This window comes from Arachis hypogaea, chromosome 8 (genome assembly GCF_003086295.3).
Source record: "Arachis hypogaea cultivar Tifrunner chromosome 8, arahy.Tifrunner.gnm2.J5K5, whole genome shotgun sequence".
NCBI lineage: Eukaryota > Viridiplantae > Streptophyta > Magnoliopsida > Fabales > Fabaceae > Arachis > Arachis hypogaea.
In genome coordinates, this window is record NC_092043.1 from 40,420,640 (window position 1) to 40,486,411 (window position 65,772).

Consider the following 65,772-nt stretch of genomic DNA (forward strand, 5'->3'; position numbering starts at 1 on the left):
ATAAAAAATTTAACATTTATAAGTATAATTATAAATATAATAATAAAAAAAATAATATTATAGCATATTGTGCGGTTTAGATTGGATTGGATCGGTTATAAAAATTATATCCGAAATTCGATCCGATCCAACAGTTTAAAAAAAATAGAATAAAATCAAATCTGAATTAGTACGGTTTTAATCGGTTTTCAATTTAGATTAGATTGGATGAACGTTTTAATTTGAATTTTGAACACCCCTAGTCAACACCAACTAATTATGCTCAAAATGGTGTCCGAATTTGATTGTTTAGAATCATTTCAATCCTGCCATAATATAAAATGCTAACTCTCAATTTATATAACACTACTTTTTTTCTTTTTTTCTATTTATGCAAATTCATCTCTTCTGTCAATATAAAACCCTAACATCCAATTTAAAGAACATGAATTTGCATGAACATAATAAATAAAGGAAAGGAGAACATGAAGGCGAATACACACTACACACTCACCGGCTATGAATTTCTTTGGACGGGATAGTTTGGGCAACCTGAAAGAAAGCATAATAGAGAAGGACACATGGCCCAAGCCCAAACAGATATGGGTTACAAATGATTGGAGAGTTCATGATTATTACATTTACCCCCTTTTCGCGCATAGTAGTGTCTGTCTGTCTGTCATATCTATTTCTCGGACAGCCGCCTCTCAGCCACTGCTTCTGTACACCTCTGGACTCCAAAATTTCAACCTCAACTCAACCTCTTCTCTGACAGCAATACCTTCAAAATTAAAAATTAAAACAACCTTTATTTCTTCTTCTTGATGTTTCTCCTCCTTATCTAATCCAATCCTCACCTGCAATTGCTTCAAGCTTTGGTAATATAGCTTTACAATTTGTGCTCTTTAAGAATTTTAGAGGCAATGAAATCTTCAATTGTTCTTTCTTGAAAAAGGTTTGATAACTTCGTGTATGTTTTTGTGGGACTCAGCAATCATGAGAGTGCGCTATGTTTCAGTTTTGTTCATTTCAGTTTCTTTTACTGAGTCCATGCCCCAACTCTTTTTGATTTTATATTTGGGCCCTTGAGCTCAGGGTTGACTTGTTGAATTGTGTGATAGATGCTGGCATTGGTTGAATTTCACTATGTTTCTTTCTTTATTATTTCATTGAAGCTTTGAATGGTGTATATAGGACTCTTCATGAACTTTAGAAATGGTGCTCGAGAAGCCTTGAATGTTTTGATTTTCGAGCTGGGTCATGGTTATTTACATGTTTATGTGCCAAGCATCACCCTGCATGTGCTTTACTCTACTGGTTCTTGGTTTAGTGACATGGTTGTTTAGATTTTATTACAGGGAGAAAAAAATGGCTGGAAAATCGAACAAGACGAGGGGCAGGAAAGGGTCGCATAATGCTTCCAGTTCTTCCAATCATGCTGAACCGTCGGCCCAATCTGATGTTCCTGCAAAGCATAATGTGGAAGGTCCATCAGAATCTGCAAAAGCTGATGCTGCTGAAGTTCCTGCTGCCAGTGATTCAACTAATGCCAATCCTGAGGTGAAGGAGAATGATGCAGAAAATGATGGAAGCGAACTAAAGCAAGGTGAACCTAGTTAAAGATGTACTTTTGAAATGTTTCGTATTAAAGACTGCAAACTAATTTGTGGAGGCTTATATGGTAAGGTATTGAAGGGTAGGAGGCGCCAAAAAGTGCGCGCCGCAGCGCTAAGCTGTTAACATTAGCAAAAGGAAACAGTAATCAATGTTACTATTTTGTAGCTACTTTCCTTATAATTTAGTTAATCAAGCATATGAATAACTGGAAAATGTTAAATTCCGGTGTTCGATCTGCAAAACCGTAAGATGCTTGCTGATTAAAGACACGAGGATCATAAAATAAATTTTCCCCCCATTTTAGCATCAAGATAGCTGGGCCCTTTTACCTCCATATAATGCTTTACTCACAATTTTACAACCAAAAATATTTCCAAGCATAACCTGAGTATTCCAAAATACATGCGGCGTCATTTTCGTTAATATGGTTGGTATTTAATTACAAAACGAAATAGATATACCTTAACATTTTATGTGGTATGTTTCTTCCTTCAACTACAGCTCATGTTTGTCAATAGTGGCATAGTATAGCATAGTGGCCAAGACTCACTCTTCCTCACTATTTTTGCTGTGAGAGCTACCATAGTAGCCCCTTTCCTGTAAGACTAAAATAGCCCCTTTCCCACAAACTAAATTAGGTTCTAAAATTCATCCTGACAATGCATTTTATGTACTTTTGGGTATATCCTGCACTTTTTTCTTATTCTCTTCAATCACTCCCCTGGTACTATTTCTCTCGCTAGCTATTGTTTAAAATTTAAGGCCAAATTATCTGGCTTTTGCAACTTTCTTCTTGTGTTCATATAGTTATATTAGACAAGACACGCTTGAAATGTCTATGTGAATCCTAGAGTTTGTTTTCCCAGTTATTTGGTGATTACTTTGTTTCTAATATTTTGTGTTTTACATGATTTGAAACATTTTCTGTAGTTAGTTTTTGGTGATCACTTCATAACTAATATCCTTCTGACTTGATAGTGCAGGTGATCTTCACCTTTACCCTGTTACAGTCAAAGCACAAACTGGAGAGAAGCTTGAGCTTCAGGTGAGTTGGCTTCATCAATAAGCTATTATTTGTTATTATGTCTTACTGAGTGCAAGAGATGTGTTGGTTGTACTCATTTTGTCCAGTACATTGAGCTAGCACACACCTCTTGCTATTGGATGTGGTGTGTTCGGTCCAATGAGTTGGGTTTGACACCTGATCTAATGGTAGATGAGTGTCTGTCGGCTTATTATACAAGACAAAACGAGTTCACAAAACATTTATCTTGTTCGAGACCTAATCTAATTATCTCATTTGGTTCTTATCAGTATAAAAGTTGTTTGAGTCTGCTTTCGGATCATTTAACTTCTTAAATTATTTATTGTATGAAGTTTACAGCTTCGCAATTCTATCTTTTTATTTTTTTTATATGGTGCAATTCTATTTTATTATAACCATAACAGGTTTCGTCTAAGTAGTTCGATTGATTTACAGTTGAATCCAGGTGATTCTGTTATGGATATTAGACAGTTCCTTCTTGATGCTTCAGAAACATGTTTTATTACATGCTATGACTTGCTGCTGCACACAAAGGACGGGTCCACCCACCACCTCGAAGATTATAACGAAATTTCTGAGGTAGCTGATATTACCACTGGAGATTGCACCTTGGAAATGGTTCCTGGTATATCAACAAACTTCCACTCTTGGAGCAATTATATATTTAGACTTAATTGCATTGCACTATAACACTTTGTCTTTGCAGCGATATATGATGATAGATCTATAAGGGCTCATGTTCACCGAACTAGAGAGCTGCTTTCGCTTTCTAATGTCCATGCTTCACTATCCACATCACTTACCCTACAGAATGATATAGCACAAAATAAAGTTGCGAATTCAGGAGGTAAGAGAGTTCTCTTTCCCTTCGTAATATTTGGTATATTAGTTTGTTTATTGTGTGTCCTATTCAGTTACACTGTTCTGCATCTTCATATGTATCTAGATACTTCGAAACCTGAGGTTCCTGAGCTTGATGGACTTGGTTATATGGAGGATGTCTCTGGTTCATTGGGGAATTTGCTATCATCCCCATTGAAAGATATTAAATGCGTAGAGAGCCTAGTATTTTCATCCTTTAACCCCCCTCCGAGCTATAGAAGGTACCTTGAGAAACATCCTCCTCATTAATATCATTTCACAGGCTTTTTCATCAACAAAATATCATTTCATTTCCTCGTTTTTTTATGTTGGAGTCTATGGTGCCTATGATTATGGTAGCAATGGTGAAGTGGTGTTAAAATAAAGTCACACTTTTTTACATTTTGGTAGCATTTTTTTTTTATTTTTTTAAAATAAAATGCGTTGTTAAATAGTAAAAAAGCGTTATTTTAGTTTTAGCAACACTTTTTAAGACACCATTGCCACTATAGCATAGGCACCATAGCATGCACCTTATTTTATATGGTTTTTAAAATGGCTGTTTTGCTAGCGCAGGCTTGTCGGAGATTTGATTTACTTAGATGTGGTAACTCTTGAGGGTAATAAATTTTGTATTACTGGGAGTACAAAACTTTTCTATGTCAATTCAAGCTCAGCAAACTCTCTTGATCCAAGGCCAAGTAAGGCCACTTTTGAAGCAACAACTCTTGTCGTACTCTTACAGAAGATTAGTTCCAAGTTCAAGAAAGGTAGTAAAGTGTACTTAAAGTTTCTCTAATTTGTTTTGGCAAGCTAAACTGATAACCATTTTATTTTTATTTTTTTAAAGCTTTCCGGGAAATATTGGACGGTAGAGCTGCTGCCCATCCTTTTGAAAATGTGCAATCTTTGTTGCCGCCTAATTCGTGGCTTGGGCCATATCCCGTTCCTGGTAAGCGCTTGCTCTAGCTGTTTGTTTTATCGGTATTATCTTTTCAATTCTATCTATGGTTGTAATAGTCGTCCCTCTTCTTTAGTGATAGTTGATATATTCTCCCCCATCTGTTGGTTTGGAGAGAAAATTGTCAAGTGAAGAGTCTTTATTTTATCACATCTAAAACTTGGTCCTGTTGGCTAGTTGGTTTTCATGCATTTTGAGATGCAAGCAAGGTCTTTAGCAAGTTGTGGGATATAATATCCCTTGATATTTTTCTCTTTGAATGTATGGACATTTTTTTATATGCTATGAAGACCAAGAATAAGTTCCCATGGAAATTTTGAAGACTTGGATTCTATGATGCTATTATTATGGTGCCTATGGTGGCTATAAAATCTTACCAATACTTGAAAAGTGTAGCAAAAATTATAAGAAATAACATGACGATATCACCTAGTAGGCTTCAAAAGTTTAAAGAAGAAATTATCAAGTTATCTCAAATAATTAATCAAAAAATGATGATTTTACCTAATGTTAGTTCTAATGACATAGAATTTTTAAAATCAATACAAAATGATTTTATACAATATGTTTTATTTAATGAACTCAACCCTTAAAGAAACTATTTTTCTTGTGGAACTTAAAAAGATTGTCATCATATAGTAATTTCTATATTGTAACCATACACTTGATTCTCAACTAAATACCATAGTTTGTTTTCTTTTATTAATGCATACATGTTATAAAAAAGGATAAAGAAAAATTAGAAGAAAATTTAAATCATTAACTAATGAAATTGAGCAGTTATTTAAAAATTATTGTTCTGAAATTTTGGAAGCAGAACCAGATAATGAATTTTGAAAAAAAGAAAAAGAAAGAACAAATATAAAAAAAAGTGTGATCAAATTCAAAAGTGTTGCATATACGTAAAAGAGAAATGCTCAAAGGCTATCAGAATTTATTGTTTTTGGCCATTACTTTTAACCATCAACTCAATTCTTTTAGTCTAGTAATTCAACAACATACTTTTAAACATTGATGACTAACTGGTGGCAAAAAACAATAAATTCTGAAGGCCCTCTAGTCTTTCTCAACTTAAAATAGTAAAAAAGTGCGATCTTTGGCACCATAGGCACCATATTACTAGGCATCATAGAAGCCACTTTTTATTGGATCAAACTCTTCTAAAGTGAGGAGATTAGTAAAGTGGTAAGTGAGGAGTTAATCATTCTTAAATTAAGATGGTGAAACTCACATATGATGGAAGTTACAAATCCAATGATGACCCTTCACTTTACATTTTACTAATTTTCTCACTTTAGAGATCTTTGTTTGTCCCTTGTTATGAATTTAATTTTGATGCACGAAGTAGTGTTACCTGTGAATCCAATTATGTAATACCATGCAAGAAAAAATAACACTATCGCATGAATAGTCATCCAAGAAAATGGATGTGATTGGACGACTCTTTTATTATATCAGGTTTTGCTAATGGGTGCCCTGGCCGCTCTATATGGAAGCCAAAAAGGAAAAAGAAAATGAAGTTATTGATGCATTCAAAACTTAAATAAAACTTTTACTTCTTTTTCTAAAATAATAAAACTTCCACTTTGAGCCTTTAAATAGTATTGTTACTTGTTAGGGCATTCATTAGCAAACCGTTATTATTTTTCTCAATACGACGCAACTGCTTTTCAGTACATACTTCAGTAGTCTGACACATAGATCTTTGCAACATTTCAGTCATTAAATTAAATCGGAACAGCAAAAGGAATCAATTTTTTATCCTATTCTGGTAGCCTCTGATGGTCAATCTCTGTAACTCATTATGGATTCGAAACTTAAGTGATAATGAAGGATGATTGAGAAAATCAGCATGCTTTGAGTTATTGTAATAATAATTGATGCTAATTGTGTTTCTGTATATAAGTTGGATTCATCTTCAGAATGACAGGAACTTATTAAGCTTATTTGCATCTTGAGCGATACCTCTTTTCTTCTCTTCTAGAAATTTATGGAAGATATCTTAATGTATTTTCTTTTTATTTCCTTTTGTTTAGACATCTCTTGTAGTATTGACTCAGGTGTGAATAAAAATTCTGATGCTGGCTTGATATATTTGCAATGTCATTTTCTTTGCTGTCAGATCATAGACGTGACGCAGCTAGAGCTGAGAATGCCTTGACTCTTTTGTATGGCAGTGAGCCAATTGGTATGCAAAGAGACTGGAATGAGGAATTGCAATCTTGTAGAGAATTTCCTCATACAACTCCACAGGAGAGGTACCATTATTTTCAAATTCATAAATTGAAACCTTTGGAGTTCTGCATGTTTTATGTTGAGAATGACATAATCATCCGTTATCCTTGTTTCTTGGATGATTTTCCCATTACTGCAGGATATTACGGGATCGGGCACTTTATAAAGTGACATCAGACTTTGTTGATGCAGCCATCAATGGTGCTGTTGGAGTGATCAGTGGCTGCATTCCCCCAATAAACCCAACCGATCCAGAATGCTTTCACATGTTAGTGTTCTATAACTGTTCTGAAGCTTGAGCTATTTGCTACAGATATACTTCATTTCCTTAGTATCTTGGTTTCTCCTGCGTTGTCCAGAATCTTGGTGTAGTTTGTATGACTTTTTATTATCTCTCATGTTGCACCTTTCTCCACAGAATAGGTTGCTTTGTACCTGGAACTTGGAAAATATTCAGCTAATTAATGTTATTTTATTAATAGGTATGTGCACAACAACATATTCTTCAGTTTTGCTGTTGATGCTGACCTTGAGAAGCTGTCAAAGAAACATGTAGATGCTAGTTTGAAAGCATGTGGCACTGTGCAAAGTTCTGATAAATCATCTTATAATCCACCTCTTGGAGAAAGTCGTCAGGTTCCCAATGGGGGGAAAGATGATGGTTCAGTTTCAGAAGAACTTGTTAATGGTACAGAAATCACTGCCGATGGGTCAACTGAAACTCAGTTGGCCGAGAGCGAACAGGCAACATATGCTTCTGCAAACAATGATTTGAAAGGGACCAAAGCCTACCAGGAAGCTGATGTCGCTGGGCTGTATAATCTTGCTATGGCTATAATTGACTACAGGGGCCATAGAGTGGTTGCTCAGGTGTGTAGTCAAGCACAAACTGGCTTATTGATAACTTTATCCGTTCTTTGAAATTATGATGAGTTGTCAGAGGTTATAAGCATGACAAGACATCAATTTATATTGAATATATGGATATATGAATTTATGTTCAGTTTCTTCCGTATTTTCTTTTAAAGTCCCCATGCTCCATTGCATCAGTGACGTCTTGTTACCTGTTGCAGCATAGATGTTTGTAAATCTCAATATGACTGCTATTAGTATTGAGAAACCAATATGAAGGCTAGAATACTTTTAAGCTGAATCTAGGTGAACTAGTGGATTGGTTTACAAAGAATAACTTGATAAATGTTTTTGGAGTTCCTGATATAATCTATATGCTTCACTTTCTCAAATAATACTGTCGTTTATTTTCTTAAAAGAATGGCCAATACACACCTAATTAAGTAAACTCGTTAAATTGTTCAACTTTTCCACAGAGATATTTGATGCATTTTGGACTTGAAGTCAGCTTCTTCGTCCTTTTAATTTAAAATAGATAAATCATTGTTCATAATTTAAATTGTGTTGTGATTGTGAAATTATATATTGTGCTGCAGAGTGTTTTACCTGGCATTCTTCAAGGGGACAAGTCAGACTCTCTCTTGTATGGCTCTGTTGATAATGGAAAGAAAATTTGCTGGAATGAAGAATTTCATTCTAAGGTAAGGAAGGTGGAACTTTAATTAACGAGGCTGTCAACTTTAAGTTTTAAGCGTTACTGTCTAGAACTATGTGAGGGACCATGCCTCCTACTCCGGGGTAATACCCATTGTAAGAATATTTGTTCAAGCCGAAAAGAACAGCTTTAACTTGTATTATACTATACTCTTATCTATAAATTGTAACCATATACTCTTTTTCCTTATGTTCCACCTCTTGTAACTTAGCTTTCCTTATATTAGGTTGCAGATGCAGCCAAACGCCTTCATTTGAAGGAACATTCGGTCCTTGATGGATCTGGAAATGCTTTCAAATTAGCTGCGCCTGTGGAATGCAAGGGAATTGTTGGTGGTGATGACCGGTAGTTGCTCGAGTTATTGTTATTTTACATTCTGTACACTGTTGATGACCTCCTTTCTGCGTAATTGTGTATGCATTATAGTATAGGGGTGCTTTCGTACCACAGTGAAGATTTTGGTTTGAATATTGTGGATATATTTATTTGAATATGAGATTTATTGTTTAAAAGTGTTATTGAATTTTGACATTAAATTATTGATTATAGTGTTCTAGTTTAATTGATCACATGTTCACAACTCGCATTTGTGTTATCTATTGTCTATTGCACAACATTCTTGCACTGATTCTGATCTCATTTTGTAAATTCTGTAACCAAATCAGGCATTATCTTCTTGATTTGTTGAGGGTGACTCCTCGGGATGCAAACTATACTGGACCTGGTTCTCGATTTTGTATCTTGAGACCAGAATTAATTACTGCCTATTGCCAGGTAAGCGAAATATTCTGACAACACTTCAGGATTTGTTATGAATACACAGTTTGACAGAACTCTCTGTGTCAATAGGCCCAAGCAGTGGAGACATCAAAATCTGAGACAACTTCTCAAGAGGCTTCTAACGTGGCTGCAGATTCTGAAAATGCTGCTGAAGCTGACAAAGTGGTAAGTATTGTACTGTAAATAATCATCCTTAACTTGGTGGGTTTTATATATATATATATATATATATATATATATATATATATATATATATATATTGGTTTTCTTTTAAAAATCATTTTGTTTGTTTCTTCATCCCTTCCTGCTTTTAGGGAAATATTGGCTCTTCTTTTCTGTATTCTTTAATTGTCTGATATGCAATGTATCTTGTTTTATGGTATCTTATCCATTATGACCTTGTGAATTAATCATTTTCAACTATTTTGAAAAGAAGCCACTTGTTTCAACTTCATCTAGTGAGCATATCATTTTTGTGATTTCTGCACTTGTTTGAACACTACTGCATGGTGGCCTACAGTTTTTATTTTTAGCTTCTGTGGAACTAAAGTATAATTAAGATACATGACAACTTGAGTATTTAATTGATCATTGAATTATGTTTCCAGCAGAAAGGCTTAATGTTGGAATGGAAAACCATAAGCATTAATTTGATGCTTCTTGTTTACTTCATTTTCATTTTTAATAAATAATGGTTATCTTGACAATATGATCCCTTTGACCTTGCATTTGTAGAAAACTGGTCATATTTTATATACTTGATTGGTTGACCAGTTGAACGTTCTGAAACATTGGTGGTAACAATATCCTGTTATTGCAACTCAGTATCATGTCAAATGATTTCATTAGTTACTCTAAGGTTTGTGGGGATTAATGATATTTTCATGCTGATTATGCTCCTCCAATAAAGCATGTATCAACTGTGGTTATTTGCTTTGATTGTTTCTGCAGGACATTACAAAGGAAGAGAAAACAGTGACTAAGGAAGAGAAAACGGGGGATACCAAAGAGCTTGTTTCGGCATCTGATGAAGCTTCAGATTGTCGTGAGGAAATTGTTTTTAATCCTAACGTTTTCACTGAATTCAAATTGGCTGGGGAACCCGAGGTCTTTTTTCAAATATCCTCTTGTTTATCTGTTCCCATTTATCTCCATGTAGCCTGGATGTTCTTTCCATTTGAGAATTTTATTGATATCCTGGAGCATTTATTTTATTTATGTATATTTGTTCGTATTCTTCAGGAAATAGCAGCTGATGAGGATAATGTGAGGAAAGTTAGTCTATATCTTACTGATGTTGTGCTTCCTAAGTTTGTACAAGATCTATGCACACTTGAAGTTTCACCTATGGATGGCCAGACATTAACCGAAGCACTCCATGCTCATGGAATTAATGTTCGCTATATTGGCAAAGTAAGCTTGGTCAATATTGCTCTAAAAGTTTAGTTGATCCAATGGATCAAGTGCCATTTCTTTTTGGTGGTTTTCCTGATAGATGTTTAATTTGTCATTTGATAATTCATGTTACTTTTTTCCGTGAAAGGTGGCTGGAGGTACTAAACATCTGCCTCATCTATGGGATCTTTGTAATAATGAAATTGTTGTGAGATCTGCAAAGCATGTTATCAAGGTAAAAGAACAATTTTGAGCTTCAGCATTTTGGTACCTGTGTTTTTCTACTTTCGGTTTTGATTTTAATAATTCGGGATCAGTCATTGATCTTGTAATTCATGTTTGAAGTGAACAGTCTGATTTTGAATTAGAACCGGGGGGGGGGTCTCCACTATATCTAAGATGTACTATGAATTTGTATAGGTTGTGACTGCTTCATAGCTAGGGTTGCCAAAAATTATTCATAGTTCCAAAGTGCTTCCTAATTTAACGCAATTTGAGTCAGAAAATGTTAGGGACTGTTTGGTTTCATTATTTTCTATTTTCATTCAGTCAAATGAGTCATTTTCCTGAATGAAGAGAAACTAGTCTAGAAATATACTAATGATCTACAGAAAGGTAAAAATATACTTGGATAGATGTGGAAGAAAACAATATTATAAAGAATGTTTTCTGAATGTGCAAGTTTCAAAAATTCGGATTTGATGTATTCAGTGTTTCTTTTGAAATATTCCGGAGCGGATGTAATGGTTTGTTGGTAATGTCATGAAACACGAATTAATTCACTTTTTTCTTTGCAAGGCTCCTGTATTCGTTTACTCATACATTAGTTCATTCATTTTCTTTTCCCAAAAAATTCAATGCTGCTTGCTCTGACTCTCCAATATATAAGAGAATTAAATTTGTTTGCTGCAAGGTTTGAACGCAGCCTAATGTGCTTACAACTAGTTCGCTTTGCAGTTGTGTCACACGCAATTACGATTCAACTACTACATCTTGAAAATTGAAACCAAATATCTTTTCACTTTTTTCTATATCTGAACAGAATATATTTTTAGAGAACATTTTCTAAAATCTGAAAATATGAAATTGAAAATAGGTGGCAAAAAGTAGTAAATGTTTTTCATAAACCAATTGCACCCTTATTTGTTCTACTACTACTTGTTAGATGTCAGGGTTGACCTGTCCTAAGTTATATCATTTTTCTTACAAGGGTCTGCAGATGGCCCTTGATTTTGTTTCATGAATTCCAGTCCATGAGAAATGTGATAGACTTTTTTTTATACTAATATGTAATATGTTAGTCATATTGGTCGCATTAAGCTGTATGTTAGAAATCACTTCACCTAATTCAGATTCACTGATAATCAAATGATATTAAACATTTTGCTTCTGAGATTTCATGACTTTTTCATTTCTTCTAATCATGTACTAATCGCAGGAATTGTTGAGAGAAACAGAGGATCATGATCTTGCATTGGCTGTATCTCATTTCTTGAACTGCCTATTTGGAAATTGTCAAGCATCCGGTGGAAAAGTTACTCCTAATGGTGCACAATCCAAAACTCCCAAGAAGGCAAGTCCATAATGGTTCACTTTTTAAGATAACTGGAGCTAAACTTTCCTAATTTGCTGTTCTTTGAGCCATGATTACCTTAATTAATTTGTGAACTCTGCTTTTGTCTTCATATGATGTACAAATCACTGTAAATTCCTGTCAAATCTTATACACTACAAAGTTTTTGGTGGATTAATTTCTAACTCTTACTTTTATATTTACAGGAACATGCTGGGCATCGATCTACAGGAAAGAAAGGGCAAGCACGATGGAAAGGCAGGACATCTTTGAGGAAGAGTCAACCTTTATACATGAATATGAGCTCTGAAGCCTTATGGTCAGAAATTCGAGAATTTGCAGTGGTCAAATATGAGGTACCAATTATTTTTTAACGAAAGATTTAGTTGTTAACCATGACATTGGATTATTATTGGTTTTCTATGTGGTGTTTGCTTAATAGGTCTGCATTCCGTTATAACCCTATATTGATATGCTCACTTCTTTAGCTGTGTACAAGGACATCTGTGTTTCTTTCCTTCTTATCATATCATTACATCTATATATCTGTTACTTAAACTGTAATTTCAACTCAATTTGTTGCAGTTTGAGTTGCCAGAGGATGCAAGGTCACGTGTAAAGAAAATTTCTGTTCTACGAAATTTCTGTCAGAAGGTAAGTGTACAATTAGTTATGGTTCATTCAATTCATAGGTGAATTTGTCAGTGCCGTACATAACTTATGCTGAATATTCATTTCTGATCTTTCACTACTTCCAACTCCATGAAGCTTTTGAAGAATTCGTTCCTTTTTTAATCTTTGCTTTCAAGCTGTGCTTCTTTGGTGATGCTGCTTTAATGAAAAGAAGCATATGATATGTTAGGATATCTTTTCCTTCGTTTTTTCTGAAAATAGTATTAGATTTCCTATTACATACATTATTTTCATATTTTGGTGAAGTTATTTCGGTCTTTCTGTATTCGCTGAAGTTCTGCAGTGCATGCTCGCTGTTGCTGTCATATATATATAAATTGGTTGAATTAATAGAACTGCACTGTCACATTTTGCCATTATATCTTAATGCTTATATACTTGCTACTTGAGTATGCGTCAGCATGTCTTAATAATACTTGGTTTTCAGGTTGGTATATCTGTTGCAGCTCGTAAATATGATCTTAATTCTGCAACGCCTTTCCAAACATCAGATGTCTTGGATCTCTGTCCAGTGGTCAAGCATTCAGTTCCCACCTGTTCTGAAGCCAAAGAACTAGTAGAAACAGGAAAGCTTCAATTAGCTGAGGTATCTAACTTGCTTTGTATAATATATATAATAAATGCATTTGAACCACAGGAGCGAGCTAACAATTGAGGGATTTTTTGTAGTTTGTAGGAAGTTACAGGCTTATAGCTTTCATTAAGCTGCAGGTGTAATTTATTTATTGGGTGAAGTTGTTATAAGGATGGAATTTACAGAAGGGGATAAGCCATCCTCACATAGATACCAAGAATATAGTGAAGATCTAAAAAGTTTAACTATGTAGCAGTTCATGCGAATCCCTGTGAATATCAGCTAAGTCCCCATTAAAAAGACAATGTGCTGAGCACCAAAAGAAATCCACAAAGGATAATCCGTCCCAAATAGAATCAATAGAAAAATGCATCATTGAAACGCTGGAGTACCTTCCAACCTAATACACAAAGGCACTACAAAAGCCCTGGATTTCTACAAAATCTTTGCTTCTTTACATGATCCAAAACCTCTGAAATTACGTGAGTAGACACTGATGTAGGTTTATAGGGCTAATCCTCAATTTCTTACAGATATCCAACTCGACTAATTCACAGAGATCTCACTGTGGAACATTCCAAACCATACATTTTGCAAATTTTAGAACATGTAATTAGTGTTAATCCAATAAAAAACAGTGGCCCCATAAACCCAAATATTTTAATAGATAGCTTTCTTCTTTAGCTTGCATCCTCATGACTAAGCTTTAAATCTTTGGGCATGTTTTTACTGTAAAATAATTTTGTAGTTTTACTTCAATATATTGGTCCCTCGTCCCCCCACCCTACCCCAATGCACCATAAAAGAGCCCCGAGGCTGAGTTTTTTCCAACAAAAATGAACTGTTGTTTGATTTTTCCTCTGATGCAGGGCATGCTCAGTGAAGCCTACACATCATTTTCAGAGGCATTCTCAATTTTACAACAGGCATGAAATTTCCATTTTCTTTTTTTGACTCCTCTCGGAATTATTTTGTGCATAAAATAATTTTTCTTAAATGCACTGCAGGTTACTGGCCCTATGCATCGTGTGGTTGCCAACTGCTGTCGGTATGTCTATTTATTTCTAGTGGGTTTGCATGTTCTTAAAAATTCTTTATTTTAATGGCAGTTCTTGCAAAGGTAGACTTGAGATAATAACCACAATCTGCAATTCTTCATTTCTTGCAAGGGTAAACTGAGATATGGACATATAATTATTCTCATGTTGAAATGAAACTGATGATAAAGGGTAATATTATACTTAATTTCCTCCAAGAACTCCTCTAGTAAGTAGTACTGATATCAGTGAGGACTGAGGAATCAATGCCTAGGAAGCCATTATGTGATAAGATAAAACTCAAAATCGGATAGAAGAAAAACAGGCACAGTTTCTTCGAGAGATCTGTTACATCTCGCAAAATCTCATTCAGAAATTACTTACCTCTATCATTCTTCCCTCAACGTTTATATTTCCCACACACTGTCAATTCCTTCCTAACACACTGCTCTCCCTGTCTTGGGATATTAGTTATAGCTTTAAACCCTTCTTTTGCCCCGTTTTCTCACATGTTGTATTGTAAGATTGCCCAACACGTTATTTTTTGTTGTTGATGCCTTGTAAAGTTTAGGAGTTATAGCAAACTTTGGATCTTCCATTTATAGGTTCAAATTTTTGTTGAAGCACATACATCTAGTGAATTTTGTTTCAATTAAATTATTGAATTTCAGGTATCTTGCCATGGTTTTATATCATGCTGGAGACATGGCTGGGGCTATAATGCAACAGCATAAAGAACTAATAATAAATGAACGTTGTCTTGGTTTAGATCATCCCGATACTGCACACAGGTATTCCCTGCTCTCAATCTTTTTGGTTAATCTGTATAATGTTTTACTATTTCTGTATTTTTTCTGTCCTTGTATTTTTACATTATTTAACTAATTGAAATTACCAAAAGAATCCTCTCTACCCCCCCTTCTCTCCTGTTCCCCACAACAACAAAAATTGTAATGGTTAAAATTGTTCACCTTGTTTTTATTTCATATATTTGACCATTTATTATAATTAAAATATTTTTTATTTTTATATAGAAAAAGATTTTAATTAAAGAGAATGTACAGAAGAGGACGACGCAGTTATCTTTTTATTATAGGTGTTCATGTATTTTGCTCTATAGTTTCCATGTGATCGGGATTCACAACCCTCCTCTTTTATGTGAGTTTGGTGTATGTTTTTGCCCGATGATATTGTCCATTTAGGTAAGTCAAGGGAAGATTTAAATGAGAAGTTGGATCTGACATGTTTTGGAAATACATGGTTTACGCATAAATCGCAATAAGACAAAAGTATATGGAGTGTAAGTTTAGTAAGGAAGAGGAAAATTTAAGAGATTTAAATATTTTGGTTGTTATTCAAAGTGGAGGAGTGATTCATGCTTCATATACAATAAAAGGTTAATTTCATTAGACAAGTTACATTGTATGGAATGGAGTGTTAGGTGGTAAATGGGGAGCATGAGCTTAATCTTAGTGTGAGATGAGGATGTTTCTGAGTAAGTGGTTATACTCTTATAGACATAATAAGAAATCAGGTCGAGAGGAAAAAAAATTGGAGCAGTTCTTATTGTAGAAAAGATGGTGAAATCTCATTTTAGGAGGTTTGGACATGAGAGGAGAAGAGCAATAGAGCATTTGGCCAAAAGGGTAGATCGGATGGGAGATAAACCCATGGTTAGGTGCAAAGGGAAACCTAAGAAGACTCTGCATGAGGTGATCAAGAAAGATATAAACACAAATGTGCTTACTTTAGATATATATATATATATATATATATATATATATATATATATATATATATATATATATATATATATATATATAATATCCATGTTGCTGGTCATGCCTAGTAGAACAAGATTTTGTTGTTGTTGTTCACATTTTTTTGTTGTTATATTGTTTCCATCGGCAGTTTGATGAATATCGATAACTTCCTAATGCTGGATCGTATTTTTTTTATTTTAGGAGTGTTTAGTCATGTGTACCTTTTTTTTTGGGGGGTGGGGGGTGGTATATCGCACATATTATGGGACAGCTTGTTCATTGTTTTGTTAACATGGCAATATAGGAACACTTTTAATTACATGGTGATACAAGGTTGGGTATCTATGTAAAAATCTTGGACAATTACAGTGCATCAAGATTAAATAAATGTTAGTTGGATCTTAAAACCTTAAATATCTTCTCATATTGGTTCAAGGTGTGCTCTCATTTTCCAGACACGAATATATGTATTATAGAACATGATCTAGGACATTTTTGATCGGTGATTGTTGTTGCAGTTATGGTAATATGGCTCTCTTCTATCATGGACTTAACCAGACAGAACTTGCTCTCCGCCATATGTCCCGAGCCTTGCTGTTATTAAGTTTGTCATCAGGGCCAGATCATCCAGATGTTGCAGCTACTTTTATCAATGTTGCAATGATGTATCAGGACATAGGAAAGATGAACACAGCTCTTCGATATCTGCAAGAAGCATTGAAGAAAAATGAGAGGCTTCTTGGTGAAGAACATATTCAAACTGCAGTTTGTTATCATGCTCTTGCCATTGCATTTAATTGTATGGGTGCTTTCAAGCTTTCTCACCAGGTATGTACAGCCTCAAAGTTGGTTTCTGTTGGTAACAGTAGGTGGTTAACTGATTTGCGCATTTGGTTTACAGCATGAGAAGAGAACATATGATATACTTGTCAAACAACTCGGTGAAGACGATTCAAGGACGCGTGACTCACAAAACTGGATGAACACATTCAAGATGCGTGAGCTGCAGGTACAAAATATTTGTTTTCCAATTGGCTGAGAACTTTTATATTTCCGTATAATATCAGTTTACTCGTAGTTCTTACCTAAAGAATTTGTTTCTCAAATCTCAAGTATCTTCATTCTCGTACTTTATGATTCACTTGTGGCTTATTCTGACAGACAAATGCCCAAAAGCAGAAAGGTCAAGCTCTGAATGCAGCGTCAGCTCAGAAAGCTCTTGATATCTTAAAGGTACCACGTGTTCTTTCTATATAGCATAGACTTTTTGCAACCAATCTTGAGTAGTATGCATTTTGGTTGTTTATTAATGAGAGAACAACCTTGTCGAAAAGGTTACACTCATCTCTTCCATTTCGTTGGCTTTTCCTTCTGTTGGTTATAAATGAGTTTAATGTTGTGGATTCATATCATAGAACTTTTATCTCTTCAAGACAAAATGCATTGCTTTTTTTTTTTCTCCTGACAATCGGGATTATAACGACAGGCGCACCCTGATTTGCTACATGCATTCCAAGCTGCTGCTGTTGCTGGAGGATCTGGAAGTTCAGGTGCCTCTGCCAACAAGTCCCTAAATGCTGCAGTAATGGGTGAGGGTCTCCCAAGAGGAAGGGGAATCGATGAAAGGGCTGCGCGTGCAGCTGCAGAAGTCAGGAAGAAGGCTGCAGCAAAGGGTTTGCTACTACGACCACATGGTGTGCCAGTGCAAGCCATGCCACCCCTTACCCAACTTATGAACATTATAAATTCAGGCATGACCCCGGATAGCGGGGCAAGCGGTAACGCAGAGGGAGCAAATGAAACAAATGATGTTCCTTCAACCGATGCAGTGGATGGCAAGAAAGACCAGTCACTGCCTAAGCCAGAAGCCCCTGTTGGATTAGGCAAGGGGTTGTCATCATTGGATGCCAAGAAACAAAAGCCAAAACCAAAGGCTGGCGCTTGAAATTTTGTAACATATATAAGATTTCCCTTGTTTCGAGCTTAGAAATTCTTTTTGAGCTGCTTGGGTTGACTAGTAACCTTTTTTTCCTGTGTTTTCACTCCCTTTTTCATATGGGCTCCGTATAAGGCATCCATGGTGATAGGTGAATGAAGGTGAGGTGCTTGTGATATCAGCACAATTTTTTTTCCTCCTTTTTCATCTGATTATTTAATGAGAATTTTCTAGTAAACTAAACGATTGGCATATATAGGGTAATAATTGTTTCATTTTGATGAAATTTCTTGTATTTGTAACCAAATTTGGTTGTCAATAGAATTTAGACAAATTCAGTGCATAATACAAAATTTGTAGAAGATTTTGATCGCGGAATCTGTGGAAAAACAATATCTTGGGAAATGTTTATACCCTTGGGAAATTGTACAATCATGGTACATGTGCAACAAAAATCAGTTATCAAATTATTTATATAGAATATATGTAAAAATAAAAAATATATGTTTAAAATATCATAGAAAAATATGTATTTAGACATAAATACATGGTGATTAATTTGGTTAATTATTTTTATACATATAACATTTTGGATGTTGTAAATATCCTTTTATCCACCAAATTAAATATATCAATTTTTGTTACATTTGATATATTAATACAATTTAATTTTAATCAAGAGGGTGACAACTATAAATTGGCAGTAAATCTTGTACATATTACATGAGACAAATGATAATTTCAAATTCAAGTATAAGATTTGAGTCAATTTTTTTTAGCATAAGCATTAGATTTTTATTTTGGTTTTATGTTTATCATTTTAAAGACGTCCAAGACTTTTTACTAACCAAGTTGTTAACAATAAAAACCTATTCACATGCCACTCTCTCTCTTTTATTACGTTCATTCTCTCTCTTTTAACGAATAACGGCTTACTCTCATTCTTCCTTCTTTTTTGATTTTCCATTGTATTGTGCTGCATTTTTGGTGCATTTTATTTAGAATTTTTCGTTAATTACATCTTGTCTTAGAATTTTTCAATCTACAATGCAATTCTTGTGGTATCGGATTTGAGTTTTCATTAAATATGCAAATCTTTGATGATAATGGAAAATCGTAGTTTAGATGAGTTAAATTATTGTGAATTGGATGTTTTTTTAGCATTGAACGTAATCGAAGAGGTACAAATGACTTTTTAATAATTCTGACAAATTAGTGTGATCTACTAGGGCATTAGATTCGATTACTTGTATTGTTGTTCTATGTTCCAATTTTTTTTTGTGCTATTTGTATATATTTTTATTCTTTTGTTCTTAATTCTAGTTATTTATGATGATTTTAGTTTTCGTTAGTTGAGTTGTTCTATGATCAATTAGTGTTGTTCTATGATTCTGGTTCGTAAATGATTATGATTTTCGTCCCATATATGTGAATTTTTGTGCTATGCTAACAGAAATGTGCTATACTTAAATATTTCTGTGCTGCAACAAACCAAAATTTGTTTTTTTATATGATTTTTACTGGCTATTTTAGGATTAGTTTTTGTATGATGTTGATGATAAATATGTGCCAAAGGTTGGAATATTTTTAACACTCTTGAAGAAGTTAGAAAATTCTATAAAAATTATGATAAAGATGCAAATTTTTCTACCAAAATAAGAAACTCAAATAAGAGGAAAAATGAAATAAAAAACCAACTCATTACATGTAGTAAAAAAGAAAATAGAAAATCTGGTATACTTTGTTGTTAAGACAAATTCGATATCTATTGCAATGTGTCCCGCAAGAATCTATGTGCATATAGTGAAAGATACTGATTTTTGGGTTATTTTAAAAGTTGTTCTGACTCATTCACATCCATATTGTTCCAATCAAGTTGAAATGCTTAAACAACATTGGGATCTTAGCCTACATGTTTGTCGGATAATTAAGAATAATGATAAAGTTAGTATCACACCAAATAAACCATATCAAGCACTTTGCAGCAGTTGGTGGTCTTTGTGAATTAAATTTTTTCAAAAAAGATGTTAGAAATTATATTAGTAGGGAGGTTCGTAATGTTTTCGAAATAGATGATGTAAAAGAATTGGAAAAATATTTTTTAAGAATGAAAGAGCAAAATCAGAATTTTTTTATAAGTTTGAACTTGATGTTGATAAGTTAATTAAAAATATATTTTAGGCTGATGCAAGAAGTATGTCTTGTATTCCAAATATACCAATCCTCTAAACAGTTCTTCTAAGTCCTTTTCACAAAATCTACATCCATGGGTGAAAACTTATGCACCTTTCCACCTATGTAGCTCAATACTCCACTCGCATCTCTCACAAATCAGCCACCACGATGAAACACAGGTACAACGAAAACAGACTGCATCATATTAACAATTCTATTAAAATCCATTCATAACAAAAAATTTCAGAATATGTTTTCATACACATTTTACAGTCAAAGACACATGCATTTCACTAACTATTAAACAAAAACCAAGATCAGATTTTAACTCACTACCAACTCTGCATTTGCCCTAATCCCCATTGCTCCATGTCAAAAACTTGCTCACCAACGAACCACAATACACATTACATGCAAATATTAACATCATGCTTCTATAAACTATTATTCGAAACCCAAGTGAACTACGCCATTGAATCTCTGTAAAATAAAAAAAAAATGAAAAAAATAACAAGCAGAGGAGGAACCATCACTCACCATTGCAGTAGAATCACCTCGCCGCGTAATCGTCATCGAGAGACACTCTGATAACAAGCTCACGATTGCACGTTGTCAATGTTACAGAGAGTTTTTGGAGGGAATGCATACAAAGAGTTTTAGTGTGTTAGGGCAACTTGTAATTTGAAGGAGAAGAACAAGGATTTTTATGAAAACACACCTAATCACATGACGCCGTTTTGGCTACTATACACGTGGGCTAGCCACTGATATGTCAACATCTCACTGTTTGTCTTTCGATTGTAGGAGTTGTGATGGGTATTTGCAATGGAGGTTGAGAGCCGCTTTGTTAATTTCAAATCATAGAGATGCATTTTGTCCATAACCCAAATGGTTAGGGACTGGAATAGGCATTTACTCAAAAAATAAAAGAAATGAGAAAAATAGAATTAAGGTTCCAAGACAGGATTGAGTCGAATGGTAGTGTGATGAGTTAGATTGAGTGGTTGTTTTGGAACGCTGTTGATTTCTCTTTGTGGCTGGCGATTGTTGTCAGAAGTGAAACCAGAAACAAGCAGCGTTGATCACTGGCAGTGCACATGTTAGGTGCATGTCGGATAAGGTGGTGTGCCTGGATTTGGCTGCAAAGGTTTGGGAAGTAGTTTGGAAGAAGGAGAATCTATTCGCCGGTGTTGAAAGTGCGACATCCACAGCATTATATCTTGAAGACACACTAGTATGTTCTAACCGAAGAATACCAAAAAAAATTTCAAATTATTCAAAGAAATATATGTTTATGTTATAAAATAAGGATTAGGGATCGAAGAAAGGAGGAGATAGAATAGGGAGAATGATAGGTAATTTTATTATGGATTGTGTACGTTAGAAAATATGAGAGGGATTATTTATAGTCAAGGATCCAATTTTTAGCCAAAGACCCAACGTTTTGCTAGGACATCCACAACAAATATATTTATAACACTCTTTCTTGGATGTTCCTAGTAGTAATAGTGGACTAGTGTCTCATTAAAAAAAATCTTACCAAAAAAAATATAGTGAAGCAAAAAGAGTACACTGTCTTGTAATACGTTAGGTGTAAGGTCCCACATCGGTTGGGAAGGGGAACGAAGCATGCCTTATAAAGGTGTAGATATCTCTCCCTAATATGATGCGTTTTGACGAGTGAGTGTGGGGATTTCGGCTATCATCTCTATCATCAAAGGCAAAACCGTGAGGCCTTGTGTGCCAAAGCGGACAATATCGTGTTAGCGGGTGATCTGGGCTGTTACATGTGATCTGGGCTGTTACATATGGTATCAGAGTTAGAGCCCGAATCGATGTGCCAGCGATGCGGAGGGAAACGAAGCATGCCTTATAAGGGTGTGGATACCTCTCCCTAGCATGACACGTTTTGACGAGTGAGTGTGGGGGGTTTCGGCTATCATTCCTATCATCAAAGTGCCAAAGCGGACAATATCTCTTAGTTGGTGTATTCCTATCTTATATACTAGCTTCTCAAATGTTGAAGTAGGTAGTGCTTTAGTGAAATAACTGCTAAATTGTTATTGGAACAGATTTGTTGAACGTTTATATCACCACTTTGTTGAAGATCATGAGAGTAAAAGAGCTTTGGTGAAATGTGCTTTGTTTTATCTCCTTTGATGTATCCTTTTTTTAGTTGATGTATGCAAGCAGAGTTATCTTCGTGTATGAATGTTGACATTTTCTTCGCAGGTAAGCCACACATATCTTGGACATGTTGAGTGATTGACCTAAACTAAACACATTCTCGAGTTGTTTCATGAATTGCTAATATTTCTGCATGATTTGAGGATGTTGCAGCTATAGTGTGCTTTGTTGAGCGCCAAGATATAGCTATGCCTCCACATGTGAATAGATAACCTGTTTGTGATCTGCTATTATGCGGATCAGGAAGAAAACTTGCATCTGCATATCCACTAATTGAAACATTGATTCGTTGCAGTAAAATAAACCCTTATCAACAGATCCTTGAAGATATCTTAATATATGTTTAACACCATTCCAATGTCTTCTAGTTGGATAGGAGCTAAATCTCGATAACAAATTTACTTAAAAAGTTATATCTAGTCTTGTGTTATTAGCGAGATACATTAGTGCGCCAATACCACTAAGATAGGGTACTTCAGGGTCAAGGGGATCCTCATTATTTTCACATTATCGAAATGGATTTTTATTCACATCTAGTGACCTCACCACCATTGGAGTACTCAATGGATGTGCCTTGTCCATGTAAAATTTTTTTCAAAAGTTTCTGAGTATAAGTTGACTGATGGACGAATATACCGTCCTTCAAGTGTTCAATCTGTAAACCAAGACAAAATTTTGTTTTACTAAGATCTTTCATTTCAAATTCTCTTTTTAAATAATCTACCGTTTTTGAAATCTCTTCGGGTAATCCAATGATGTTTAAATCATCAACATATATTGCAATAATAACAAATTTGAATTTAGATTTTTTTTATGAACACACATGGGCATATACGGTCATTTTTGTATTCATCTTTCAATAAGTACTCATTGAGATGTTTATACCACATAAGCCCAGATTATTTTAATCCATTTTGAAGTTTTACTGAACAAATCTCCAGAGAATTATTGTACGCTACAGGCACTTTGAGTCCTTCAGAGACTTTCATATAAATTTCTTTATCAATTGAGCCGTATAAGTAGGCTGTAACAACATCCATTAGGCGCATGTCAAGTTTTTTATGCACAGCCAGACTAATAAGATATCTTAATGTTATTGAATCTATCATAGGAGAATATGTTTTCACATAGTCAATACAAGGTTTTTGTGAGAACCCTTGTGCTACTAGTCATGTTTTGTATCTTTCTATTTCATTTTTCTCATTTCGTTTGCGTACAAAAATCCACTTGTATTCCACTGGTTCTATATCTTCAGGGGTTTTGACTATAGGACTAAAAATTTCATGTTTTCTAGGTGAAGTTAATTCAGCGTGAATTGTATCTTTTCATTTTGGCCAATCATCTCTCTGTCTGCATTCTTTGATAGATTTTTGTTCATGATCCTCATCTTACTTTACTATTTTTACAACAATATTATAAGCAAAAATATTGTCGACAACAGTATTCTTTCGGTCCCATATTTTTTTGGTAGTGACATAACTTATCGAGATCTCTTATATTTTCAGGTACCTGAACCTCTTTAGAGGTTTCATCATGTCTTCAGATTCCCTTTGAGTGTTTGTCTCCATATTGTGACCATCATAATTGATTACCTCTCTCTTTTTTCGGAGATTTTTATCCTTAGAGCGATTGGTCTTCCACGCTTTAGGCGTGGATTGCTTTCATTTGCACTAACAATTTGACCTTCCGATATACTTGTTTTTATTGGCGCATTTGCAGCTAGAATGTAAGATTTTGTTACTCTCTTTAGGTCAGTAAATGCGTCTGACAATTGGTTTGCAATATTTTGCATACGAATTAACCTTTATACTTTTATTTCACATTGTCTAGTGCGAGGATCTAAATGTAATAACGACAATGTATTCCAAATAATTTTCTTTTCCAACTGTTTATTTTTTCCCCCTAATTTTGAAAAATTTATTTCATCAAAGTGGCAATAAAAAAATCTTACCTTAAATAAATCACCCGTCATGGATTCAAGATATTTTATAATTGACGAGGATTCATAACAAATATATATCCCCAATCTTCTTTGCGGTCCCATCTTTGTGCATTGTGGTAGAGTAATTGGGACATAAATTGCACATCCAAATATTCTAAGATGAAAAATATTTGGCTTATGACCGCAAGCCAGTTGTAAATGGGAGAATTTTAGGTAACTTGTTGGTCTTAAGCGTATAAGTGCTGCAGTATGCAAAACAGCATGTCTCCATGCTGAAATGGGTAGTTTAATTCTCATAAGTACTGGTCTAGCTATTAACTGAAGGCGTTTAATCAATGATTCTGCTAGACCATTCTGAGAGTGTACATGAGCAACAGTATCTTCTATAGTAATTCCAGTTGACACGCAATAATCATTAAATGATTGCAACATAAATTCACCAACATTATCAATGCGTATTGTCTTTATAACATAGTATGAAAAATGAGTTTTTAATTTAATTATTTGAGCTAACAATCTCGCAAACACCATGTTGTGAGTTGATAGTAAACAAATGTGGGACCATCGTAAAGATGCATCTATTAAAACCATGAAATATTTAAATAGTTCACATGGAAATATTCACAATATCTAAAAATATTCACGATACCAAAATATTCATAATAGCAAACAAGAAGCACAATATTCACATTTTAACATATTCACAATAGTTAAAAACAAGCAAGTAACATATATACAATCAACCAAAAATAAGTTATCCACAATATTTACATATGCACAATAGCCAACAACATACACCATTGCAACTCCCCGATAACGACGCCAAATTTGACAATGCCCAAAAGTATAGGTTTGGATTTTCACACTAAAAATAGAATTTGTTCGTTGCAAGTATAGTCCAAACCCAATAATTGAACATCAATCAAATGTTAAATTCAAATAAAAAACTGAGAGTAATTAAATTTCGGGTCGTCTTCCCTAGGAGTTGCAATTAAGTGGTCAATTATTGGTATGAAGGGAGAATGGGGGTCGGAAATGCAAGAGTACAAGAAATATAAATAGCAAGAAATAAAACAAGCATGCAAGGAATCAAAAGAAAGCAATTAAAAGTACTGAAAATAGAAATTAAATGATAAAAAGGACTCTTGGCAAGAAGTGGGTAATTAAGGATTCATATCCTAGTTGTGAACCACAAACATGGTATTTGTGTGTGAATTAATCCCAATTAGTCTATCCTAACATCGAGGATAAGTCAAAAAGGCATAATTGATTCCAATCCCTAAGTCCTAGTCAACACTAGTGGATCACTTAGAGTCAAGGGAAACCAAACCAATTAACAATCATCACACAATGCAGAATGGACATCCACAACTCAATTTCACCTAAACACCCAATTTCTCAACCAAGAGTGTGAAAATTAAACATGCAAGGAATAAAAAGTCAAGGCAATAAAAGTCAAAGCAACAAAATGCAAGGAAAGGAAAATTAAAATGATAAAAATCTCTTGGCAAGTAATTGAGAGATAAGGTTACCTATCCTACCCATGACCACAAATACATGATGATTATGAAGAGTTAATCCTACTTAGTCAACCCTACATCGAGAATAAGTCAAATAGGCATAGTTGATTCTAATCCCTAAGTCTTAATTCAACACTATTGGGTCACTTAGAGTCAAGGAAAACAAAATCAACAAACTACTCTAATATATCAAATAAGAATGGACATCAATGACTAAAGGGACACCAAAGTCATCAATTCCAAGCCAAGAGTGACGAAAAACTAGGTGAAAACTAAGCCAATCATTTTATCAAACACTTGGTGTGCATGAAAATAAAATAATATTAAATTGCATTAAAAATAAAGTCTAACTACCAAAAGCAAGAAAATGATAACAACAACTAAAAGAAGCATTAAATGAACATAAAACATAAATTGCATTAATTGAAATTAAAATTAACAAAAGTATTCATAAAATAGAAAATGACATAAAAGAGAAATTAAGAAGAAGAACTAAGAGAACTAAGACAATAAAGTATGGAAACATTAATGAAACTACATTAAAATAAGAATTAAAGGCAGAAATTAAAAAAATAAACTAATAAACACTAATTCTAGAGAGAGGGTGGGAACTTCTCTCTGTAGAAACTAAGAAAAAAGCATGTAAAAGCTAAACCTAATTGCCCTCCTTCATTCCTCTTCACTTTGGCCTCAAATAACTTCAGAAAATGAGTTGGACTGGGTTTTGGAGACTCAGAATTCGCCCCCAACGATTTCCAATTAATGAACTCATGTGACACGGGTCATGCGTACGTGTCGCCGGACAAAATTCACACCCACGCGTACGCGTGGGTCACGCGTATGCGTTGTTGAGCTCGCGCTTGTGCGTGCGCATGCGTCGCTTGTGCGCACGCACGGATGCTGGAATGTCCAAACTCTATTTTTTTATGGTTTCTTCCCTTTTGCATGCTCTTTTCCTCACTTCTTCAACCCATACTTGCCTTGAAAATCTGAAATTACTTAACAAATATATCAAGACACCAAATGGGATTAAAGTGAATAAAAATTGACTAAATTAAGCACAAAAGAGCATGTTTTCACTTTTAAGCACAATTTAGAAAGAAATATCAAGAGTATGCTATTTAGATGAATAAATGTGAGTTTATATGATGAAATCTACTCAAATCAAACCAAAATATATCGTCAAATGTGGACTCATCAATCACACTAATGAGTTGACTGAGCTGGATGAGGATGTATTAGATGTATTTTCATTGAGAGACTACTACAAGGTCCTAGGTTATGATAACATGGTTGAATGTTGGTGGCTTGTTCCTGGTAGACCTATGAAGAGTGGACTGCGAGCATTAAGTCATGACAAAAAGCTGGTAGAGATGTGCTTCTATGCAAAGAACAATTGGGGAAGAGTGCACATATAAGACACACAATCATTTCTGCCAACTATGGCTTCTTCTTCTTCAACATCTGCCCATTTAAAAAAGCCACACCATCTCTTACCAGTAATCTACACCACCAAAAATCCAAAAAAATTGAGAGGAAGAACAACTACAAAACTAACAAAAAATTGAGAAATAAGACACACAATCAACCAACTCACATTATAGTTACGGCATCCATAAAATGGTCTCTCTGGATTGGAATCCGTCCCAGACCACTGAAGAATAGGACGCAACCCACAACCGCACTAATGTGAAACCTTCTTACCTCTGTCACGGTGTGCGTTCTTCACCCAGCCACCATGCGAACGAGCTCTGCTAGAACTACCTGAGCCTTGGCTGTTGCTCCCCAACATCCTTCCCAACTCTTGGAACGACTACTACGATTTGGGAGAATTGGGGCTGCACTAGGTTTTATTTTCATACATTGTGAGGGGTTAATTTGATGCCTTGAAAATTTTGGCCACGTCATCTAATCGTTACAGTGTCAGGTGTCATTTAAAATTGCCAAGTCAACTTTTCGATGACGGAAAACGACGGAAGGACTGAATTGAAGCACGGGTCAAAATTTCAGAATACAATTAGAGTCAATTAAAAACTTAAAGGGCTAAATTAAGTAAATTTCAAGAGGCTATTTTGAGTATTAACTCCTTTTTCTGGTGTTAATTTATGTAGTTATGACAAACTAACAAGATGTTGGAATAAGTTGGTTAAAAAATATAAACTTTAGATGACGCTTTTTTATCAACTCTATTTTTAGTATATATTTTTTCTCTGAGGAGGAAAGGGCGTGTGTCAAGGAGACATGTTATCTTTGTCCATGGAGTTGAACCAATTACTATTTTATTTTGTTGTCTGAAAGTTTTTAAGAATAACCATAGCCAGCATGCTGAAGTCCACATGCAACGCCTACCGGAAGAAAAGGTCCAAATACAATGTAGTTGATCAAACACCACCTGAGTGCAATCAAAGAACATGCACATAAACGAACTTCGATTAGTGTAGTAGTTAGTTTACTAGTCCTCTTAAATAATTGTCGAAGATTTAAATCCCATCTTGTGCATGCAACACCCTATTAGCCAGCGATAAACTCTTAAATGGAGTTCTAATCTGCGGCAAATTAGTTCTTAGCCTGTGGGACTGAAAAATACCATAAGAACAAAAAAAAATAAAAAATAAAAGAACAAGTACAGTTGCAAACAGGTATTTTTTTTAAAATTAAGTGACTCTTTGTTTATATCTTATAAAGATTGATGTCATATAGATTGAAATAACAAAAATTGGAGCAATGTGATTTTCTTCCTTTCTTTTTCCCTTTGTTGGAAGAGCAATGTAAATTTTGTTTCTTAACGACAGGGGCAATATAGATTTGTGTTATGTTTATGACCAAAACAAATAAATAAATAAATGAAAACTATATATGGTTCAAAATTTTACTTTCTGGAAATTCATTGTAAGAGCAGAGGCTATTTTCTCCCTTTCCTTAGGAAATTTTTAATGGCAGCATTTCCAAAAGCCAAACAATATATATGAACTAAACTGGTTGGTTGTTCAAATCGGTGGAGAAATAATTAGGGTAATACACCAAGAAAGAAGTAATTTGAAGTTGCGGCAAAAAAAAAAAAAAAAAAAAAAATCGAAATGGTAAATGCTAATGCTATCAAACTTCTTAAGTAAAAGGGGGGAAAAACTACAATGACTTCAGCTAAACATGACTGTGAAGTATGACACTTAAAGGAAGCTAAACAAAACTCAAACTAGGAAAACATCATCATTATTAATTATATATCTAAATATACAATTTGCCAACTTTGGCACAAAAAAGAAAAGGCTCCTGCCCTTTGCTATCTACAAGGAACTAAATCATGAAAAAAGGGGTCAAGAATATTGCTTCTGAGTATTTGTACATCTACACTTTGACCTAATATTTGTGAGCATCTGCATGAATGAGATCAAAGTAATTTGGTTAAATAAATAGTATAGACTTTGGTGCAATTTTAATATGTTTAATCATTTCAGCATTAGCAATGAAGATCCTTTTCTTGTTATGTACCTTAACTTGTTCCTGCAGTTCTTTAATGTGCTCAACAGCCAAATCCAGCATCTCTGCTGTGCTTGTTTGCTGCAAAGAGGGAAACAACCGATTTATCGAACTGCTTATGAAGTTTCAATTAACATGAGTGCTATTGATAGAGTTTTAGATTAGTTACCTTGTCCGATTTCGGGAAAAGGCCTTGCAATTTCTTGATTCTTTCGCTAATTCGTGTTCTTCGTACCTGAAATTGAACATTTGTTTAACGATTCAATGGCTGCCTCACTAGTATGGTAGAATCTAGAATGAATACTAATGGATTATAGTTGTAAAACCAATTGCTACGAATTTTACCCTCTCTGCAATGCTTCTAGGGTGAGTGGCAAAGCCTCTTTTGGCTCGAATTTTGCATGGAACGGTTCCTTGGAGTTGAAGAAACTTCTCCATGGATCCCATCTTAGTAGAAGAACTAGGCAGACTCAAATGATGAATCAAACCAAGATTTTGTGAGCAGAAGTCTGAATCCTGAAATCAGAAATCAGCAATTTGATTCAATGTTTGATTTAAAAATATTACCTAACAAATATTCAGGGAGTACATGAGGCATTCGAAAATATTTACCAACTTCATTGATATACCTGAGATTCCAAAGCAGTTGAAGCGGAGAACATGATTTCATCTGCACTTGCTGCTTTTTGGGAATTGAATGAAGAGGCGTCCCAAACTTCACCGGTGAAGCTAGGCACATAGTACTTAGAGCTGCCATTATCATTTACCAGGTTTCCTTCATGACTTTCGTTTTCGTATTCGGCAATCTGTGGCATCCTTTTCAAGCAAGAGGATGACCTATTAGATGAGACATCATTGGATCTAAACCTCTCAACCTCTCTCAATGCTGCAAATACAAATATTTAAGAGAAATGAGACTAATGCTCTGTGTACAACTAAAAACTCTTCAATCACCTTATCACCGCATAAATCTCATAAATACATCAATTTATGGCTGACTAATAAGTTGTTGTATACATAAATTACAATTCTAACTCTCAATAATTACTTAAGCGGATTAGCTAGCCACTAAATCAACCAAAGTTAATTTTTGTTTTTGATACTGATATCTCTAACATAAATACGTAGCTACCTTCAAACAAAATACACATGTTTTTATGCTCAAAATAGAGACTTCGTAACGTAAAAATACAAATATGCTTGAAATACTCATAGTTTCAACATACAAAAACACATATTATTGTACTTAGAATATACATATTTTTATGCTCAAAATACACGTATTTATGCACTCAGGAATCAGGATACACGCAAAATATATTAAATACTTGTTGGATATTCCTGTATTATATGCAGAATATTTTTGTAGTGATAATCTCTAAATTAAATCCATCTATCATTATTGGTATTTGCACACAGATAAGAGAAACAAAAATATTACGTGCATATAAAAAATCAGTCATCAAATTTGTCTATCAACAAAAATATTGTTGTACACATATATTGTTTAATTTATTTTTAATTTATATTTTGTGTTTCAATACATATATTTTATACCGATAACTAATTTGATAAGTGACTCAATTTTTTTATACATCCAAAAATGAATTTATATTAATAGTAGTTTTTTGGTGTTTTTTTTTTTACATATTGATATAAAATTTATAAAAGTACACTTTAATATTTTTTTTTATCAATTTTGTCAATCTTACACTTAATAAATGAAATTATTATATCGTTTTATAAATGATATCAATATACATTAATTTTACCCTTTTTTTATCAGTTGACAATTTTAATTCACAGGGGGGAGTTACTAAAAGAAAATGCATACCATTTTCACTGGAGAAAAATCCAGCTGGAGAACTCTTTTGCCTGATGAGATTGGAGCAACTCCTAACACCCATTTCAGATTGAGTAGAGTGATCTGAATTGACAGAGTTCACTACACCAAAAGAGCCATCATAACCATTATTATTTGTTGGCAAACTTTGAATTTGCTGAGACCAATAAGAGTAACCATTTTGTTCCTTTAAGAAAGAAGAATTCCCAGTTTCCTCCTTCAACACAGTAGGCTTGTTGTTGCTTCCTCCATACTCTTCTTGGACTTGCACAGGTTCCGAATCGCGGCGGCTCCATCCATTGTTTGATTGTATCGGCTTGGAAAACATGGCCTCTGATGATGAGCTTGTGGATGGAATATGATGGTAACAACCATGTCCCAGAGTAGGGTCCTCATTGACACTAGCACCACCATTGTTAATATCAACAAGGCTTTCCAAGAATGAACTTGGAGCAGAACGGTACCTCAATAATCTAGAATTTTGCTGCTGTTGTTGTTGATGATGATGATTTTGATCCTGATGCTGATGATGGTTAATATTTGAAATCATTTCATGGCCTTTTCTTAGAACTCCATGTGAGTATTTGAGAACAGGACTATACATAACACTCATCCTGTCTATAAAATAATCACCTGAAAATAACAAATAATAAACATTTAGTATTTCGTCCTTTTCATAAGCTATCTAAGCAACTATTTAATGAGAACCAAAGCAATACTAATATTAAATTATTAATTACTTGGTTATTATGAAGTTGTTATTATGCTCGGACTATATATTGAAAGAGGAATTCAATAAAGCTCCCAATCGCCAATATCTGCAAAGATTGAACAAAATTGTTATTTATTACAAATTGGTAATGGCAATTTACGAAGAAAATTAATCTGAGCTCAGCAGAATCGTTCCTGAACAGAGTCCCTACCTGAAAAGGCTATATATGAAGGGCACAGGAGCATTCAGTTCCAACAAGGTCGAGAGATCTTTTCTTTTTTCACTGAAAGAACAAAAGAGAGAGAAGAGGGAAGAACAGGTAGGAGAGTGTGTGGAGAGGAAAACTATGATTGTTGTTGTCTGTGTCTTGGCCCTGTGAGGCTGTGACATATTTATGCAGTTTCTTGCTATTTAATAACCCCTTATGTTTCCACTTTATAACAATCATACCTTGATCAGATAATGTGGTCCATTCTTACCTTTTTAAATGTTCATCCACTTGCCGTTGACAAATAAGGTAGAATTTAGAAACCGTCAAACTTTTAAATCTGGTTTTAGGGTTCTCATATTTCATATTTGCCACAACATTAAGAGTAATGACAGAAAATGAATCATAGTTTAAATGACATAATCTTTCTATACTCATTTAAGAGGTTGTGGATTTGAATCTACTTATCTTTGATAAAAAAAAAATGGTAGAAAATTAGCACTACTGTCTATTGCATAATATTATAGCACTTGGTCAAATAAGATAGAATAAAACCCATTAAAAATGAACATTTGTTAAATTTAAATTTTGGATAATTTTTTAATTGAATTTTGAATGTTCTTATTTCTTAAAATTTTGGGTATTAATTTTAATGTTAACTTTATAACATTAGTTTTCAAGACTTTCTCTAACATTAAATAGTGAAAGTTTAATAACAATATTTTTAGGGAAAAAAATTCATTTATAATCAACTCTAACAAATTTTACAAAAGAATTTTCTTGTGAAGAATACAAAAGATGAAAGATTTTGTTAAAAAATAAAATTAAAATTTCTAATGATATCAAATGTATAGAATTTGTTAGCAAAATACTTTTACAAAATAAATATAAATTTAATTTTGATGCACAATCAAATTTACATCTATTGAATAAACAAATAAATAAATAAATAGAGTACCATAAATTTAAATTTTGTTCTCTGAATATAATAATTTATTAGCAAAAAAAATGCTTAAATAAAGTTTAAATTTTTAACAGATAGTTGAATTAGAAAATGCTATAAAAATAAAATATTAATATATTTAAATAAAAATTATATACATTAATCTATAAATATACTTAAAAAAGTCAAAAGGACCCTCAATAAAGAATAAAAGAAATATTATTGTTCAATTGACTTGTTTAATAAAAGTCAAATAGTTCAATAATGTGTAGCTACTACATAAGTGATTTCTTTTCTTAAAAAGAAAACCAAAAAAAAAAGTGTACACTGGTGAATTCAATTTTTGACTATGTACAATTTCAATGTGGTTATAAGATGTTACGATTAGGCTTTGTATTTGATAAATTGAAATGAAGAAGATGCTATCTAAGCAGTAGTTTAGTAGAGAATAAATTCAAGTGGACAAGTGATGCTTGGCTTATTGACCAAGCAACCCTTTGTATGCATTGGTGGTGAATAAGAAGAATAAAACTGTACGTCAAGTGTTCTTTGGTTGCAGGAAGGGCCAATCGGTTTCGGTTTTTTGCCTTTTAAATATAGGTGAAAACTCAGGTGAAGTCGACTTCACGTGAAGTTGATATTTGAGAGCCATTAGATGAAAATTTAGTCAAATCAATCAAATCATCTAATGCCTCTCAGATATCAATTTTATGTGAAGTCGACTACAACTGAGTTTTCAATTTAAATATATATTAGAAATTGTCTCTTGAATATGTTATACATTTATATGCGTTTTTTGAATATTATTATTAGGTAAATTATCAAGGACTCAAAACATTATATCTTCCATAAAAATAATTTTAAAAAATACTAATGACAAATTAGTATTTAAATAATTTAAATATATAAATAAATAACAAAAAAAATATTATTTTTTTGTAAATATTATATGAGTTTATTTAGCAAACAATTTGTTTATCCGATTCAAATTTTTGTAAAAATATCTGAATAATTATTTAGATTCACGAAACAAAATTTTATTTATAGACTTTTAATTTTTTTTTTTTAGAAAAATTTTGGCCATTCACAAAAGTAAATTTACTTGGTGTAAAATTATCAAATTTTAATAATAAAAAAATTATTTTACAAAGATACTCATTTATTTTAAAATTTTTTGTATGAGAATTGGTTAGTTTAAAATGATTGCAATTGTTCGAAAGAACATAAACTAACTGTGCCCATTATCGATGCATCATGCATTTTAATTTCAAACACATCAATTCTCGAGTTAAAATATTCAACACATTTTTCTACCGGAACAAGAGATAAAACAAAAAGCAGGACAAAGTGTCTATAATCTTCTGGAAATAAATTATTAGTTTTTGTGATTATTAATTTGAATTTTTTCTTCTTTTTAGTAGTACAACAAATAAAGAAAGAAATAAAAGTGGGTTTTTTTTTGGGGGGGGGGGGGGGGGCAGAGAAACTAACAGAGATTTTGTTTTTTTCCTCTTCCTTATCAATTATAAGCAATATTGTTTATCTCTTGGATTATTAGTTTAAATATCTGAATCGAGCTTATGAGATGCGCTTTATTATTTAAGGTTATTAAAGCTTCATAAATTTAGGCAAACACTGGACTTTGGTTGCAAGGTTTCTAAATGACAAAGAAGCATCGGATCAAAACAACCATATCCCTCCATTGTTTACTTGCAAAGTTTATACCTTTAAAATAATTCTATAAGAATAAGAATAACGTTTGTGATTCAATGATCCCTTGCTAGAGGTAAGAGTTCACAGAAAAAATACACCGGTGATATAAACTGATTTGACTTAAAATGTTTACGTTCAGTCTTGAAATAGTTTTAAAGTTCAACTAATAGAATGAGTGCATAAAGGATATTGTTTGCCTTGAACTTTCTCAACCTATTGTTTTGACTTAGATTGCATCACAATTACAGTACTACTTAAGAGCTTTTGAGGCTAGATTTAAATTGAATATTTCACCAAACTAAGAATGTTAGATATTATTTGAGAACCCTTTCAAGATTATAAATTGGTTCGATTGGATAAACTACCAATTAAGAATCTTAGATATTTAACTGACCTTCTCAAGTAAGACTCAAATTAGATATCTCACCAATTTAAGAATGTTAGATATTATTACCTTAAGTCTTCTCAGACTAAGAAATAACTTGATTAGATACCCTTGTTAATAAAGAACCTTAAATCTTCGACGGATCTTTTTTGACAAAACTCATATCAATTTGATAGAAATTTCTTTTAAGATAGAAAAAAGAATAAAAGATATTGAATTTTGAAAAAGATGAAAATATGAGCATTTTGTTCATTTTTGTATTGATTCTTTCTTTTATAAATATATTATGTATGTTGTTAGTTAACATTTCATATAATTAATCATTAACAAAAAATATTAATAAAGTGATGGAAGGAGAAACATGATTAATTTATAATTTGAAGGACTAATTTAATTGAAAAAAATTTAGAGATGAATTTAAAGAATAATACATTTTTTTGGCAACCTCGACAGAATTTTTCAACAGAGTGTCAAATCAAGCTTGTATCAAACCTCACGTATCGGGTAGTATATACGGCTCCTCTGAAAAAAAGTGGACTCGGCCCGTGAATCATTTAGCATTCGTGTCAAAATGTATGAGATGCTTGAATTATGACAAATGATAAAGAATTGCAAGAAAATAAATAAAACTTTCAAATTGGAATGAAAGAAAGCGAAAATACTTGAAGAGCAGAAGTAAAAATAAAATACGTAAAGCAAATAATGAAAAGAAAACAAATAAATGAAAAGAAACGAAAAAAAAAGATAAAAAAAAGCAAATGAAAGTGGACTTCCAACATTCACATGCACTTGTACTCTATGGTCTTCGGTTACATCGCTGGGACTGGAAATTTTGGCGGAGGCTTATGAGTGATGATTTAGTGTTTTTAAAGAAGTCTCACAACTCTTTTGAGTTTCTACTATTTATAAATCATGGAGATAGACTTGTCATGTAGCATGTTGTCCACGATCTTATTTCCTCCTTTTCCTTAGCCCTGACCTTGTCTTGACCATGAAGAATCTTGACCCTCAAGTTTTAACACCCACATCTTTCTTGGTCTTCAAGTCTCACGTTTCTTCAATTTTCTCCTCAAATTTCGCACACATGTCCTCCACTCAGCTTGAAGGTCGAATAGCAAGCCTTGATACGCAAGGAAAGGCAATAACTACTTTTTGACTTCAACTTTCTTTGTACCATCTTTCTTCAACTTCAACTTACCTGTTTCTATTTCTGTAGTCGAAATACCGTTTCTGTAGTCAAAATTATTGGCAGTCGAAGTGCCCACTTGTCGAGAAAAATCCAATTTTTATACTAACAAATTGTCCCTTTAAAATTTGTTATTTTGTTCAAAAAATACAAGTTTTAATATTTCTCGTGCTAGGCACATAGAACCTTTTCAAATTCTCAAAATTTAAAAGGACAGTTACGCATCATTTAAAATGACGCGCGTTTTTTTGAAAATACATAATGTTTCCTAGACTTTAATGAGTCGTTCTTTGAGCAGAGTACTCTCACTCCATCATTACTTTTGCAATTAAATCATCCCTAATTTCCGAAAATCTTGCCTTTCAAAAATCCTAATCTCTTTTCTCTCTGAACGATGTATCTTCCTGTCTTGATTCTAAGTCAACTTTATGAAATACTTTTTTTATTGTCGGTGAAATTCATCAAGGAGATCCTTCGATCAATCTTTTCGGTCCCCTCTGTGTTGTAAATTTGTGACTAAAAACTGTTCTTGAACTTCAACTCATAGCTTCTAATTCTATAGTTTCCAACATTTTGATCGATGCTATCCGTATTTCTCAACTTTCTTGGACGAAAGCAAAGACCATGTCTCCCATTGGCGCCTTTTGAAACTTTGTTAGGATCCTATTCGACATTAAAGAAGACCATAATATTTCTTATTTCCCAAACCTATTCTCATTTTGACCCAGTTCTATTTCATGTCTTAACTCTTTTACTAGATCTCAACCAGAGAATCAAGCAATAGTCGATGATATGTGGGTTGGGATCTTAACTCCTCAAAGCCTCCCTGTCGGCTTACTTCATGAATCAACCTGGGCTCTTAAAAAAAATTAGTCATTTATTCTCCCTAATGTGTAGCCCAATAGTTTGACTTAGCTTAAGTCTTACCTTATCCTCTGTCTTTCGACCTTAAGGCTCAAATAATTCATTATAAGGTGTCAGAAATAAAAGCATTCGACAAAATGTTAGAGATGAACCATCAAAGGAGCTTGCTCTAGCTTTCTTTTGCACTTATTTGTTTAATATTCTCGATTTACTTTATTTTAGTGACAATGATATTTTTTGAGATACTTACCATTTACATGCATGATTCGACTGCTATTTGTATCTCTTATTCCATACGCATCGCCATCAAAATTTTTTTCTATTTCAAAAGGTCCTTCCCATAAAGAAGACCCGTTGCCTTTGACTTGCTCAGTTAGAAGTACTAATTTTAATACTAAGTTACCAATTGCAAATTTTTTGCCTTTTACTTTTCGATTGTATGACTTAGATATCATCTCTTTTTTATTTATTATTCTATCTAGCGCCATTGAGTCGAATTTGGTCTAACTCATCTAATTCTTTAATCATACTCGACCAATATTATTCGACTAGCAAATTATTCTGCCTTGTCACCCTTATGTTTTGTAAATTTATTTCAAGTGGCAATACAACTTTATGGCCATACACTAACTCATAAGGTGTTCAATTTAATTGATTCTCTTGAAGAACACCTGTAAGCCCATAACACACGACTTAGTGTAGTGTGCCAATTTAAAAGTTCAAAGAGTTGTTTCCCTAGCTATATGCTTGTGGTGTGAATGTGTTAATGAATTCTTGATACAGAGCATTAAAAGTTGAGACCAAGTATAATTATAGAGTATGTTAAAGGCTCTAAGCACCACTGACTGGGAGAAATTAAAAGGAAAAAAATTTGAACTCAAAGAGTTTCCCAATTAAGTGCTTGTGGTATTTTTGTGTCAAGTTAAACTTGAGACAAAACATTTAGAATCATGACTAGGCTTAAAGTTTAAAGCACCAAAGAAAAGATAAGAAAAATTGTGTTCAAGGATTAATCAAAGGTTAAAAAGGAAGAGAATTCATAATATTATCCAAGTTCTAGTTCTGAAGAACATTGACATTTTCTGAGCTTCAAAGGATAGTGAGATGCCAAACCTATTCAGAATCACAGTCGCATCAACCCCACTCAGTGAATAGACAATGGCTTAAATGAACACCCAAGTCTTAGGCAATTTCTCTTCTCAGTCCTATATTGTTTTTAGTTGCTTGAGGACAAGCAATAGTTCAAGTTTGGTATTGTGATGTGTGTGCATCTTTTCGTTATTTTCTTATTCTTTTAGATATGAAATTATTGAGTTTTATTGAGATTTTAGTATTTGAAGCCTATTTGGATGCTACTTTGATTCGTTCTATTGTTTTGATTATTTCAGGTAAAATTTGGATTAATTTGACAGAGTCTATGCAGAAAAAAGAGAAGAATTTTGATGCTGTTGGGCTGGCGCTAGACGCCGCATCTGGCATTTAGCGCCCAAGTATTTTGGATTGCGTGTAGCCTTTCTGTCACGCTAGCACTAAACGTGGACCTGTGTGTTTAATGACAGGTGCCTCGTAATATGTGCAAGTTCTCTACCTCATAGGACACTAAACGCCGAGCCTGTCGTTTAACGCCAGGAAGTCAGAAAAAAATTGGGAGCTTACTGCCACCTGAGGCGCTAAACGCCGATTTTGGCATTTAGCGCCAATGACGCAGATCAACCTCACCCAAAGGAGCATCTTTAGTTAGATTTGGCTTTCAATTATTATATTTTATTTTGTTTTGGTTATTTTTATTTATAAATACAATCTTTTAGGTTTAGTAATCACTAGTTTATTTTATTTTTCAAATCAAATTAGATTAGAGATAAAAGGAAAAAGATTTAGCCCTTCGGGGATCTCTTCTCCTCTATCGCATTCTGCACTTTACACACTTTTGAACCCTAGTTTTTTCTCTGAGTCATGAGCAACTAAGCCTCCTTGGTTAAGATTCAGAGCTCTATTTATTCTATAGATTAATACTATTGCTATTCTATTTTAATTAATGTATTGATTTAATTTTAAGGGTTACTTTCGTTCTTTATTTTATGAATTTGAGTGTATTAGAAAATAACTCGTATTCTACATAAATTCTTATTGATTTTTGGAAAAATTATCTCAATTGAATACTAGCTTGAAAGTAAACTCCTTCTAACCGCTAATTGTTTGGACTTAACGGGATACGTGACATATAATCTTCTTATATTTGGATAATTAGGATTTTTGTGGCTAATAAACTAGAATTGAACCTAACCCTTTAATCTATATTAAGTGACCAAGGAATTGACAGTTGATTAGGTTAGAAGAGAATAAATTACTAAGGAATTAAGATTTAGTCAATTACAGTTTGTCATGAAATAAATCTCATATGAATAAAATAGTCGGTAAGAAACATAAATCTGAAAAAATAAACATCTCTAGAACTTTAACTGTTCTCTCACATATTTCTCACAACCTGTTTACTATTTACTTTCCAAACTCTTGGATTACTGTTTAATGCTTTTGAACCTCAAAACATCATTTTCTGCTTGCCTGACTAAGTGAGTCACTCGAGTATTATTGCTTGATCCATCAATTTTTGTAGGATCGACCATCACTCACCTGAGATATTATTTGATACGACCGATGTACTTACCAATTAGTTTGTGAACTTTGAAATTCCACACCAATGACCACTTCGTTGATCGTTGCTTGGCTAAAGACACTCCTTTTCTTCACCCGGTCGGACTCCGATTTCTCAAACTATTTTTATATTCTTGACTATTATCAATGTTTATGTGTACAGATTTTTGCATAAAACTTGTCCGAGAAGAACATCATTTACTTGAACCATCAATATCCAACTCCCCAACACGTTCAACAACTTCATCATCATTTTCATCGTTGTTATCAATACTTATAACGCTCTGATATGTATATATTCTAACTCTATTTCGTCCAAAGAGAAAGAGAGAAGGAGGAGGACCGGAGACGGTACAACTAATTTTGGGATTAAGATTTTTTTTTTAAAGGGATCTAAGGACCAAATTGACAAAAATAAAATTATAACTCACACATCAGCTGGTCGTTATGATGCCAACGTGACAGTAGTAAGTTCACATCAACTTGTTGATCATGTCTCATTAGAAAAAAGTTGTCCAAGACCAAATTAAATTTTGGAATACAATTTTAGGGATTAAGTTGTGTAACTTTAAAGTTCAATGACTACTTTAAAATTATAGTGTAACTTCAGGAACCAACTTAAAACTCATCTCATATAACTTCTATCTAATTCTCTTTATTTTTTTATGTTTTTGGTTTATTCACATTTTTTATTGTATTTCAATATTAGATTTATTCTTTTTTTCACTCCATCTACACGTATGGTGTATAACAATGAACCAACGACACTACCAACAACAACAATAGCAACAAAACCTTATCTCATTAAATAAGATCAGCTATATTATACACGTAAATTTTTTTGACTATTTCATACATGATTTTTTTGAATATTTTTTTACTTTTCGATTACCTATTGTTTAGGTTTTATCTCATCTATTCTCCTAATTGAATATTCTACCGATTTTCATCCTAATGTCTAAATTATTTGGGAGAAATTTTTACTATTTTTTAATAATAGACACTTTATTTAGTCATTTTGCTATGTCTTTTATTTCAAATAAAAAATAAATAAATAAATAAAACACTTTACTTGCAGCTACAAATTCAAATAATGTAGTGTTCCTATTTATGACTATACTAGCTATAATTCCCCATCAAACTCAATCATTAAATTTTTGGCTCACAAAAATTAACATATTTTAATTGGAACACTCATACCAGTTTTTTAACTGAAACATTTTTAATGTATCCAAAATAAAAAAAGACATCTTAATACGCAGGACAAGAATATCTATATACTATCATATTTATCCATTGCCTTGATGCCTTCTCTTTAAAACTCCCTCATAACTCGTGAAGTCCTTGATTTTTATGTTAACAGTGCTTGTATTAGTATATATGCAAATGACACCAAACAACAGTTTTAATAAATTACTTTAAAGGTCAAAACAGAATAAAATATTTAGACACCAAAATGCAATTTCTCTAAGCAATTTCCTTTATTTATTATTATAGATAAATGATGATGGGATAAAGAAAATAAAACAAAATAGATATACATATATGTTATTTCAGTCCAGCACGGAGAAGCAAAGAAAATATCTGTTTCATGCGCATGCTTCAAAAAGAGACTTCAAAGGGTGGCGAACACTCCTCATTATTTTTTAAGTTAATAAAATTAAAAATATTTAACTTTCACACTGTATTAAGGGAATAAGGGTGGCTAGCATTTATAAATCTGAATTTAGACACACCCCATTAAAGTAACATAGGCCATCAATGATGTCATAAGCCTCAAATTCAGTTAGGACCATAAGATTCACAGCATTGGTTCAATGTAATTTGGATAACAAGACAAAAAGCTTAGTCTTTAAAGTCGCCCATTCATTGTACTGAAACAGATTTTTTAAATTGACTCATAATGGAAAAGTCCAAAATTCTCCAACCACACGATGATAATGAATGAATAAATCAACAAATGAATGACTGCGCATATAATCATGTTGTAGTTCCAGCGTTTTTCTCGTGTTGCTTGTCCCTATCACAAGCTTCATTCTATAAAGTATATCATCAATAAGATAAAAAGGATAAATAAATAACAAGTTGTATGTATTTAGAAAAGATAAATTTTGTTGCTGTCTATGTCTCTAACACAGTACTTTCACTCATTTTTATCAACATTTTTAATAAATAAAAATCTTATTTTATAAGGAATTATTATTATTATTCCGCCACGAAGATATAAAGATAGTTTAAGATATAAAGATAAATTAAACTAATTATAATAAATATTTTTTGGGAAGAATGAAGTAAGATAAAAAGAAATAATAATAACTAGAATGTTTAAGAAAACTGTATATATAATATTAAGAGAGTACTAGTTAAACAATAATTATTTTGAACAACATAAATAATCATCAATTAAAAAAATATATTACACCATAATTTAATGTTATTAATTAAATTTAAAATTAACGGGCCTGCTACACATACAAGCCTACAAGCAAACAAGTTGGCCCAGCCCAAACAGAAATCACGCGCATGAAGAGAGATAACATGGCGCGTCAAAATCACGCGCTCAACATTCGAACGGTTACGTATGGCAGACTCTTCCACTTCTTCCACTTCTTCCATTTCTCAAGGCGCTTTCAAAACAACGAAACCCTCCCATTTTTGAGCGAAAATTAAGGTTCAAAATATAGAAATCGTAGTTCGAAAACTGCATCAAAACACCATCAAACTCTCTGTGAAGAATCTGAAGAAAAAACAAACCAAGAATACTCAACGTAAGTCCATTAAAATACTGTATATTTTACTTTTCTTCTACGTCGTTCTTCTAGGGTTTACTATTACTCTTGCTTCTTTGTTACACTGTTCTAAGTTATACGCCGTTCTTCTAAATTCTACGTCGTTCTACGTTGTTATTCTAAGTTCTCCTGCTATTTTTGTTGATTTTTGGGGGTTTATTCCGTAGATTCGGGGGTGTAAACTGCTTAACCTTGTAATGTGGCTTGATATTGAAGCATGGTTGAGTGATATCTGACTGATATCTATATGGATGTATCTGAATAATATCTATGGGTGTATCTCACTGTAATCAACGGGTGTATCTTGTTTGATATCTTTGGGTGTATCTGAATAATATCTATGGGTGTATCTCACTGTTATCAATGGGTGTATCTTGCGGATATCTTTGGGTGTATCTGACTCATATATATGGGTGTATCTTACTGTTATCAATGGGTGTATCTTATTGTTATCAATGGGTGTATCTGAGTCATATATATATGGGTGTATATTACTGATATCTTTGGGTGTATTTTTAGTTTCAGAGAAAATGGCAGCAAGAAACCAAACTAAAGACCTTAAATGTGCCACACATCTCCTGAATGATAAGTTCAGAAACATGACTGAGGAGAAGAAGGCGATTGTGAGGGATCTTGGATTTGGTGGGTTGATGCACATCCCACCACTGAGGGTGGATCACCAACTCTTAAGGGAGCTGGCAAACAACTTCAAACTTGGGGAGAACAGATTGAAGACAGGATATGGTTCTTTCCAAATAACCCAAAAAAAAATAGGTGATGCGCTTGGCATCAATGCAACAGGTAATTAGCTCAAAATTATAGGTGTATATTAAGTTGTTGCTTGGGTGTATATTAACCTGATGCTTGGGTGTATTTGAACCGACTTGGATGCTTTCTTGTCTTCCTTTTTGTAGGAGATCTATTTCCTGAGAAAGTTGACTATAAGAAACTTTCTGATGATGACAAAATAATTTATAGAAGATTCTAGGGTAAGACCCTCAAAAGTCTTATCGATGAAATGATGGAAATCGGCGTTGGCAACGAAGAGGAACGCCTGATGTTCAAGAGGATATTCATCCTCTACATACAGATGGCATTCCTTTTGCCAACGACGATAAACAAAATATCGCCCGTGCACCTGGCCCCAATTTTTATGATGGACGGCATATCGGAGAGAAACTGGGGGGGCATGTTTTGACCTTCATGGTCAAGGGCATCACAGACTATCAAGAGAAGAAGAAGAAGGCAATCAATGGCTGCCTCTTCGCCCTGATGATAATCTACTTTCATCTTTCAAAAAACAAAGGCAAGAACAGGGCTGAAAGACCACAAAAGCCATGGATTGCCAACTGGACTAAGGAGCAGTTGGTGGAAAGAATGAATGCAGAAAGAGAGGAAATTTTGGTGAGTAATCATAATAAGTTGGTGTATTTTATTTACCCGAATGGTGCTAACTAAAATATCTCATGTTTCAGGGGATTGTGAAAATGGCAGAGACAAGAGAAAAAATGAGAAAAAAAGAAAAAAAAGAAAAAAAACAAGAAATAAAAAAAAACAAAAAAGGAAGGCGAGCCCAACATTGTCTTCGGAGACAGAAACTACTGACAGTGACACTTCTACCTCTGAGTCTGAGACTCAAGAAGACTCAGAGGATTCGGGAAGAAAACACCTCGGCAAAAAGGGGAAAAAGTAAGTACCATACTTGGGTGTAATTTCTTTTTCGGTTTGGGTGTATTTTATTTGTCCACGTTGGGTGTATGTAGCTTATTAAGCAGGGTGTGTTTCGTTTGCTGCGTTGGGTGTATATTGTATATTTAGTTGGGTGTATCTCGTGAATTCATTTGGGTGTATTTTTAGTATGTTCTAAATGACAATTGTTTTCCTTCCAGAATGGACTCAAGAAAAAGAAAGCAGAGGCAAGAGGAGTCAGATTCTGATTCAGAATCAGAATCTGAACCAAGTGATGAGTAATGTCCTGAAATTATTACTCCTTTCTTTTGGCTTCTTTATAAAGATTTTGTGTATTAACTGAAGTGTCTTTTATTGACTTATAAGAGCGAAGAATCATCACCTGGGAAGAAGGAGAAGAAAAAGAAAAAAACAAAAACAACTCCAAAAAAGTAAGCAATTCTTTGGATAAAATTCTGTGATAAAATTAATTTTTTATTTCTGATTGGTACTGTTTTTTTTTTCCACCCAGAACACAACAAAAAAAGAAAAAAGTTGTTGTGGAGGATTCACCTCCTGAAGAAGATCAATACTTTGACGGGTACAGTACCTCGTAAGCTATACTACGGTCTATCATCGTAATTATTTTTGTTAACGTCTTATTTTATGAATGTAGTGAGAGATATGAAATATCAAGTGACGAACTTGATGAATGGCTAGGGGAAAACGTTGATAAATCTGCTGCAGAGGGGTATGTCTTGCTGGGCTGTGTATTTGAGATTTTGGTGTCTTTTGTTTGCTAATAATTGTATCTTGTTTCGCAGGGACAACCAAGCTGACCTGCGATCGACAGAAGGTCGCTATGTGTCCTCTGAAACGTAAGAAGCTTTATTATTTAATAAAATCTTGTTATCATGATTTGGATGTATTCTGTGAAACAATTTGGGTGTATTTTGTGCATCAAGTTGGGTGTATCTTGTTTACTAAGTTGGATGTATATTTCGTTTGAATAACATGAAATCTGTTTAGACTACCGGCTGTGAACTTGGGAAGTGATGATCCTTCCTCTCAAGGACGCACAGAACAGAGTAGTGTAAACCAGCCGTCTCAGAGCATGTAATTTCTCTTTCAAATAACCGTTACTTTTGTTCTTCTAATAACTTCTACTTCTAATTCTGTATATATTTTTTTTAGAAAAAAAAAGCCCTTTATTATTTTATTCAAGAAAAAAAAAGGCAGCAAAAAAAAGCAAAAACTGCAAGTATGTAAGTTCTCAAAAAACAAAGCCCGTCTTCTTTTTGAATTATTCGGGTGTATTTTTTGATCTTCTTTGGGTGTATTTTAGGTTGACTCCGACTGATTCGAATATGATGGTTGTTAGGGGACAAACGCCGTCGGAAGCGCTTGCAATGTGAGTTTTCCAAGAATATTTCAACCTTATAACCTTATTATTTTCAAATACGTTGTTAACCTTTCATTTTTATTCTTGTTTAGAGTCCCGATCCAGTTTTTTGTGCCGGCATCCCAACAAACAACCACTGACGCAGATTTTGAACCAACCCATATGCTACAGATTGAAGGGGCTAGAGAAACGTAAGAAAATAGTATTGGGTGTATATTTATTTAGGGTTTGGGTGTATATTTAATAACAGTTTGGGTGTATATTCTTCCTGATTAATTTTGTGTAACTGTGCAGCACTCCTGAAACCCCCAAACAACTTCAAGAAACAACACCCAAGCTTCCCCCAGCTCCAACAAAAATGTAAGTTCATTAGACTAAAATCAATCTTTGCTTATCATCCGTATATTCTTATTCTTACTCTTGTTCTTATACATAATGACGCAGTCATCTAGACGCAGAGGACGCTGCTGCCCTGTTGATGATGGCACGGTGACAAACCCCAATTTGACAGTTTGTTTTGTATTGAATTTAGAGCATCTTGATAGCCTTTTGTCACATTTAGCCTATGAATTAGCATGGTTTTGTCATCTCTTCCATATTCGTGCTTAAGTGTAAAAACATGCTTTTTGAACCTTATTTTGATGAATTCGAGTTTCTCTTTGATTCCATAAGATGCCTTGATGTGTTTGCTAGTAATCTCAGGTTGAAATAGGCTAGGTATGGATCAAAGGAAGTAAGGAAGGAAGCATACAAGTGGAGGGAAGCACAAAAAGCCAAAGAATTGATCCAGGCCATGCACGCGCACGCGCACAAGGCGCTCGCGCGCACATTGCGAAACAGGACAAGGACGCGCACGCGTACCGTGCGCTCACACGCCGATGGTGGCACATGACCTCATTAATGTAACACGTGCCTGGCAATTTTGGAAGGTTTTCAGCAACCAACTTTGGCGCCAAAATGCATATAAGAGCCAAGGATTGAAGGGGATTGACATGACATTCACACCCATAGACTAATTAGGGGATTATTAGAGAGATAGTTAGTTTTAGAAGTAGTTTCTAGAGAGAGAAGCTCTCACTTCTCTCTAGAATTAGGATTAGGTTTAGGTTAATCTCTTTTCTTAGATCTAGATTTAATTCATGCTTTGATTCAATTTTCCTTTATCAATTCTTAATCTTCTCATCTCTCTCTTCCTAGTTATGTGCTTTGATAATTGTAATCCTTCACTTTGTTTTGGATATATTGTTGTTCCTTTGTTCTCTTCCAATAATGCAATTTGAGGTAATTCATGATAGTTGTGATTTCCTTTATTGTTGTTGTTAATTCTTTGCAATAATTGTAGTTATATTCTATTCTTGTTATCCATTTACTATGCTTTTCTTTTATGCCTTCCAAGTGTTTGATGAAATGCTTGGTAGGATTTTAGTGTAGCTTTTGTTCCTCTTGGCTTTGGTTGAGTAATTAGTGACTCTTGAGTTATCTAATCCTTTTGTTGATTGATAATTAGAAGTTGCTAATTGATTTGAATACCTCTAAAGCTAGTCTTTCCTTTAGGAGTTGATTAGGACTTGAGGAATCAAATTGATTCATCCACTTGACTTTCCTCCATGGTTTGAGGTTGACTAAGTGGGAGCAATGGACAATTTGCCATCACAATTGAGGAGGATAACTAGGATAGGACTTCTAGTTCTCATATCTTGCCAAGAGTTTTATTAGTTGTTAGTTTATTTTCTTTGCCATTTATATTTCTTGTCTAAAATCTTAAAAACCCCAATTATAACTCACAACCAATAACAAGACACTTTATTGTAAATCCTAGGGAGAACGACCCGAGGTTTGAATACTTCGGTTTATAGATTTTAGGGGTTTGTACTTGTGACAAACAAATTTTTTTATGAAAGGATTAATGTTGGTTTAGAGACTATACTTTACAACGAGATTTCATTAGTGAAATTCTAAACCGTCAAAAATCCGATCGTCAAAACGGCGCCATTTTGACGAACGGATTTTTGATGGTTTAGAATTTCACAAATGAATTCTCGTTGCAAGTATAGTTTCTAAAATACACTTGAGTTTGTGACCAACTTGACCAAGGTAGTGTCCACCTTAGCCTACCGATGTTTGAACACTCAAGGTACCTCCATGATCCCCTGTGAAAAGTCAAAAGAAGAACAAAGCATGAAGGAGAAATTGGAAAGTTCGGTAGAAACGGAGGAGTCGAATTTTGTGTTGAAACAATTGGAGGAGCTTATGATCATTGAAGAACGGGAAGAAGTGGTTGAAGATTTAGGAGATGTTGAAAGTCCATGGGAATGTAGCATCATGGAGAACTCTTCCAAGAAGCTTGATATTGATGTTGAGGAGGGTGCGCAACCTCCAAGGCATATCATCGTTGGAGACTTGGAAGAGGCTTATCAAAAGATGGATTCAATCATGGATGAATTTCTATCTACAATCGAATTCTCTCCCATTGGACATGAAGTTGAAATTATAGAAGAGTGTGCACAACCTCCCATACCCTTGGTAAGCAATGACAAAGAAATCTACCAAGGAGAGAACGTTGGCATGGTGTATATAGAAATTGAAGAATATGAAGAGGTTGATCAAGAAATGGATTTATTCATCAATGAATTTCTATCCAAAGTTGAATCACCTCCCATTGGGCAAGATGAAGTTCTTGAAGACAACACCAAGCCATGTGAAAAGAGGAAAAAGGTTGAAATTGAGGAAGCTCCCAAAGAGGTGGACATACACAAAGAAGAATACAAGGAAGTAGACCTTGCATTGTCTAAGTGTGGGGAAGCCTCTCTTCCCAAGTTACCATCCATCACAACATTTAAGTGGGTAAAATCTCTATCTCTAAGCTTTAATTTCTCACTTGAATATGGTTTGATTGAAAATGATGGTCAACTTAGAACACTTTGTGGAATTAAAAGTAAGAATGAGTTGTGTAGTGGTTGGAAAGTAAGTGTTAAGCTCATTGAGGTCAAGGCCTCAAGGTATAGGAATAATGTTGGGACAACGATCACCTTGTATGGATCTAGAAGGAAATATTGGTGGAGTAAAGAGAATTCTGTGTGTCCACCACATTTATGTCAACCACCCATCCGACAAAATCATGGAACTCAACTAACGGATGGATGCGAAAATAAGATATGGGATCCCGGTTCGCTATGTGAAGACCAAATATGGGGACTCGTATTTTGGGTAGAACTCTGCCCAAGCTTAATAAAAATGGTTGGAAATTCTGTCAACCAATTGAGGAGCAACGATCCTTGGAGATTCAAGGATGAGTACAAACATAAGCCACCATGACAACAAGCATCTCAAAATGTCCAACTTAAGGACTTAAACTAAAAGTGCTAGGTGGGAGACACCCCACCATGGTAAACTCTTTCCAATCTTTTACATTTACTTAATAAGTGATTTGAGTTACCATTGTAGGTAGATGTTTCATACGAATTTGTTTGTACAACTTAATTGTTAGATTAATCACATGTATATTGTGTTTAGTAGTAGATGAATAATATCAAAATTGCATTTTTGTGAACTGTATGATGGTTGAGTGAATAAGAGTTGTGAACACTAAGGGGAGCACCCAGCAATTTGTTTCTGAAAAAAAAAAAAAGAGAGAAGGGGGTGGACGCGCGCGCACCATGTACGCGCACGCGTCCCTGTGTGGATGCACCACGAGCCACACTCCCGAGAGTTGGGCCTCCTTTGGGCAAACATTATGCCTTGAGCCCAACACGACCCACGCGAACGCGCACTCCGTGCGTGCGCACCGTTTTTAAGAACATGGACGTCCACGCGGACGCACACCTGCCGTGTCCGCGCCGATTTGCTGCTGCAATTGATTGAGCCAAACCCCAGAGAGTTGAGCCATTTCGGGGCTAGCTTTAGGCCCCAGGCCCAACTCGATCTGCGCGAGCGCACGCATTGCGCCAGCGCGCCTCATCACAAATCGACAATGTACGCGGACGCGCACTTGCCGCGCGCGCGTCCCCTGCGTGCTGCTACCAATCTAGGCCACGGACCCGAGAGTTGGGCGTGCCTCAAGCCCACTCTATGCCTCAGGCCCATTCTAATCTACGCGTGCGCGCACTCTACGCGCACGCGCCCATACGTATTCTGCCACCCACGCTATAGCGCACTGCGCGCTCACGCGTGGACATCCAATTTTTCTCACTGCGCGCGGATGCGTACATGACGCGTGCGCGCCGATCTGATTGCGCGACTTCCAGGCCATTCTCCAGAGAGTTATGCCTGAGTTGGGCCAACTCTAAGCCCCTAGCCTAACCCCATGCACGCGTGCGCGCACTGTACGCGCACGCGTCCCTTCCTATTTTGCTCATCGACGCTCAAGCGCGTTGTACGCGCACGCGTAGGTCCCAACGTTTCATCAAGGGACGCGGACGCGCAAGTGGCGCGCGCGCGTCGATTCAAAATATGGGATAACCCTAAGACGCGAAGAGCGTTGCGCCGCAGCGCACTTCTCCCCCTCCCCAATTTCATCTTCTTCATCTTCTCTCCCACGACCGCCGTCACAGCAGCAGCGCCGGCCACCGCCTCCGGCCAACTCATAAACTCTCTCAACCTCCGACCAACCCCATTCATTCTCTCTTTCCTCCACTCACCTCACTCTCTCTCTCCCCTCCGGCTCTCAGTCTCACCGTTGTCCGCGGCCATTACCGCCGCCGTTCCACCATCACCGCCGGCGACTCTCTCCCTCCACCCACTCCCCATTCTTTCTTTTTAAGCCACTCCCTCTCCGCCTCCGCCCGTTTCTCACCTTCACAGCGCCGGTGGCAATTTCCGCCGCCTCCAATCTGCCATAACCGCCACCGTTCACGGTGGCGCAGCTCCTGGCACTATTTCTCCCCAGTTCCCTTTCCATTCTTCGTTCTTCTCTGCTCCCAGGTTCCTACTCCATTTTTGTATATTTTCTGTTCTTTTTCCTTTTTTTTTGTTCATGTATGCTAGTTACTGTATTGCTTGTTAGTTAGTTTGCATTCAGAATTTGTATGTTAGGTTAGATAGATATACTTGCGGTTAGGTAGCTAGGGCTGGATAGAGGATTCTAGGCCTGATAAGTGCTCCGTTCGTGCATAATTTGCTGTCTGCTTATTTAGATGTTGTATGCTGATTTTTGGACTGATTTTGTGCATTTCATGCTGCCTGAATGCTATACCACTGTCACTTTGCCTAATTGATGTTGTTCTCTATGCTTCTTGTGCTAATCTGCTATCCGGGAACGTCCAATTTTAAGCCGGAATGCTGCCCGATTTTCAAGGAAATTAGTTTCATTTTGAGCTTTATTTCAAATTTGGGCAACTTTCTATTTCCTTTTGACTTCCCGGATTTGCACAATCATTGTGAACATGAACCATATCTTTTCTTTTCATTGCGCACAAATATCATCATATCACTAATCCACTTTTCCAACTCACTAATTTCTTTAACCATCTAACTTCCGCTCACCTTTAACCCCCTTTAACAATTCTTTCAAAAATATGATGATATTATTGCCTTTTGAATATGAGTTGTTGATTTTAATGAAGCTTGCTTTATTGGTTTACTTGTTCACTTTTGCATATCCATTGCAACATCATGATTATTCTTTGATAATTGTATCCTGAACATGCTTTCTTTGTTACATGCTAAATGTTCTATATATTCTATCATATTTTTCAGGATGTCGGATATAGGTAAAGCCATAGCCACTGCCTCTAAGAAGAGAAAACTCTCTACACCCTCCATTCCTGCCATCTACAAACATTATGCTAAGAATCCTTTGAATGATGAGGAAAAGGAAAACCAGTTATTGCCTTCTACCAACCCAGACAAATTCCCCAACCTCTACTGTGAGCTTCGGTTTTCTAGATATCGAACAACAAAGCTGAATATTGAGAAGAAGTTGCTCCTACCTAATGATGTGAGACGGTCCATTACCGGTCGGATCCTTGAGTTAGGTATCGATTTTGTTGACCGGGATTTGGGGGATATAAATATATCTTGGGTGAAGGAATTCTACTGCAACTTCTTCCGTCCGACTCTGGATTCGGTTCAGGTGCGGGGTAGAGAGATTATGATCACCGAGACTGCCATTGAGGAGGCATTACATTGCCGACACATTCCGGATGACCTGTGTGCCCATCAGCAGGCTGAGATAGCCATCCATACCATGACTTTTGACTATGAGGCGCTTCGGCGCGTGATTGGGATACCGGATGCTGCATGGGCTATGGATGCGGGCAACACCAAGCCTAAGGGGATGTTGTTTACTCATTTGACCAGGGAGGCCAGGACTTGGCAGATGATCTTCGCCCACTACGTCCTGCCTACCACCCACTTCTCTGAGATTCCTATGGAGATGCTTTTGCTGATTGGGTGTGTTATGGAGGGGAAGGAGGTCTCTTTCCCTAGACTTATCCGACAGTGTATGTGGCGGGCGCATATTCGTGGCCTACTCCCATTTCCCACATTGGTCACGAGTATGGCGGCCCTAGCTGAGGTCCCTTGGCTGGACGATGATGTGCGACCACCGCCCCCTGATGCTGATGACAGGGAGGTTACTATTCCCTGGGGTGGTTGGGTGCACGAGAGGCCACTTGCTAGACGCCGCTCTCGGGCTAGAGCTGTCATGGGGACACCTTCACCATCAGCCCCTACAGCTGCCCCATCACCCTCTACAGCTGCAGCTCCTTCATCATCTACAGATCCACCACCAGTACCTGAGCCTACCTATCTCCTGGTCCAGCGTCTGTTCCGGTTCTTAGAGCGAGAGAGACGCCATGTTAGACGCCGTTTAGATCGGATGGACCAGGCACTTATCTCTCTGGGTGCTGAGCTACCTCCGCTTCCCGATTCTCCTGCCTCCGATGAGCAGGATCATCAGGAGGAGGATGCGGAGGCGCCAGTTCCGCAGGATGCCCACGCCACTACAGCGCCACCAGAGACTCAGGAGGAGCCGGTCCCAGAGCCAGAGCCTATCGTTGTACCTCCCATTGATCCTCCGGTTTAGCATCGAGGACGATGCTTGGTTTTAAGTGTGGGGAGGGCACCGCTAGCATTAATTGGGAACCGGTGAACTTTTCGGCCTAGTTATCTTATTTTGCACATTTTTTTGTATATACTTTGATGCATTTCTAGTTTGCTTTGGATACTTTTTATTGCTTATTTTGGATTTTAGATATTTTGATGCTTTTGGATATTTTTAGATATTTTGGATGATAGATTCCGTACTTTTAGTTGGATTTTTCTTTATACATTTTTGTTTATCTTTGTTTTTAGTTTGTAGTTGTGATTAGAAATCATACTTTGGATTGCAAATATTTAGTTACCCTTTTTGCATAATATATTGGTTTTAAGTGAAAAAGGAAAGGGTGAACTAAGAAAATTTTTTGAATTTTTCAATCACAACAATGCCTAGTCAAACATTGAAATTTTCCAAGGAGTTTAAATGTAGGGCATTAACCCAATTGATTGAAAGGAAATTGTTGGTAAAACTTGCTTGAATTTCATACCTTGTGAAGCATGTATTGAATTGAGAACACAAGCTTGTGAGACTTGAGCCTATTGATGTGGTTACATTTTATAACCACTTATTTTTCATTCTTGTGTGAAATTGTTCTCTTTCTATGATTGCAATCCTTGATTTGCTTGATTCTATATGTCCATTTATTTCCTGTATTTATGCATTTGTATGATTGAGGCCATTACTTCCTTAGCCACTTACCCAAATAGCCAACCTTTTATTCTCCATTGTTAGCCAATTTTGAGCCTATGCTTAACCAACTTATTCTCAATTTAGCACATTACAAGCCCAAGGCGGAAAACTAATAAAAGTCCTTGTTTGGATCTTTGATTAGCCTAGGCTAGTGAGAGTGTTTATTATTCAAAGTTGGCGAGGCTTGGGAACATTGGATAGGATAAAAGGGGTAGTACGCTTTCATGTTTAGGAATTGGGTACATACTCATGTATTGATTAAATGAATAGACCTTATGCATTGATGCTTTTGTATATAGTTTGACAAAAGAAAAAGAAGTGAAAAGAAAAAAGAAAAGAGAAATAAAAGTGAAAAAAGAAAACAAAAGAAAAAAAAAGAGAGAGAGAAAATACTAGAAAGGGGACAAAACGCCCCAAGTGAAGTCAATAAAAAGGAATCAATGCATAGGTGTTATGAATCAAATAGGAAATGCATGAATATGTAAGAAAAAGTGAAGAATGGGTAGTTAGAATAGTTTGAACTTGTATAGGTCATTATATAATTAGGTGGGGAAGTCTATACTAATCAAAGATTCAAATCCTAGTCCACTTAACCATAAATGATCCTACCTTGACCCTAACCCCATTACAACCTAAATGAGAGACCTCATGATGAATGTATGCATGCATTGAATAAATGTTGATTGTTAGAAGAAAATCAAATTTTGGAAAGCTTGATTAGAAGAGAATTGAGCGAATTGACCCTTAAACACTTGAGTGAATAGAGCGGATACACATATCCGGTGAGGGTTCAAAAGTTCAATCACATGTGTTCACCCATATTATCTATAATCTTGCAAGTTTAAATTCTTTTTGATAATTCAATACAATTGTGGTTTGGAATTAATTCCCATTACCTAGCCCTTGTGCTTACACATGCTCTCTTGGCAATTTGATATGTTTGAATTAAGCATTTGCATTTACTTTAGGTAGTTGCATTTAGATAGGACTCATATAGTTTAGTTGCATTCAATAAATGTCATAACCCTTAGTTCCTTCTTATTTTAGCATGAGGACATGCTAAGGTTTAAGTGTGGGGAGGTTGACAAACCCCAATTTGACGGTTTGTTTTGTATTGAATTTAGAGCATCTTGATAGCCTTTTGTCACATTTAGCCTATGAATTAGCATGGTTTTGTCATCTCTTCCATATTCGTGCTTAAGTGTAAAAACATGATTTTTGAACCTTATTTTGATGAATTCGAGTTTCTCTTTGATTCCATAAAATGCCTTGATGTGTTTGCTAGTAATCTCAGGTTGAAATAGGCTAGGCATGGATCAAAGGAAGTAAGGAAGGAAGCATACAAGTGGAGGGAAGCACAAAAAGCCAAAGAATTGATCCAGGCCATGCACGCGCACGCGCACAAGGCGCTCGCGTGCACATTGCGAAACAGGACAAGGACGCGCACGCGTACCGTGCGCTCACGCGCCGATGGTGGCACATGACCTCATTAATATAACACGTGCCTGGCAATTTTGGAAGGTTTTCAGCAACCAACTTTGGCGCCAAAATGCATATAAGAGCCAAGGATTGAAGGGGATTGACATGACATTCACACCCATAGACTAATTAGGGGATTATTAGAGAGATAGTTAGTTTTAGAAGTAGTTTCTAGAGAGAGAAGCTCTCACTTCTCTCTAGAATTAGGATTAGGTTTAGGTTAATCTCTTTTCTTAGATCTAGATTTAATTCATGCTTTGATTCAATTTTCCTTTATCAATTCTTAATCTTCTCATCTCTCTCTTCCTAGTTATGTGCTTTGATAATTGTAATCCTTCACTTTGTTTTGGATATATTGTTGTTCCTTTGTTCTCTTCCAATAATGCAATTTGAGGTAATTCATGATAGTTGTGATTTCCTTGATTGTTGTTGTTAATTCTTTGCAATAATTGTAGTTATATTCTATTCTTGTTATCCATTTACTATGCTTTTCTTTTATGCCTTCCAAGTGTTTGATGAAATGCTTGGTAGGATTTTAGTGTAGCTTTTGTTCCTCTTGGCTTTGGTTGAGTAATTAGTGACTCTTGAGTTATATAATCCTTTTGTTGATTGATAATTAGAAGTTGCTAATTGATTTGAATACCTCTAAAGCTAGTCTTTCCTTTAGGAGTTGATTAGGACTTGAGGAATCAAATTGATTCATCCACTTGACTTTCCTCCATGGTTTGAGGTTGACTAAGTGGGAGCAATGGACAATTTGCCATCACAATTGAGGAGGATAACTAGGATAGGACTTCTAGTTCTCATATCTTGCCAAGAGTTTTATTAGTTGTTAGTTTATTTTCTTTGCCATTTATATTTCTTGTCTAAAATATTAAAAACCCCAATTATAACTCACAACCAATAACAAGACACTTTATTGTAAATCCTAGGGAGAACGACCCGAGGTTTGAATACTTCGGTTTATAGATTTTAGGGGTTTGTACTTGTGACAAACAAATTTTTGTATGAAAGGATTAATGTTGGTTTAGAGACTATACTTTACAACGAGATTTCATTAGTGAAATTCTAAACCGTCAAAAATCCGATCGTCACACGGACAGCAAGCTATGTTCCTAAAACAGATCCGGGGATGCCATCATTCAGCCTCGGATTGACAGATTCAAGCCAGGAGGGGGCGTCGACGCAGGAGACAGAAAGGGAAAAATCTCCAAAAATTGCAACTATGCTAGAACAATTAGACAGTTTGATCCAAAAATTAGCAAGCAGTGCGTCAAAGGGAAAAGACGAAAGTCCACAAATTCAGAGGGAGACTGGGGGAGAAAGTTCTGCAAAGGTTGAAACTCCTGGAGGAATAAATCAAATTCCGGATGATATGAAACAAAAGTGCTACATCTGGGGGACGAGACTGAAGGAAGATGCAAAAGGCGATACTGACGAGTATGAGGAGATATGCACTCTGATTGGCCAAGGAGAATACATTTTGATGAGAACGCACCTTGCATCCCTCCAGGCAAAAAGTGATATAGAATCTCAGGTAATTTTAGACTAACATTAATGTTTTTACACCAAAGTCAACTGCAATGTTTATTAATTTAAAATTGATTTCTAGATTGTATCTGCCATCTGCCTCATCCTAAACCAGAAAAAGGAAAAGAGGTTTCAGGCACAAATATACTGTCTCCCCCCCAATATTGTGGTAAGTGTTACTTCTACGAACTTTGGGTGTATTTTATGCATTGATTTGGGTGTATTTTTTAGCTTAGATTGGATGTATGTTGTGTATTTTCGATTTTTCATTTCTTGTATCGCAATTCTTGCAGAGCATGGCACTTTCAGATCACCCAAGGGGGGAATTCATATCCCCGAAAACGAACAAAGAATTCAGGGTGGAAGCCTACCCGAGTTTCATTGAATTCATAGATAGAAAAAAATTAAGTTCGCATCCATATGTAAGTTTTCGTTTCGTAAATTTGTTAGTACGCTTATTTACTTATATGCCAAATAAAATAACAGACTGTTGAAATGTGGCAATCCTTCAGATTTTTGCTCCTGTTTGCCACTCGGGACATTGGTGGTTATGGCTGATAAATACAAGAAAGCGGAAATGTCAAATACTTGACCCGCTACACAAAAAAGCTCCAAGCGATGAGAGAAAGGACATTAATAAATTCACTGTAAGTTGCCTCTGTCTTCTTTACTTTAATAGATAGGTCTATTTTGAAGGTTGAGTTGGGTGTATATTCCATATTCAGTTGGGTGTATCTTGTCCATTCATTCGGGTGTATTACTGATTTGTTTTGGTATTTAAGGGATATGTATTTTCAAGATTGATAACATATGCCGGCGGGAAACCTCTCGAGAAAGGCGAGAAGGAGAAGGAAATTAAAGCACCATATGTTAAAATTTCATGCCAAAAAACAAGGTATAGATTTGTGACTCTGAACCTTAAACTTTCCTAAATGAGATTTGTAATTTATTTTCTTCGTTTTCAGCTATGACTGCGCTATCTACGTAATGAAGTGGCTTGAGTTAATTGAGCCGGAAAACATTAAAAAGGGGAAGTATGAATGGGATAATTGGACACAGGTAACTGTCTTTAGAACTATATAACTCTGTATTACTTTACTGAATTAATATTTCTGTTTAAACATAACATACTTTTCAATTGTAGGAGGAGGTGGACCACTATAGAGTGGAGTATGCTTCCCGGATACTATTCAGTGAGATGAATAAACAGAGAGATCGGGCAATTAGAGAGAGTAGTGCTATAAGGCTGTCGAAGCCATCCTCTGTATTATTGAGTCCGTTTTGTCAAATTAATTCTGCTGATATAGAAACTGGGTAATCCAACTGCTGGGTAGTTTGTAAATTGAACAAATGTTGTAAATATTTGCCATTTATCAACAACTTCTATTCCATGTATATTTTTTCCCATAGTTAAACTATCTGTGCTGGTAAACTGTCTGTGATGTATTCAAAAACTGTATTACAGGTGGTAAAACATAAAGCAAAAAATCAAGGCATACGCATATTATAAACTGTTACACCCAACGCAAGTCTAATAATAACCCGAGGTTGAATAAAATATACACCCAATTGTCTGTGCTGTATTCAAAATGAATGAATTACATGTACTAAAATATGAAAAAAAACATCAACTGAAATATACGCCCATAACCTGTGAATTTTTACAGCTTTTGTTCTATATGTATCTATATATGTGTCTATATGTAAATTTTCAATTAACAAAAATACACCCAAAAGAAACAGTGCTTTTACACCCATACTCCTTATAACTATACACCCAAAGAGTTATCCCCTGCTGCTGGTACCCTGAACTGATAATTTATAACTTGTCCCTGATATTGGCTGCAACTTGAATGCGCCGCTGATGCAGCATCAAACAGGTTTATCTGAATATAACACTCACGCATTAGCTAAACTATTAACTAGAAAAATAAACTCAATCGCCACAAATTTAAAGAACATTACATTTACCTCGCTTAAAACTTTCGTCTTCTTCTTCTTTGTGGTATTTGCAATCTGTTTCTCCAGCTTTGAACCTAGCCTATTTTTTGGACGTCCTCTTGTTCGAATCCTTGGCGGGCTTTGAAGCTCGTTAATGGATTCCAAGTTGGCGTCTTCGTGGGATAAAGAAGATGTCCCCTTCCTTTTGCCTTTTAATGCTTCCATCTCGGCCATGACGTTATCGTACGCACGGTGCAGAATTGCAGTCAGCTCCTCCGATTCGGAGGCAAATTCGCAAATATTTTGCGAACGAAAAACCAATTGGTCGAACCTCTTGCTTCTTGGCTCCATCAGTGGCTCGTCGTGGCTGCTCTTGATGTGTGTGTGTCGCCTCTTTACCTTCTTGCTCCATCATTCCAGTATGTATCTAGGGGACACTTGGCTTACTTGTTCGAAGCTTAACACGCTTAGTGCGTGACGGCACAGTATCCCTCTCGACTCGAATAATAAGCATTGGCATTTTACCTCAGCTGCAACTGAGTCGTAGGTAACCGCGAAATTGTCGAATATTGAGCTGGAAACTTGTTCTCCGACTTCGTATACTGAATAGCCTAGAGCGGAATTCTTTAATCTGGTGATGCAATTCACCTTTCCTCTGAATTGGGCTTGGACTTCCCTAAACTTTGCGTGAATGTACGCATCTTGAAACTGAGCTTCGATGGAGGATTTGGTTGCACACGGTATGACCGTATGAAAATCTGCAGCATCTGATTCTCTCTCTGCTTGCTCCCTGCTTCCGAGGCAATTATCGTACTCTTTGACGAACTGAATGAGCGAGCTGTTCCGGGTGATGTACTTGTTAAAAAATGAATGCATGCTCTCGCTCCTTTGTGTGCTTCTCATCCCTGCCCAGAAGTGGTGGTCCAGATAGATAGGAACCCATATGTGACGGTCTTCGTACAGATCTGCATAATACACCCAAACACACACAGTAAAATACACCCGAGAGATCGTACAATTTACACATCTGCTGCAGATTTTAAAAACACATTATCTGAAAGCCACTTGTTGTCCGCAAGACCAAAATTCACCAGAAAATCGTTCCAATTCCTATCGAATGAGTCTTTGCTATGAGAGTTCCAAACAACATGGCTCATTTGTTGTTCGATATCGGCATGTCCCTTGTACCCGTTTAATTTGCTTGGAATCTTCTTCATGATGTGCCAAATACACCAGCGGTGAACTATTGTTGGCATACAGGCCTCTAAAGCCCTTTTCATTGATGCGCACTGATCGGTGAGAAACCCTTTCGGAGCGTTTCCTCCCATGCAACGAATCCAGCATTGAAATAACCATTTGAATGATTCAATTTCTTCGTTCTTCATCAAAGAGCATCCGAGAAGTGTTGACTGACCGTGGTGATTCACCCCGACAAAAGAACCACAGACCAAATTATACCTGAAACGAATTACCATCGTCCATAATGCAAAATCATTAGGTACACCCTAACAAATGCTTCGAATACACCCAATGACACAGCCAATATACACCTCTGCTGCGGATTCGTAAAAATAAATTAATTTAGCATCATAAACAGGGACAGTTTGTTACCTGTTTGTATTGTAGGTGGTGTCGAATGAAATGACGTCTCCGAAATACTCAAAGGCGGCTCTGCTTCTTGCGTCGGCCCAAAAAGCCAGCTTAATCGATTGATCCTCCTCGAGTTCGAGCTCAAAAAAGAAATTCGGATTCTTCTCTTTCATTCTTAAGAAATATTTCCCGAATTCCTTTGCATCTTCTTGTTCGGAAACATTCCGCACTTCCCTGGTAATGTAATTCCTCACGTCCTTTTCGATAAAATTTAACTTGCGGTACCCCCGGCAGCCGCAACAAATGATTGGTAGGTTTTGCTTGGTCTGATACCGGCCTCGTCGTTATTCTCTATCGTACGACAAATGGACATGCTTAGTTCCCTGTGCTGTTTAAGCATCTCTGCTTTGCTTGGACAGCAGGGGTGTGAATGATCCAGCACAACTTTTGAAATGATCCAAGCACCGACATCCTTCAATGTGTGTATATAAATTCTTGCAGGACAGTTTAAACCGGCTGTCGGATTGGTCTTCTCGGTTGGAGATATTTTAGATTTCCATTTTCTCTCTCTGCTACATGTAATCAGTTGATTCTTAATCTCGTTTCCCTTCCTATTTGTGCACCGAACTCTTGTAGAGAAACCTGCAGCCTTGGCGTAGTTCCTGTAAAATTTTCCGGCATCTTCAAGGGTGGTAAAGGTCATTCCGACCTTCGGAACAAGCTCGTCATCAACAACCGAGAGAGGCTGCACAATACACCGTGTCAGAACTGTGAATACACCCATAGATATGATACAAATACACCCAATCATGTCTAATATGATACACCCGAACCGAAACAACTCAACTACAGAATGACCTTTAAAGCCATAAACAGTCAATACACAGGCTGCAGAATACACCATGTCAAAAACTAAAAACACACCCAATCATGTCTGATATAATACATCTGAACAACAACAACTCAATTAAAAATAACAAAAAACCAGTAAAGTGTATATACACCCACACTTATAGCTAAAATACACCCAAAAAAGAATTGATCTACACCCGAGCGTCTGCTATAAATTCCAGGTAATTAAACAATGTTCAGCAATTTTTAAACTACACAATGCTATACAAATTACTGTAAATCAAACCTCAGGAACTTCGTTAGATTCAAATTCATAATCCACATCGCCTGGATTCAGCACACAATCTGAGCTTGAAGAATCCATTATCTTCAAAACGAGTTCGAACTTTGATTTCAGAAAACAACAAATCAAAAGAGAAAACGAAGCTCGAGTTGCAGAGAGAGAAAAAGATAACGTAAACGAAGAACATACCAGTGAGAAAAGAAGAGGAAAAGATCGATGGAGAAGAATGAGGGAAGACGCGCAAGAAGAAGAACAACCAAATCTCAAAATAACGAAAACGAAGAAGGAAACAAATATTTTAAATTTGGAAGTTAGATATACGCGGGATATTATATAGCGCGTGTAATCAACGTACGTGGAGGAGCGCGTATTTTAAATTTATTATTTAATAAACTTGTAAAGCATACAAGCCCTAAGCTTTTCCGTAAAATTAATTTATTCTTTTAATTCTATTAATATAGTAAGATATCTGATTACATTGGATTTAAAAGATTGAATAAAGATTGGATAGAGCCCCTTTTGGCTATAGGAGTTGTGAATATGCAAAGTCTTCAAGAAATTCATTGCGGCGTGAGAAAGCAATGTACGTGAAATGGTAATGGATAAGAAGTTAAGAACAAAATTCAATGGGCAAGTTGGGTTTCTCCAAAAGAGGCTACATCTGCGATACTGCTTAATGGTATCCGGTATTTGACCTATCCAATCGAAACCCAAAAAGAAAACTATAAAATATTACAAACATGAACAAAATAAAAAATATTGCGAGCAAAGAAATTAACGGATTTACTTAAATAAATTTTTTAATTTTGAATTTAGGTTAGAAATAAAAAAATTAAAATTTTTAATGTTATTAAAGAATTTTGTATTTTTCAACGATCACATTTGCATACTTTTTATTTTTTAATATATTATTAAATATAAATTAATTATTAATTTCTGTCATTAAACTATTAGAATCTTAACTTTTATTAATGATAAAATTATCTTTTATACTTTTAAAAAAGTATAAAAATGTCCAACAATAAAAAAAAAATTTCATAACAAAAACGGCTGTGCTGTCAATGAAAATGTAAAAGTAATATCTATAATAAATGATGAAACACTGGTAAAAGAAGTGGATAGGAATGGAAGTGTGAAAGAGATGTAGAGAGAGATGACATAAGTTATTAGAAGAACAGTAAAAAAAGTTTTGGGGAATCTAAAGGAATAGGACAAAGAGACAAGGAGTCTTAGTGATGGAATGTGAGTATACAAGAAAAGATAAAAATAAAAAGGAAGTGTTTTAAAGAATGGTCTTTATGCCGCAATGCAGATAATTGGAAAAAATATAAGGCGGCTAAGAAAGAGACAAAAATGGCTGTAAGTGAAGTAAGAACAAGAATATATGAGGGTCTCTACCAATCTTTTGGCACGAAAGAAGGAGAAAAAGGTATATATAGAATCGCAAAGAGCGGTGAAAGAAGAACGAGAGATTTGGATCAGGTTAAGTGCATAAAGGATAATGATGGAGAGGTGCTGGCTCAAGCGGAGAAGATTAATGAAAGGTGAAAGAGCTACTTCTACGAGTTATTTAATGAAGGATATAAGACTCTTCCGAGTCTTGGTCGGTTATGCACAAGGAAAGAAGATCAAAACTTTGACTACTATCGAAGGATTCGAGACTTCGAGGTAAAAGAGGCTCTAAAGCAGATGAAATATGACAGGGCAGTATGACTTGATAATATCCTGATTGAGGTTTGGAAGGGCCTTGGAAGAAAAGGTATCAATTGGTTAACCAAGCTTTTTAATGAGATTTTAAGGTCAAAGAAGATACCTGATGAGTGGAGAAAGAGCACCTTGGTACCTATCTACAAGAATAAGCGGGATATACAAAGTTGCGAAAACTATAGAGGGTTCAAACTCATGAGTCATACCATGAAGTTATGGAAAATGGTGATAGAGCAGAGGTTGAGAAAAGAGACATAAGTAACGGAAAAATAAATTGGATTTATGCCAGACAGATCCATCACCGAAATGATATACCTGTTAAGAAGGATAATGGAGAGGTATCGTAGTATTAAAAAGGATCTACATATGGTGTTTATTGATTTAGAAAAAGCATACGATAGGGTGCCAAGGGAGATTTTATGGAAGGTCTTAGAAAAGAGGAGAGTAAGGATCGCATGTATTTGTGCAATTAAAGACATATATGATGGAGTCATAACTAGTGTGAAGACTCAAGGTGGTGTGACAGAGAAATTTTTTATTGGTGTAGGATTACATCAGAGATCATCCTTAAATCCATACCTTTTCACATTAGTCTTAGAAGTATTCACAGAGCATATCCAAGAGCCTGTGCCATGGTGCATGCTTTTTGCCGATGATATTGCCCTTATGGGAGAGTCAAGGGAAGACCTAAATAAAAAGTTGGACTTATGGAGAGAAGCTCTAGAAGTGTATGGTCTGGGCATAAGCCATAGCAAGACGGAATATATGGAATGTAAGTTCGATCTGAGAAGGAAAAATCCTAATATAGACGTAAAGATTGGAGAAAACATCTACGAAAAGTTAAAAGTTTTAAGTATCTTAGGTACATCATACAAGATAATGGAGAGATTGAACATGATGTAAAGCATAGGATCCAAGCAGGTTGGTCAAAATGGCAGAGTGCATCTGGTTTTATATGCGACAAAAAAAATGCCTTTAAAACTTAAAGGTAAATTCTATCGCACTACTATAAGACCGGCTATGCTTTATGGTACAAAGTATTGGGTGGTCAAAGGAGAACACGAACATAAGCTGATTGTGACAGAGATGAAGATGTTGAGATGGATGAGTGATCATACGCAATTGGATAAAATAAGGAACGAAGATATAAGGGAGAGAGTTGGAGTAGTACCTATTGTGGAAAAGATGGTAGAATCGCATCTCAGGGGGTTTGGACATGTGAGAAGAAGACCGACAGAACACCTAGTTAAGAGGGTGGATGAGATGAAAGATGGATAAAGGGTGAAAGACTGAGGAAGACCTAAGAAGACCATCCATGAGGTAGTCAAACGAGATCTACATATAAACAGTCTCTCTATAGACATGATACATGACAGAGTTCAATGACGTCGTTTGATTCATGAGCCGACCTCACCTAGTAAGACAAGACTTTATTGTTGTTGTTGTTGTATATATGTATCAATTTCTTTAATTAAATTAATCCAAAGGCATGCATGTTTATTTGTTCCATTTAACTAATAATATGTGTACTCAGCTTATACGTGGATGACATTTCCATTAGAGAATTCAAGAACTATGAATTAAGGAATGTGACATTTCCAACGAAGAAGCCAATAAAAATGCATACAAGTTTATGGGATGCTAAAGATTGGGTTACAAGGGGTGGTCTAGTCAAGACAAATTGGAGTATAGCTCCATTCATTGCATTTTTTAGAAACTTCTTTGTCAATATTTGTGTTGAGTCTATTCCTCCTTCTTCTAAATCTTGTTGCACACACTAAAAAAACCCGTCTCTTAATAAAAAATGGATCACATAAGAGTTGAAAGCCTTCTTTTAAGTGTATATTGGATGTTCATATTTGTTCATTTTACTCAACCCAATACCTGCGTTTGCCTCGCTGACGCGTACATGTCATTCACTTTTTTAGCAATCCACGTGTGGGCGTGGACGACGTGTGCGCATCAACGCCAAAATTTTAATGCCTAGTGCAAAAATCAGATAGTTGTGCTAAAACTGTGCGAGTGGTGTGCGAGGAGCATGAAAACTCTCCACGCGTACGCGTGACTGACGCGTACGCGTACGCGTGACTGACGCGTACGCGTACGCTCAACTTCTCTTTCCTGCTTCTCATGCGTACGCGTCGTTTCTTCTTTTTGCTTTTCACGGGTGCGCGTGGACAACGCTTACGCATCGCATCTCTTTTCCTTTCTTCTTCTTTCTATTCTCCTTTCTTACTTTCTTCTCCTTCCTCTTTTCAAAAAAATTTCACTTCTCATTTCTATTCTTTTTTCTTTTCTTTTGTCTATTGTATTTGCATACCTTCATTCATTGCATTTTAACTTTTTTGCTTCTTCTTATTTTCTTTTCTAAATTTGCTATTTTTCCATTGGTGTTAACTTTTCTTGCTCAACTGTTGACTATTTCTTACATTGCTTTGGTGCTTGATGACTTGTTTTGTATTGTTGCGTGATGATATTTATAGGTCAATGCTTAATCTTTTATGACATTTATATTCTTTGTGCATTGATATGAACTTATTTTATCTTTTATGACCCGATTTTTTCTATTTGAATTTGACGCTTTCAAATGCTCTTCATGCCATTCTTTTTTATTTTATTTAATTTAAAAAAAAATGGGCTACCCTCTCATACTTGGATTTTTTTATATATGAATAAAATAAATATTTTGTATACCGAATACATGTAATACAATAAATTTGCATATTTAAATATTGAGTAATGCTAGAGAACCAAAAGGGTATTAGCCAAAAATTAGCAAAATACCTTTGGGTGAATCCAAAATTTCTACGAGTTAATATATATAGATGTTTCTTCTGCTAAGTATCGGAATGTTTCTTTTTCATACTAAATGGATGTTCTTTTATATATTTTTTGAATTTTTTTATATTGCAAATGTGAATGTCTCTATTTCTTTAAAAATTTCATTTTTTTTAATTTTATAGATATTTAATTATTTTT

At 35.2% G+C, this 65,772-nt stretch overlaps 2 protein-coding genes across 3 annotated transcripts; one reads left to right on the forward strand and one right to left on the reverse strand.

Annotated features, from left to right (window-relative positions):
- The first annotated feature begins 449 nt into the window (after positions 1-449).
- On the forward strand, positions 450-18,369 carry LOC112707459 (clustered mitochondria protein). 2 transcript variants are annotated; one of them, XM_025759202.3, is made up of 29 exons: positions 450-857; positions 1,338-1,585; positions 2,580-2,641; positions 3,077-3,266; positions 3,348-3,488; positions 3,588-3,744; positions 4,079-4,272; positions 4,353-4,454; positions 6,586-6,721; positions 6,838-6,966; positions 7,181-7,568; positions 8,147-8,251; positions 8,492-8,610; positions 8,931-9,039; positions 9,115-9,210; positions 9,997-10,152; positions 10,288-10,458; positions 10,589-10,675; positions 11,879-12,013; positions 12,220-12,369; positions 12,599-12,667; positions 13,134-13,292; positions 14,150-14,206; positions 14,288-14,328; positions 14,989-15,108; positions 16,599-16,908; positions 16,982-17,089; positions 17,242-17,313; positions 17,567-18,369. In XM_025759202.3, the coding sequence occupies exons 2-29, from the start codon at positions 1,348-1,350 to the stop codon at positions 18,023-18,025; spliced, it is 4,260 nt and encodes a 1,419-aa protein (XP_025614987.1). In that variant the 5' UTR covers positions 450-857; positions 1,338-1,347; the 3' UTR covers positions 18,026-18,369. The 2 variants fall into 2 exon arrangements, with proteins under 2 accessions (XP_025614987.1, XP_025614989.1); XM_025759204.3 differs by having other exon boundaries at positions 477-857; positions 1,326-1,585.
- Positions 18,370-28,918: 10,549 nt separating this feature from the next.
- Positions 28,919-32,329, reverse strand: LOC112707460 (transcription factor bHLH130). Its single transcript, XM_025759205.3, has 8 exons — positions 32,084-32,329; positions 31,901-31,978; positions 31,152-31,793; positions 29,947-30,203; positions 29,663-29,833; positions 29,487-29,552; positions 29,330-29,398; positions 28,919-29,214 (listed from the first exon to the last, which is right to left on the reverse strand). The coding sequence occupies exons 3-8, from the start codon at positions 31,771-31,773 to the stop codon at positions 29,155-29,157; spliced, it is 1,245 nt and encodes a 414-aa protein (XP_025614990.1). The 5' UTR covers positions 31,774-31,793; positions 31,901-31,978; positions 32,084-32,329; the 3' UTR covers positions 28,919-29,154.
- Between the last annotated feature and the right edge of the window lie 33,443 nt (positions 32,330-65,772).

Bases quoted from the DNA above. Each gene is read 5' to 3' on its own strand.
- LOC112707459 (XM_025759202.3), top strand. From the start codon at position 1,348: ATGGCTGGAAAATCGAACAAGACGAGGGGCAGGAAAGGGTCGCATAAT. The intron at 1,586-2,579 runs GTGAACCTAGTT...TTGATAGTGCAG, and splicing joins TGGAAGCGAACTAAAGCAAG to GTGATCTTCACCTTTACCCT. The intron at 14,207-14,287 runs GCATGAAATTTC...AATGCACTGCAG, and splicing joins CATTCTCAATTTTACAACAG to GTTACTGGCCCTATGCATCG.
- LOC112707460 (XM_025759205.3), bottom strand. From the start codon at position 31,773: ATGAGTGTTATGTATAGTCCTGTTCTCAAATACTCACATGGAGTTCTA. The intron at 30,204-31,151 runs GTATGCATTTTC...TTGTATTTGCAG, and splicing joins ATTTTTCTCCAGTGAAAATG to CATTGAGAGAGGTTGAGAGG. The intron at 29,834-29,946 runs GTATATCAATGA...TTCTGATTTCAG, and splicing joins CAACTGCTTTGGAATCTCAG to GATTCAGACTTCTGCTCACA.